At 40.0% G+C, this 72,089-nt stretch overlaps 4 protein-coding genes across 21 annotated transcripts in view; 2 read left to right on the top strand and 2 right to left on the bottom strand.

Annotated features, from left to right (window-relative positions):
- The window catches only part of myo6a (myosin VIa), a 121,925-nt gene extending 106,400 nt beyond the window's left edge, over positions 1 to 15,525 (bottom strand). For 3 of the 6 annotated variants that reach the window (XM_017494541.3, XM_047159896.2, XM_047159897.2), the window contains exon 1: positions 15,365 to 15,525. The gene's annotated coding sequence lies outside the window, so the exon portion shown is untranslated. The remainder of the gene's footprint in view (positions 1 to 15,364) is intronic. The other 3 variants (XM_047159894.2, XM_047159901.2, XM_047159903.2) reach the window with 2 other exon arrangements.
- Positions 15,526 to 21,680: 6,155 nt separating this feature from the next.
- senp6a (SUMO specific peptidase 6a) lies at positions 21,681 to 50,032 on the bottom strand. Of its 13 annotated transcripts, none has more exons than XM_017453162.3 (25): positions 49,907 to 50,029; positions 46,000 to 46,093; positions 43,701 to 43,764; positions 42,549 to 42,655; positions 38,819 to 38,968; positions 38,627 to 38,647; positions 38,160 to 38,224; positions 35,936 to 36,006; positions 35,019 to 35,385; positions 34,591 to 34,829; positions 34,236 to 34,376; positions 33,681 to 33,714; positions 33,273 to 33,350; positions 32,990 to 33,178; positions 32,524 to 32,714; positions 30,696 to 30,943; positions 30,402 to 30,518; positions 29,178 to 29,300; positions 28,820 to 28,912; positions 26,105 to 26,430; positions 25,885 to 25,961; positions 24,957 to 25,045; positions 24,142 to 24,210; positions 23,797 to 23,947; positions 21,681 to 22,875 (listed from the first exon to the last, which is right to left on the bottom strand). In XM_017453162.3, exons 1-25 carry the CDS (start codon positions 49,935 to 49,937, stop codon positions 22,645 to 22,647), a joined length of 3,366 nt encoding a protein of 1,121 aa, XP_017308651.2. In that variant the 5' UTR covers positions 49,938 to 50,029; the 3' UTR covers positions 21,681 to 22,644. The 13 variants fall into 13 exon arrangements, with proteins under 13 accessions (XP_017308651.2, XP_017308685.2, XP_017308658.2 ...); XM_017453196.3 differs by having other exon boundaries at positions 33,273 to 33,320; XM_017453169.3 differs by having other exon boundaries at positions 34,236 to 34,373.
- Positions 50,033 to 53,711: 3,679 nt separating this feature from the next.
- Positions 53,712 to 55,870, top strand: LOC108275471 (carbohydrate sulfotransferase 12-like). Its single transcript, XM_017486322.3, has one exon. The coding sequence runs from the start codon at positions 53,795 to 53,797 to the stop codon at positions 54,923 to 54,925; it is 1,131 nt and encodes a 376-aa protein (XP_017341811.1). The 5' UTR covers positions 53,712 to 53,794; the 3' UTR covers positions 54,926 to 55,870.
- Positions 55,871 to 65,510: 9,640 nt separating this feature from the next.
- LOC108274608 (carbohydrate sulfotransferase 12-like) lies at positions 65,511 to 67,322 on the top strand. The gene has a single exon (XM_017484825.3). The coding sequence runs from the start codon at positions 65,532 to 65,534 to the stop codon at positions 66,666 to 66,668; it is 1,137 nt and encodes a 378-aa protein (XP_017340314.1). The 5' UTR covers positions 65,511 to 65,531; the 3' UTR covers positions 66,669 to 67,322.
- The last annotated feature ends 4,767 nt before the right edge of the window (positions 67,323 to 72,089 follow it).

The raw sequence follows: 72,089 nt of genomic DNA, 5'->3' as shown, positions 1-72,089 counted from the left end.
ATATATATATATATATATATATATATATATATATATATATATATATATATATATATATTTATATATTTATTTATTTATTAGAGAGAGAGAGAGAGAGAGAGAGAGAGAGAGAGAGAGAGAGAGAGAGAGAGAGAGAGATTAGGATTATTGAAACACTCACTCTAATATATTACCGTTTCTATAGTAACAGCTAGTTCACAGGGATTGTATGGCAACATTAATCAGTACATTGAAAATCTTATAAAATTCTAATTATACACAATAATTCAAATCTACCACTCAAACAACAGGACAAAATATTTATCTAAATAAATATTTTTTTAAAAAGTCATATTTTAAGAGCTGATTTAAAAAAAATAAATAATTCCTCTCTAAAAAAAAAAAATAAACCAAACAAACAAAAAAAAAACCCCACACATTCATGCTAAAACTATTCACACCCACTGGAAATATTTGAAATAAATTAAAAGTTTTTTTGTTTTGTTTTTTTAGGGGGGGGGGGGGGTAAAAATGCTTTTCATTTGTTGTCAGTCCCCCAAACATTACATTACATTTATGGCATTTGGCAGACGCCCTTATCCAGAGCGACTTACATTTATCTAATTTATACAACTGAGCAGTTGAGGGTTAAGGGCCTCACTCAAGGGCCCAGCAGTGGCAGATTACATCAGTGCTGGGATTTGAACTCATGACCTTTCAATTAGGAGTTCAACATGTTAACCATGGGGCTACCACTACTACTAAAGTTTCACATATCTGAAACAGTTAGAAATTTGCCAGGAATTGTACACATGAAAACAATGTTCCTCTAGAAGGAGGATAGCAGGGGAGGGGGAAAAAGTTTAAAAATCAACTGCCATCACCATCACCACCATCAACAACAACCTGCATGTATCCAACCTTGATAAACATTAGAGAATGGGGCTCAGTGCTGTTATAGTCTTAGGGATCGGCATCTCAAATAATTAACTGTATGGGTACGAATTATTTTTGTAGAAAAAAAATTCACTCCGTTAAACCTTTTTCCGGGGCTGGCAAGTGGAGCAAAAGAAAGGTATTCGGCCATGTCAGGAGATTGAGAGTTCAAATTCCAACAACGTTACAGCCGTCCGTGTCAAGAGAGCAAAAATTGGCCGTGCTGACTGAGTAGGAGGGATGTAATACTGTCTGCCCAGTCAATCACACTTTAGCGGCATTAAACAGTCGTAGGCATTTGTGAGCTCATGTATGTGGAAGAGGATAGATCGTGCTTACGTCCGAGAGCGTTAAGGTGCCCTGTCTGAATGTTTAACAACATGTACAGAAGGTTAAATAGATGTAGGTGGTTGGCTTCACGTGTCTCAGAGGAAGTAAATTTTAGACTTCACCCGCCTCAATTGGTCATCATGTGAAAGGGGATAGTTAGCTAGTGGGTGGGAATTGGCAAGCCCAAACTGGTGGAACAAAAAACATTTTCTGTGTTGAGAAAACCCATACATAAATTCATAAATACCACAATGTCACCGTATGTTCTTAACCATCAATGATTCAGCTCAGTATTTGGATTTGATTCTCCCTCGCTCCCTGCAAATTAGTTTAGTTGATACAGTGGGAGAAATAAGCATTGAACGCGTCAACATTTTTCTCAGTAAATATATTTCCAATGAGGCTATTCACATGAAATTTTCACCAGACATCAGTATTAACTCAAGAAATCCGCACATATATAGGAACGCACGACATTAAAGTCCATAAATGAAGTTATGTGTAATAAAGTGGAATGAGTTAATACGGAGTTAATTTCTTGAGTTAATACTGACGTCTGGTGAAAATTACATGTGAGTAGCCTCATAGGAAATATATTCATTGAAAAAAATGTTGACGTATCCAATACTTATTTCCCCCAGTGTATGTGCCTCCAAATGAATAAATGCACTTAGAAATGCTTCAAAGAGCCTGAGTTACATTGGTACAAACATGGTAAACAAATCAGCAGCTTTGAGCTACTTGTAAGCAGGGCAGGGTTACATTAATCACTCAACAGGGCCACATCATATAGGTACCATAAAGGTCAAACATGCTGTATAGTGAATTGAATACAGCCAAAAGGAGGGATTTTAAGTGCAACAGATATGATGGAAAACCTTCATAGCTTCAAACCTTCAAGGTAATGCATACATTAGTCCAAATGAAGGCTCACACCTGTAGGTCTTTCATTAAAGCCCAAGGTAAACATATATATCACTGCAGAACTGCTACAGGGCTGGAAAGGAGGTTGTGAGAACGTATTTTCAAAACACAAATGTTGATGTCGGTGTCACAAAGCCAAAAATGTATCAAAGAAAGATCAAAAGGCATAGAAAAATTCTAAAAGATTTGAAAAGACTCTGTTGCCCAATATAGTGGCATGAAAGTAACTTTAACGATGAATAGGTGATCCCTTACCATTTTATGCTAATCTTTACATTTGATGTTTGTAGAAACATCTGACCATCAGATGCCAACATTCTTGCTGTTAGTGTCTCAGCTGCCCTTGAATAATGGTAAAGTGTTCATCTTATCATCTTGAGAGACTTTTGAAGATGACGCATCCATCCCTAGCTGATCTTACAAGCCAAGCTCTACCTGTCGATAGATAGTCTGGTACTTATCATAACTAAATGTGAGCAAGAGCCACCTTCCTTTACAGATAGAGGTCATATGAGTTACTTTGCAAACGTCCTCAGCGTCCTCTATTACTCACCACTGACTGGTTTCAATTTAAAATCTTTAAAAGATTAGATACAGTGACTTTTCCATTCCAAGGACTAGATCCTGTGCCTAAAGCACATTTCCCGGCAGAAAGTGAGCATACGCAGAAGTACAGACAGCCAATCAGATTATGACGTTCAAATACATCCCGAAGCTTGCGACCAGAAAAAAGTGTACAAACGATATCAAATGCTCTGTGGCCCATGGATGAAACATCTGAGGTAGAGACTAGCGCTTGCTTCAAAGAACATTCAGCTGTCTGGTGATGGACAGCAGATTTGAAAAGATTTGGTGGCTGGTACATTAGCCTTCAACCACCCAGACTGGTAGTTGTTGTGTGATATAGGATTTAACAACTACAGTAGTGAGTGGAAATAAGCAATGAGTTTTTTTGGTTATTTCGATCTGGTTGATCCTCTATGGATGTTACATCAGAATTCAGACATCTGCTTTAAACATTGGCCACTAAAGAAGATGCATCAATTAAGACATAGTTCGGTTTATTTACTTTATTTCATTTGCATTAGCACACTACTGCAGAATGTAAGGATTTGTGGCCTGGGGACGACTACAGTCCATAATAAGGCTTAAGAAGAAGACGGACACAAGGAGAAAGAACCCTGTAAGTTATGCCATGTTGGGCCCACTCCTCTTCCATGCCACACAATCACGGATTGTTACAGCAGATCACTGGAGACTCACTGTCGTGGTAAGCCGGTCACATGACCACACACTTGGTGTAGGCCGGGTTGGTCACATGACTGCAGACTTTGTGCTGGATGAGATGCTCACGTGACCAGGGATTGTGTTGGCTGAACACAAAAGGTGGCGGTATGTCATCTTGACAATAGGACCAAAGGCAAATCTAACAAAGGCCACAGAAGAGCTTGAAGTTGCATGATCTCACAAAGCATGGTAGGAAAAAATGGAGCATTTGTTGAACGTGTTTAACTTCAATTATTGTTCTATAACATAAAATGAATGTACAGAACAAGCCAATTGAATAGATGGTTCGTCCTGTTACTGAAGATGTGGTTTCACAATGACAAAAATTGTATCCCATGGATAATTAAAAAAAACTAGATCCAACAAAGAGATGACCAAACTGAAGGAAAAAAAAGGGGGGGGGTGGGTTCCTGATTACACTGCTTCTGCCTAAACTATACGTATGATGCTACAGATAACCATCAGTAAACACCAATATAGCACACATCAAGGTATCCTATGGTTATCTTGTGAAGTGGATGGGGAAAAAAAAATAAAAAATCAGTAACCAGCCTGCTAAAAAAAACAATAGAGCTATCATAGAAATTCTAATGTTTTCCACAACACATACCATTACAAACCATCAGCTAAGCATTAAAACCATTACCATTATTGGTCCTAAATGGTATCCACTAGACATAACATGCCACCAATAGAAGGCAACAAATTACCAGTAGAGACCCACAGGGACCAGTACAATTTCCATAGAAGAAAAACAAAAAACAATTCCCATTATAACCATTAAGACCAGTCTATGAGGTTTTCTGCTGGGCCAGGACAAGAATACATGTACAGGATAATACTTTTTTTTTTATTCAAGTAGGCTCTGTAGAATGACGATCTCTAGCATTTTTGATCTCTTAACAACCAGAAAAAGGAAAAAAAAAAAAACTTGCTATCAACTGTCACAAAAAGTATTTATTTGTAATCTATACATGCTACTTGTTCCAAATCATACCCTCTGCTTATTTTCAGAATAAAAAAAAAAAAAAAAAAACACACGGGTATATAGAGACACTGACAAAAACTGAGCCAAATAAAGTGCAGCATAAAGCTACCATGTATGCTAACTCTCCTGCTAGCACAACACACAGCTGTTAAACATGTTGAGAAGGAGGGGGGAAAAAACGTTAGCTAGACTGGAATCATATCTTTTATATTCATTGTGAGGAGAAAACACCACAGCTAGCCATAGCAAACCACTGGCTAACAACTTTCTAACCTTTTGTCAAAGTGTTACATCAGACACTTTCTTAGAAAAGATACAACAAACCAACCAACTAGCCTGACACACTTTATGTTTTATTATGTTATGTTAGCTACCACTTTTTAGCCTTGTCATTCAGGTTTCCAGGCTACCAAAACATGGGACTGGGCATGAGCTAGCTAATGTGAGCTAGATAATGCATTTCTGATTTATAAACCTCTGAGGAGTGTGAATTTTTTTTTTTTTTTTTATTCGCATCACTGCAGTCACATTGCTGTACGGATGTAATTTTCATACGTCACACAATCAAGCAATCCTTGACAAAATGACATCATCTATATTTTACAGCATTACTGCAGAACAAGTTTACTGAACATCTGGCTAATGTATACTTCTTCCCAGTTGTGTAACATTTCATATAAAGTGAAAACAGGGCTGCGTTTTCTCCAACACTTCCTGTCCTCATCAGGTAGGGTATAACCTGTGCCATGTATGAGGAATCTGGTGGAGCCTGATTTTGTTGTCATCCCAGATGCGACCTTGAAAGATTAGCAAAGCTTTTTTTTTTTTAATCTATTCATTAAACCATGAAGTTAGACGTCTTGTGCAAGTGGACACACCTTACCAGGTGACAACTAGTTACTTGTCATTCAGGAACGAATCGTTCAATTTGAATGAATCTTTAATATGACTCAGGAACAACGAGCCGTCTCCGAGAGTGATTCGTTCAGTTTGTGTTGCGCTGCAATATCCCCATAAGTTCTGTACAGGAAACAGAAATGATTAGTTCACCTCTCGAGTCTTTGGGTTCAAGTCATTTGTTCATCACGTCACAATGCATTCAGCCGACGGGGCTGGGACGTGATGAACGAACAACTCGAACCCGAAGACTCAAGAGGTGAACTAATCATTTCTGTTTCTGGGGAACAGACGTGACAAAAGAAAAAACGACTCAGATCTGGAGGTGAGGTGAATTAACAGACTGCATAGCCCGAATACACAGCTAAGCTATTACTTAATCATTTCTGTTTGTCATAATTTGGCGTCGGCTGCATAAACCTATAGTTTATTTTTCATTCCACACGTGATCAGCGTTTGCGTAAGTACTAGATGTGTTGAATTCAGCACATAAAGTTTTAATTATATTCTGCTGAAATTAACGCAACGACTCGAAAAAAAGATTCATTCATTTTGCTGAACGGGATTCAAAGAGCCGAGTCAGTAAAATGATCCGAACTTCCCATCACTAGTGACAAACATTACCAATGAAATATGTTTAAATAGAACTTTCAGCCACACCTTACCACAGGTGAAAAACCTGCCCTGGAGTATTCGATGAAAAGTCACACCCTAGAGAATTTTTTTTTTATTATTTTTTTTTTTATAAACATTCCAGTCTCTTTAAAGCTACACAGAATTATGTATTTACCACACAATAAGAATAAATGATTGTCTTATTCTTATGGGAATGTCATGAACTTTCAGTTCAGCACCTTGATTTTTGCTGACATGAGCAGGCTTCAATTACTTCAATACCTAACCACAGTACTCGGTCCACACATTTTACAGAGTTTAAAAATTGACAAACCATATTCCTATCTATTCCGGTCAAACTCTAATGCCAATAAAAATGCCCTGACTATAGTGTGACACCTAAAAAAAGTTAATGAGTTGTGGAACGGTTTCAAAAAGGCCACAAGGAACGTACAAGAAACTGCATATTTGTTTAAATAAATAAATAAATAAATAGATAGATAGATAGATAAATAAATAAATAAATTTTACACTTGGCCTATTTGGTCATATCCCTTTAAAAGGGATAAGAATATAAGCGATCATTGTGTCTTGTTTTTAAATATACAGATAACTTAATGAGATGTCGCCTCAGTACAAATGAACATGAATCTCTAAGACTCATTCTCCAAGAGTCCTTTCTGTGAAGATTTTTCCTTTATAAATGAAATACTTAAAGAAGATAAAGAGGCTCTCATTTCCTGAAACGGAACATCTGGTTTGGAGTGATACACCCCAGTGTGATGGCGTCGACGCTAAAGTGAACAGAACCAGAGCAGCCACGGCACCACTGTAAGATAAACATATAGAAAGACTTCAGGATGTCCAGCAAGAGGAAAGAGGTTCCCCGGAGACGTTTCCCATGACCGAGCGAACCAGAAAAAAAATTACATCACACGACTTGTACAGCAAAAGCTGATGCACAGAACTCCCCAGAACTCCTCCACTGATTATGAAGTCCAAGTTGGCAGGACTTCAGAGCAAAGATGCAGTGGGAAAACCTGAGAAAGCATGACTCATAACCCAACAAAAGCACTGGGTGAACGTTTCTGCCATGTTCTTTAAACAACTTACACAGTGTGGGCATTTACTTCAAGAAACTGTGCGCAAAAATAAATTAGATTGAAGCTTGGTATATAAAAATACAATTTTCCTTCCAAGGGCTTTGAATTAGACAAAAACAGCAAGGCAGTCATAACATTAAAACCACTGACAGGTGAAGTGAATAACATTGATTATCTCGTTACAATGGCACCTGTCATGATGTGGGATATATTAGGAAGAAAGTGAACAATCCGTTCTCAAAGTTGACGTGTTGGGAGCAGGAAAAATGGGCAAGTGTAAGGATTTGTCAAGGATCAAATTTGAAGTTTGTCAAGGACCAAATTGTGATGGTTAGATGACCGAGCGAGAGCATCTCCCAAACAGCAGGTTCCCGGAATGCAGTGGTTAGTACCTACCAAATGTGGATCAGGAAAGGACAACCAGTAAACAGGCGACAGGGTCATGGGCACCCAAGGCTCATTGGAGCGAAAACTATCCCGTCTGGTCCGGTCCCAAATAAGAGCTACTCCAGCACAAATAAATGTTAATGCTGTCTATGATAGAAAGGTGTCAGAACACCCAGTGCATCATAGCTTGCTGTGTATGGGGCTGCGTAGCTGCAGCTCGTTCAGACATCCAAAAAGCATGTTACTTCCTGTTATCACTTACATTATAACAAGTACAAACATAAACGTTGTTCCCTGAGCTCCCGAGTGGCACAACAGAAAAGCCTTCAACCCATCATTGGGACATTAATACCTCAAATTCCAATAATGCCACAGCCATGAATTGTCCTAGAGCAGTGCTCACCAACCCTGGAGATCTACCTTCCTGAAGACTTTAGCTCCAACCATAACCGTGCCCACCTGACCATCTAATTATTGCCTTAAGCGGCTGCGGCTCAGGTGGTAGAGCAGGTTGTCCACTAATCGCAGGGTTGATGGTTTGATCCCTGGTCCCTCCGCATGCCGAAATGTCCTTGGGCGAGACAATGAACCCCAAATTGCTCCTGATGGCAGTTGTGGCAGTTGCTCCTGGTGTGTGAATGGGTGAATGAGAAACAGTGTAAAGTGTTTTGTAAAACAGCTAAGGTTAAAAGTTCCACTGATTCCAGTGTCAGTGTTTTAATGTCCATAGAAAATGCCGGATACATTTTCCTCCATTCAGGCCCATAATAGCATGAACTAAACTGTGCCTTAATAAAATGGGTCAAGGTCTCCTTTCGCTAAGGCCTCTTAATGAGACTGGGCAAAACTCCATAACTACAACCCTTGAACAAAATACCACCATTCACACACTGACTGCATTTTACACACAGAACTTTTAGTGATTCATTTCATGCATGAGTTATCTGTGCGCACTGAAATGTCAAACACTAAAAGATTTGGGTTACAGAAAGATTACAGGAACGCAACGTACATTTCGCAAAAGGAATGCACAAGTAATGCATTTTCCCTTCATTATTAACCAAGGTCATGTGGCCATTTAGAGATCACTCTAGACAGGAGAAATTATGCTAATGCTAACTGGAAATGTTGCGTTAGCTATAAAATTACCAATCATTTATTTTCCAAATTATAATTGCACACCAATGTTGTGGATTGTGGAACAGAAAAAATTACACCAAAGTCTGTTGAATTCTGGATTCTGATTGGTGATAAGGTTTTCTAGAACATCAGCTCTTAGAAATAGTGCTGGATTCAAGGCAAATCACATATTTATACCCTTGCTCTATTACATTATCATTTCTATAGTTACAATGTACATAGGGAATTGTATTGGTGGACGATCCACATCAACAGCTTAAAACAGCATAAAAACATGTTTTCTTTGATGTTTATTGTGCCGTTTTTGGAAGGGGTCTCCAGTGTCAGCACTTTGAAGCTGTCAGAAGTAAAGCTGTAACTTATATTTTCTGACATGGGTTTCCAAAATAAAAAAAAAAGTAGAGAACACAGGGCTTTCTGATTTCACAGTAGCATGACAAGCAGCAAGTTTGTGTCTTATTAACTTTAAACGTGAAGAAAAAAGAGAGGCTGGTGATATAACATAAGTGATAACAGGAGCTAACCTGTTTTGCAGACGTTCCACACCATTAAACGTAATTTAAACGAATAAAAAAAATTTTTTAAAGTGTGTTATATGTTAAACTGGTCATTGATTATTCTCCTATAATTTCAACTTATCGCATTTTATTCCCTTAATAATGTCAACAAACAAAAGTTGTCTTGCTATGACCAAATGAGTCAGGGGCAGTGATGGTTTAGCGGTTAAGACGCTGGGTTACTGATCGGAAGGTCAGAGATTCAAGCCCCAGCACTGCCAAACTGCCACTGTTTAGCCCTTGAGCAAGGATCTTAACCCTCTCGGCTCCAGGGGTGCTGTAACATGGCTGACCCTGCGCTCTGACCCCAACTTCCTGACACACTGGGGTATGTGAAGAAAAGAATTTCACTGTGCTGGAACGTATATGTGATTAATAAAGACTCATTATCATTATCAAATAAGGTCGTTGGTCTTATACAGTATCTCACAAAAGTGAGTACACCGCTCACATTTTTGTAAATATTTGATTGCCCAAGTGGGTTAAGGCAGTCCTGGAAAATAATGGTGGCCACACAAAATATCGACACGTTGGGCCCAATTTGGACATTTTCACTTAGGGGTGTACTCACTTTTGTTGCCAGCGGTTTAGACATTAATGTCTGTGTGTTGAGTTATTTTGAGGGGACAGCAAATTTACACTGTTACACAAGCTGTACACTCACTACTTTACATTGTAGCAAAGTGTCATTTCTTCAGTGTCGTCACATGAAAAGATATAATCAAATATTTACACAAATGTGAGGGGTGTACTCACTTTTGTGAGATACTGTTTATATAAATATATATATAAGGAGGGGGGACAGAAAGGCAAATAATCTATCAATGAGATGACAATCAGGTGTGAGTGCGTTTTATTTAAAGAACAGGGATCTATCAGAGTCTGATCTTCACAACACCTGTTTGTGGAAGTGTATCATGGCACAAACAAGAGATTTTGAGGATCTGAGGACCTCAGAAAAAGAGCTATTGATGCTCATCAGGCTGGAAAAGGTTACAAAACCTTTTCATTCCAGCATAAAAACCTTTTCACATCTGTGAAACATGGTGGTGGTAGTATCATAGTTTGGGGCTGTTTTGCTGCATGTGGGCCAGGACGACTTCATCACTGATGGAACAATGAATTCTGAATTATACCAGCGAATTCTACAGGAAAATGTCAGGACATCTGTCTGTGAACTGAATCTCAAGAGAAAGTGGGACCTGCAGCAAGACAACGACGAACAATGACACACAAGTCATTCTACCAAAGAACTGTTAAAGAAGAATAAAGTGAATGTTTTGGAATGGCCAAGTCAAAGTCCTGACCTTAATCCAATAGAAATGTTGTGGAAGAACCTGAAGCAAGCAGTTCATGTGAGGAAACCCACCAACATCCCAGAGCTGAAGCTGTTCTGTACTGAGGAACGGGCTAAAATTCCTCCAAGCCGATGTGCAGGACCGATCAACAGTTTCTGGAAACAGTTATTGCTACACAAAGGGGGGATACTGGTTTATTTTCTTCAATATTTAAAAGACCAAGTATAATATTTTTGTCTCATTTATTTAAATTGGTTCTCTTTATCTACTTTTATGACTTGGGTCATATTTATCCTGTAATATAGAACATTCAAAAGGGTTCACAAACTTTCAAGCACCTCTGTACAGTATAATAGAGGCTGAACATGAGTCACGGCCATTCGCTCCAGAGTTCATTCAGTCAGTGACCTAGGGCAGGCTGCTACAGAGAATACACACCAGAGGCTGGGTTCATTTGGATGTGGTCAGAGCTCCGCCTTGCTCAGATGGCTACAGACAGGTACAGACAAATCTGATCTGTACTGACAGTAAAGTAGCTGAGAGAGGCAATACATTTTTTTCCATTTAGCACATACTTATCAACAACATTCTGATAATGTAGGTAGTTCTCAGACTTACTGTCATCATGATAAGCCTAATGAGCCTGTTCCACACTTGTGCACACCAATGAAAGCTCAAGAATTTCATCGATATAGAGAAATAAAGGCAGTTAAATGGTTAATGACGGATAATTAAATGGTAAGTAGGTCAAGCGGAGTCGAAGGCGAGTTCAAAAGATGAGTATACAAAAGACTTCGTGCTCTTCCGGCAGTTAGGAAATCACAAACACACCTCCATGAAATCTGCTAGTCAAAGGAGCATCTACTTGATGACATGGGTCTGGGACTTTATCTTGTTTAGCACTAGGGGTTGTGAAGGTGAGGAAATTTTCCCACCGGTTAATCGATGTGGGACAACACCACTTATAAATCGCTTATAAATGCCCATGTACATTTCACTTTCACTTTCAAAATAGTGGCAATTCGGGGATGGCAATCGCTCGAATGGTGCAGGTTCACTATTAACATTGGGTTTAAATCCAAAATATAACCAAATATAACCAAAAACCTCTCCCCGTCAGTCAGTCGGCTCGCCTCACTCTCCCCGTCAGTCAGTCGGCTCGCCTCACTCTCCCCGTCAGTCAGTCGGCTCGCCTCACTCTCCCCGTCAGTCAGTCAGTCGGCTCGCCTCACTCTCCCCGTCAGTCAGTCAGTCGGCTCGCCTCACTCTCCCCGTCAGTCAGTCAGTCGGCTCGCCTCACTCTCCCCGTCAGTCAGGCAGTCGGCTCGCCTCACTCTCCCCGTCAGTCAGGCAGTCGGCTCGCCTCACTCTCCCCGTCAGTCAGGCAGTCGGCTCGCCTCACTCTCCCCGTCAGTCAGGCAGTCGGCTCGCCTCACTCTCCCCGTCAGTCAGGCAGTCGGCTCGCCTCACTCTCCCCGTCAGTCAGGCAGTCGGCTCGCCTCACTCTCCCCGTCAGTCAGGCAGTCGGCTCGCCTCACTCTTCCAGTCAGTCGGCTCGCCTCACTCTTCCAGTCAGTCGGCTCGCCTCACTCTTCCAGTCAGTCGGCTCGCCTCACTCTTCCCGTCAGTCGGCTCGCCCCTCACTCTTCCCGTCAGTCGGCTCGCCTCACTCTTCCCGTCAGTCGGCTCGCCTCACTCTTCCAGTCAGTCGGCTCGCCTCACTCTTCCAGTCAGTCGGCTCGCCTCACTCTTCCAGTCAGTCGGCTCGCCTCACTCTTCCCGTCAGTCGGCTCGCCCCTCACTCTTCCCGTCAGTCGGCTCGCCCCTCACTCTTCCCGTCAGTCGGCTCGCCCCTCACTCTTCCCGTCAGTCGGCTCGCCCCTCACTCTTCCCGTCAGTCGGCTCGCCCCTCACTCTTCCCGTCAGTCGGCTCGCCCCTCACTCTTCCCGTCAGTCGGCTCGCCCCTCACTCTTCCCGTCAGTCGGCTCGCCCCTCACTCTTCCCGTCAGTCGGCTCGCCCCTCACTCTTCCCGTCAGTCGGCTCGCCCCTCACTCTTCCCGTCAGTCGGCTCGCCTCACTCTACCCGTCAGTCGGCTCGCCCCTCACTCTACCCGTCAGTCGGCTCGCCCCTCACTCTACCCGTCAGTCGGCTCGCCCCTCACGCTACCCGTCAGTCGGCTCGCCTCACTCTACCCGTCAGTCGGGGGCGGTGCCGCGGTGGGCAAGAGATGTAATTGGTGTATGGCCGAACACCGTGTAACACCGGTAACACCAACTATCGCAGTAAGCCTATTTGGCACCAAACGTATTTTGGTCTGCAACCAAGACCTAGTGATATAACAAACTTCAAGATGCCACTGCTGGGCCCTTGACCCTCAACCACTATTTTATATATAAATGAGATAAATATAAGTCGCTCTGGATAAGTGCGTCTGCCAAATGGCGTAAAAGTAATGTAATGTATTGTAATAAGATGTTGGGAAACTGATGTTCAAAAATTACTTTGCCAATCCTAATGCTAATAAAACTTCCTTTGAGCACCTACGCAATCAGAATAAATACCTTAAAGGTGTAAGAGCATGTGACCGTTTTAATCATTTGTATACAATGACTACGAGGTTCGCCGGATCCAGGAGAACGACTTGTAAAATGTTTCACGGTTGTTATTTTTCGTCTTGGATTAGTAAACTGGCACATCTGATCGCATCAAATCCCATAAGAACACAGCCCAGTTTCCTGCATGACATGCTGCACCTCATATTCAGTAATGAAAGGGTTTCTTTAGTCTGTGTAGTCAATGTCAAAAAATATGGGGTGACGGTGAAGAGAGCATCTGTCTTCAAACCTCATGGCATACAATGATGGTAAAACCACAGGATTTGAGGTCATCGAACAGCATGTCCGCTTGCCCACAATGACAACACTGCCTCCATGTTTCTTTGTCCAGAATAAAAAAATAAAAAAATAAACTCAAATAAAATAAAAAAAGAATAATTCAACATTGAATGTTAGGAATTTGAGACGTCCTCAAGAACCCTAACCAGCCTTTAAAGCAACATTACCAGGTGAGTCACAAAACCTAAAGACCAACACCTGTAGGTGTGTCACGGCACTCGGGCTTGGTAAGGCGACACGCCCAGTACTCTGGAAGGCAAAGCACAGGCTCAAACAACATCCCTTTATCCAACACGACGGCAACCAGGAGCACGATATAAAAATTGGGCCATAGTTCTATACTTTAAAGCTGGATTTATGACACAGGAACCAAACCTTAAATTGACCCTGCCACGGGTACCTTGTAAATTTTGCTTACTAATACATGATAAGACATCTACACCTCTTTGTTGCGTTCATGAATTACCATAAGCAAGCGTAACAGCAATCCAGCGTTCATCTGAATGATGACGCCGATATGAATGCTGAAGAGCATGGCCCTTCTGTGCCCTTTGCTCCACTGTTAATTTAACAACATGCTGGAGACACTGGAAGTGCAATTCTGTCATTATGACTTAGAGTGAAAGTCAGTGCACCCATAAAAAAAAAAAACAGTCATGTAGACAGCCAGGGCAAAGGCTAAGTCTCTGAATGAACCACTTCAATAGAAGCTGAATGGTTAATGATCACTTCATCCCTCCAATTCATAGTAAACCAATTACTAAACCTGAGAAAGACACTCAGCTACTTGGGTTGGAAGTTATGGTTGGAAACAGGCCAAGGCTGAACCGAATATATTTACAATAAGACTGCGTTCATATTGATGACTCGTGATCTTCGTCATGATGATATTAGAGTCACGTCGGTGCTTCCAAGACCACTGGTTCTGAAGTCGGACAGAATTTTGGATTCCTTTAGATCACTGCTTCTCAATCGTTAAGATTTTCACTACGTTCATGACCCCAGGCTCATCCTTATAACATCCCTGTAACCGGGTATTCTTTAAATCAGGGGTTCTCGCATGTATTACAGCAAGGAATACCCTTTAAAACCTTGCCGTTCATTGAGTCATTCACTGATCCTTATCTAGATCCTGGTCAGGATCATGCCGAATCCATAGCCACGATCAGGAATCCGATCAAACTCGGGCGGAATACACCAAGGATGGATGTGCTTCACAGACGTCTGGAGATCTCTGAACCATACTGTCGCATCGAAATGTTGGGAGGAGCGATCTACCACGGGAGATGGAATGAGACGGAAGGGTAAAACGAGGAACGCGGAAATAGAAACCGTGTACGGTGCAGGGGAATGAACTTTCGAGGACCTGGATTACCCAATATCATCCTTACTGTAAATCTCACCAAATCACGAATCCCATAGGAATACACTGGAGCTTGAACAATATTTGTGGAGCCCAACAACATTTCATTCCGATATAATATACGAGGCAAACAGATGTATGACAACCTAAAGTCAGCCAGGTTCAAGTGAGCAGAAGACCTCTGACCTCTGACCTGGTTACTCCTAGTGACACCCTATCCTGCTGGGTATCTGCATGATATTTTTCCTCTACTATCAAGTGTACTGGACAGGATGTCCCCATGAGTGTCTCTAAGAGTGTCTAAAAAGCAAGTGCATGCCACTTATATGGATTATTTACAAATACTCATATGTATGCAGGATTTATTTTGAAAACATCAGCTGTTCAGATCAGGAGTGTAGGAATGAGGCTTTCTGTTGATTTAAAAAGAAAAACGAAAAAAAGAAAAAGAAAAGAAAAGGAACAGATCAGCTTGTCTGATTAAATATTCCACAGCTAGACAAATATAAAATGTACAAAAGACAAAACTGACTCCTTATGGCTGCAAAACGGAGGACGGAAACAGTGCCAGTCGTTTCCTCCGTGAGCGTCTACCGCACTTTCCCAAAAACAATTTTAAAAAAATGATATATAATACTGAATATTCAATCAGTGTGTACTCACCTTGTACCTCTATGGGCCGGTATACTCCCTAATGGCTGTGTGTCAATTTACATTAAAGTTAAAGTGCGCACGCAGAGATGTCCCGACCTGCAGATCCCTCTATTATGATCTCTCTCTGCCTCCGTCCGACTCCCACAATGAACACGATACACAGGTTGCCAGATCCTGTAATAATATGCTCACGCCGTTCACAACGCAACTAGTTTTCCAGAAATGCAGACACGTTTGAGAACATTTCACGTTCACACAACCACTTGTGCACAAAAAATTAGTTTTATCCAACCGAGTGTGATCAGGAATCCTCAACTGGAACGGGTATTCCTCCAATCTGGCAACACGTTATCCACGGATGAGGCGTGATGTCACATATTTCTATTAGCCAATCAGAGTGCTTCAGCGCGGCAGTGACGTCGTTGCATGCACACGACTGGACCTTTCTCAGCAGGTGTATCGTATTGGTTGGAGTTTGGATTCTTTTTCCCCTCCCCACCCCCCCACCCCCTTGTTAATCCAAACCTCTGCAGGTGAAGAGGGTTTTCATTTTTAAATTAAAGCAATAGTCAGTCTTTACTATACTTAAAGTAGTTTTGTATATTTGTAACATTTTTAAATGTACAGTTATTATGCAAATGAGGATCCGTCTAATTAAATATGGATATATTTACATAATAAAAAATGGTGTTTTTTTTTGGGGTTTTTTTGGTAAATATGAGTAAAGAAGGCTGTGAAAAAGTGTAAATATATTTCCACTGAGGCTATACACATGAAAATTTCACCAGACTTAAAAAGTATTGAACACGCTAACTGAAAGGTATTTAATACTTAGTGGAGACGCCTTTGTTTGTAATGAAGCTTCAAGACACTTCCTGTATGAAGAAATTAATGGTCGCAGTATTCAGGTGTGATTTTTGGCCCATTCTTCTAAAAATATTGTCTTTAAATCTTGTTCAATTGGATTCAAGTCAGGTGATTGACTGGGCCGTTCTAACATCTTGACTTTGGTACCTCTTTGGTGCGTCCAAGTGTTTCTGGAGCTCTTTCCAAGTGGTCCTTGGCTCTTGGGTTATTCTTCTGACTCCCTGGTCAGAAATCATGCGAGGCGCTCCTGTGCGTGGCCGGGCGATGATGGAGTGATGTTGCTTCCACTTGCGGATAATGTCCCCAATGGTGCTTACTGGAGGATTCGGAAGTTTTGAAATACATCTGTATCCGATTCCATCAATATGTTTCGCAACAATAAGGCTACGAAGGTCTTGGGAGAGCTCTTTGCTTTTACCCATCATGAGATGTTTCTTGTGTGACACCTTGGTAACGAAAAGCCGTTTTATAGACCATCAATTTACTAACCCAGCAGTATGTTTAGAAGAATGGACCAAAATCACACCTGAATGCTGCGGCCGATTAATTTCTTCATACAGGAAGTGTCTTGAAGCTGTCATTACAAACAAAGGCTTCTCCACTAAGTATTAAATAAATTTCACTTAGTGTGCTCAATACTTTTTTTCCCTTTGTCTTTCCTCTTTAATACACATAACTTAATTTATGGACTTTAATATTTGGATTTCTTTATACGTGTGGATTTCTTGAGTTAATACCGAAGTCTAGTGAAAATGTGAACAACCTCATTGGAAATATATTTACTGAAAAAAATGTTCAATACTTATTTCCCATCACTGCATCTTTCCAATGACCACTTGTGGTGCTGTTTCGTTCTACAAAAATCATCTGCTGTCAAACATTCATCAGCAGTGAATAATCTGACGAGGATGCCAAAAATGAAACCTCCTATTGCTGTCTTTTCATTTTTGAAAGACATGGGAGGCTTTCCCCTGCTCGTTCCCTTCCTACAAGACAACTTCCCTTTAGCCATTTGTGAACAAAAGGGAGAAGAGAAGAGAGGGTTCCATTGTTTGGCTGACATTAGAAAGATAGTGTGTGTGTGTGTGTCAATTCATCTTAACCAGCCGGTGCAGTAGCACAAGCTGTGCAAACAGCGTTTGTAATCTCTGATGGAAACACTGATGTACGAGACCGTGTAGCGGACATAAAAATGAGTGCACTTGACATTTAGCCACAGGTTTATGGATCACATTGATCCAGTTTAAGCTTTTAAAATGTTTACACTGTAGACACTATCCATTATTAGGCTTGAAAGCTGGACACATCAGCGGCTTCCCTTTTTTTTTTTTTTTTTTTTTTTTGCAAGTATAGTAGAGCAGCCTGATTTTATCTACCTCACAATGACACTCTAACGATTTCCCTGAAACCGTTTATGTCCAATTCTCTACCCTTTCTTATAATAATCTCACCTACATATTGTAGATTCATACCTGAGAACTGCTGCTGCTATCATAAAGACTGTCCTGTACTCATACCAGGACTTTACAATCTGCTCATACTGAACATCATTTCAAAACATTAGCACTGTTTGACTGTATAGTAAAGAGCTGTAGAAGAGTAATGATTTATAATCCCGCTATCCGGCATCATCCAGAAGTTCACTTTTAAGTCTGGTTCTTCTCAAGGGTTCTTCATGGATCTATATGGATCAAAATCTGTATCCGTAATGCTTAATTAAGAAATCTTAGATTTGTTCAGTTTAGATCAGCTATTTTTTTTTTCTATATAATTGTTGGTCGTGGAAGACAAATAAAGGGCCTGATCCACCAGACGTGTTGTAACAAGTACTGGAAATAAATCGCCACCTATAAGAATTGTCTTTGATCAAGTAAAAGTCTTTTTCAGTCATAGTCAGTAACCAATTTATGAAGGTCAGGGTCAATGGGGATCCGGCGCTTATCCTAGAAACACTGAGCAGACAGGACCAGCATGTTTTTGGGAAACATTTGATCATCTTTGAGCTTTTTCAGTCATTTATTCAACTGAAATATCAATAGATGTGAAAGTCTTCTGTGGGAAAAGGGAGTACACCTTTTAGCATAAATAACTTCTTATAGGTGTTTTGCATGATTGTTCACCAGTCTCTGACGTCGGCTTGCTGGAATTTTTGACCACTCTTCCATGCAATATTATTTCAGTTGCAACATGTTTGAGGGTTTTCTTGCACGTGCAGGTGCGCCAAAAATAAAATTGAATATTGTGGAAAAATTTCTTTTCAATTTTTTTCCTTAATTTAATTCAGAAAGTGGAACTTTCATATATTCTGGATTCATTACACACAAAGTGAAATATTCCAAGCTTTTTTATTATTATTTATTTTTAAGCTGGATGATTACGGCTTACAGCTCATGGAAATTAAAAATCCAGTATCTCAAAGTATTAGAATAAAGGATTTATAATACAGAAATGTTGACCTTGTGAGAAGTATGTTCATTTATGTACTCAGTACTCGGTCGGGGTTTTAATCGTTTTGCAGGAATTACTGCATCGATGCGGCGTGGCATGGAGGCGATCAGCCTGTGGCACTGCTGAGGTGTTCTGGAAGCCCAGGTTGCTTTGATAGCGGCGTTCACCTCGTCTGTATTGTCGGGTCTGGGGTCTCTCGTAGATTCTCTATGGGGTTCGGGTCAGGCTGACCAACCAAGCACAGTAATACCATGGTCAGCAAACCATGGACCAACACCAGCAGATGACATGGCAACCCAAATCACCACTCAATATGGAAACTTCACACTGGACTTCAAGCAGCTTGGATTCTGTTCCTCTCCACTCTTCCTCCAGACTCTAGGACCTTGATTTCCAAATCAAATGCAAAATTTACTTTCATCTTCCTGGCACAATCTTCATGATTGTGCTTGTGTGTACTGAACCAGTCTGAGAGATTAAAGGCTCAGGAAAACTTTGCAGGTGTTTTGAGTTAATTAGCTGATTAGAGCTCTTCTCAGGTCGACATTTCTTTATTATAAATTCTTTATTCGAATATTTTGAGATACAGGATTTCTGATTTCCATGAGCTGTAATCATCAAGACTAAAACAAAACAAAACAAAAAAGGTTTGAAATATTTCTCTTCATGTGTAATGAATCTAGAATATATGAAAGTCCTTTTTAAATTAATTTATGGGGAAAAAATTTTACTTTTCCAAAATATTCAAATTTTTTGTGATGCACCTGTACTGCCTGTTTCAAATGCCCCCCACAACACTTCACTAGGATTCAAATACAGGCTTTGACTAGGCCATTCCATAACCCTCCATTTCTTCTTTTTGAGCCATTCCTTGGTGGATTTGCTAGTGTGCTAACTTCCACTTTCGGACAGACGGCCTCACATTATCTTTAAGCACAATTTGATATGATGTAGAATTCATAGTTGAATCAACGAATGCAAGCTGTCCAGTCCCTGAGGCAGTAAAGCAACCCCAAACATAACATTTCCACCACCGTGCTTCACAGTTGGTATGAGGTGCTTCTCCTGACAAGCTGTCTTTGGTAGCTGTTACTGTGGCCAAACAACTCTATCTTTGATTCGTCTGTCCAGAGCACATTATTCCAAAAGGCCTGGTCTTTGCCTGTATGCTCATTGGCAAACTGTAGTCTTGCAAAGGCTTTTTCCTGAGACGCCTCCCATGCAGGTCAAATTTGTGCCATTTGTGCTTTGACAGCAACAGTTGCAAAACTTACTAGCAGATCGTGTGATGGAATTTTGGGCTTCTTGGAGACTTCCTTTTGGGCTCAATTTGCTGGGACGGCCAGTCCCGGACAAAATTGACAGTCGTTTGAAATCTTTGCCATTTTTTTAATTATTATTTTCCTTACAATGGAATGCTGTGTTTCAAATGATTTAGAGATCTTTTTAAATGCCTTGTAGGCATCCACAACTTTTTTCTGAAGGCCTTACAGAACTCTTTAGAAATTTGGCAGGATGACACCACACACCTCAATAACAAAGGGAACACCAGACACTAGATATAAGAGGGGTATAAATAAATAAGTCAGGTTCCACCTGCACTGGATCACTGGCACCCAATCTTGAACACCTGATTCAAATTTTATGGCGAGATAAATGTAGGGGTGCACTTACTTTTTCCATGTGTCTGATCTGTTTTTTTGTTAAATTGTGAAAATTACTACAAAATGTCAATTTTATTCCCTTTTATTAATAGCCACTGTTTCAAAGAGGATCACGTTTGCTTGTCCAAATATGTCCAATGTGTATGTATGTATATATGTACAGTTGTGCCCAAAAGTTTGCACACCCCTTACAGAACCTGCTAAATCTTAATACTGATTAAAAAAATAAGACGGATCATAAAAATCCCATGTTTGTTTTTTTTTTTTTTTTAGTACTTGTTAGTATTTTGTCTTCTGGGAAACATGTAACTATCTTATTGAGCATTTGAAGGGAGGTACTAAATGAACAAAATAAAAAGATCTTTATACAAAATAATAATTTACACTGATCATCCTGTTCAAAAGTTTACACCCCCTTGGCTCTTAATGTATCGTGTTACCTTCTTGAGCATCAGTGAACGTTTGCACCTTTTGTAATAGTCGTGTACGAGTCCCTCAGTCGTCCTCAGCGTGAAAAGATGGATCATAACATCATATAGTCGCTGTTTGAAAGGGCTCAAACATGCAGAAGATGCTGGAAAAGTAAAGAATGTGCAGGACCTGGAGAGTTTTTCTGAAGAACAGTGGGCAGTTTAACTGCTCAGGACAAACAAGGGACTCATGAACAACTCTCACAAAACAAACACAGTTGCTGATCATCCAGGTAACAACACACAGTGTTAATAATCAAGGGTATGTAAACTTTTGAACGAGGTAATTTTTATAAATTCAGCTATTATCTTGTCTTGTGGACTATATGTAAACATCGGTTATGTGAAAGAGTTTATTCAGGACAATACTTAATAAAAAACAACGTGGGAGTTTTATGATCCCTCTTATTTTGTTAACAGTATTGTTAACAAACTGAGCCCCCAGAACAGCTTCAATTCACCTTGGCACATACGCCGCAAGTCTCTCAAATTGTCCTGGACGCTTTTCTCCCAAATGATATTGCCTCAGTTGGTGTTTTGATGACATTGGTAGAGAATGCTCGCTTTCCTCGCTTTCAACTCCAACATTGTGGAGTTCAATGCGGTTGAAATCTGCCGACAGTGAAGGTCATCGCCTATGACTTTACATCCTTACGAATGCATTCAGTGAGCCCTCGTGCCCTGTGGATGGGGGCTGGGTCATCCTGGAAGATACCACTCCCATCAGGATAGAAACGATTCATCTTTAATTTGTCACGTCTGTATAATAATATAAAAGTGTATTTATTTCACCAGAACGATCTGGTGACTGGATCCAAATGTATACCATGTATACTTGTCTATACAGTCATAATTGTGACACCAAGTTACAGAAGATTGTTAATTGAATACCAAGTAATTTAATAATAAACCACATATGGACACACGTATGACGCAATACAGTAATTAATGTACGAGTATTTAGGATCCAGTGTGAAGCATTTACAGAAAAATAAACAGAGGTGCCCGTCGTCACTTACTATCCATTTTACTCACTTTATTATGTAATTATATTATATTTATTGCAGACCAGTAAGGAATAGAAAAGAGCACTCATGACCCTCCTTTTCGAATGCTTATATCTGTATGAACTAAGGCAGATGTGCACTCTTGCATCTCAAATAGTTTTAATATTGAAAATGAGGTCCTTTTACATGTGGTAATATTGTATAAAGCTCTGACAGGCACTGACTAGCAACGGTGTTATGCCATGATAGAAGCAAAAAATGTTTTGTAGGTTGGTTTAAAAAAAAAATAAATAATAATAATAAATCCAGATGTTTTTGGATACTTAGCCTACAAACAACAAACTGTTTTGTGTGGTGAAACGCTCGAGTGGAAGCACAGACAGAACGGAACATTAAACAGTTACTGTTCAGGCTCGTGGGGAGGTCAGGGCTGTTTGTGTCCTTCATGAAGACGACAGATGAATGAACACTTTAAACTTGGTGCAAGAGTGAGAGACGAGATCATGAGAGGTCAAATTCACAAGTCAGCAAAAACAAACAAACAAACAAACAAACAAACAAAACAAAACAAAAAAACTGTTCAGCATATATACATGTTTTCTTTAATACAAATGAAGTCTCTTTGCTCTTTTGTTAACGAAGGAGAAAAAAAAACCCCCAAAAAACGGAAACAGTTGTTGTCACGGCAGAATCGTCCAGCAGCGTACGATCATGTTGAAGGCCCCGACTAGCCGTCGGCGCCATGAGTGGGGGGGGGGGGGGGGGGGGGGGGAGGTGGGCGACGCCAACAAGACCCTTTCATAAGAAGGGCTATAGCAGCAAGGGGCTGGAGTTCATGAACTGATTGGTGGGATGAGGTCGGCCGACTCTAAGGCGTCTCCAATGTCCAGGTCGTCGCAGACATCTCCGACGCCCAGGTCCTGCCCAGAGTTCTCCCGGTCCAACTTTTGTAGGGACTGGAGCTTTAGAATGAGCTCCTTGATCTCCTCCCGTTTAGTCTTCATCCGCTGCTGGGGGAACCAGTCCAATAAATTCATAGGGAGATGGAAGCTTGGCACAGGGTTCTTTGGTAATGTACAAAAAAAGGGATAATTGGGGAGGGGGAAAAAAAAAAAAAAAAAAGAGAGAGAGATCTGTATTTACACAAAACATGCAATATCAGAGCTCCAAAACCCTAGCTTGCAGATTTTTCCTGTTTAAAAGGTTTATTTCCTGGTGTTTATATACAGTAAACGGAGCTTTGTAATGCCTGAGAGCAATATTTACAAATAACAATCAGACAACTCGAGAAACACTCGGAAACAATCAGCTTGGAAACAGATGAACAACAATCTTGTTCTTTTTTTTTTCTTTTTACCTGGTTTCACCAATGTATGAGGGTCCTAAAACACTTTTTTTTTTTTACCACAGTGCTATTGTCTGCTCCAATCTGATTGTCCAGAGGTTGATTCATTTTGCTGCAAGTTATAGAAATGTGCTCTTTTTATTACGATGTTGTTTCCGTTATAAAATAATCCATAGGGTAATAGACATACAGAATTTAAACGCTATATCTTCCTTATACAAATCGGTCAGCTTCTTTCAATTCATTTGAAAATCACTGCCATGTGCTGTCCGGTCCAATCACAATCCCCCCAGCATGCAATATGTCCAATCAGAAGAACTCAAACAAACTTAAGTCCCTCCCCCTCGTCTGCGTGTTACCATGGGTCTGTCCATACCAGTCAAGATTCAACTTAGTGTATTGATTTGTATCAACACTAACCAATAATAACACGCCAAATATTAAAAATACGCACACATTTACAGAACTAGCTACAGAATATAATGCTTGTCCGTCACACAATTGTCGTCCCACATGGCATGCTTTAGTGAATTTCCTCAGCATATATATATATATATATATATATATATATATATATATATATATATATATATATATATATATATATATATATATATTTGTTTTTTTTCCCGAGCTGTACCTCAAAGAAGCTCTCGACATATTGCAGCACGTAGACGCCACAGTCGCTGAAGTTGTCCTGTTGTGGCACCCGCGGGCTCGAGCCCTTCATCAAGTCCTTCCCAAAACTCCTCTGGTTGCCCTTCCTCACTTCCCACTCTACCTCCAGATACCTGGGCAAGCAAACACGCACACACACAAACAAAAGTACACACGAGTGAGGACTGAACAAGGGATGCATTAAAATATCCTACTAATCAGAAACGGTTCTATTTCTGTGTAATAAATGCAGAGGAAAAAAAAAACACAACACCACCAGTTGAACACAAACTCGAGGCAGAAACACAGTGTAAGTGCGGTAACATACTCTCGCAATGTCTTCACCACTGTAGATCTGGCAGGGCCTCGCAACGAGTCCATGATGAGGATACAAGGTCTGCGAGAGGAGCAAATCACAGCGATTAACAGTTTTGGGATGTTCGTCAGGATTCGCTCAGGAGACACACAAAGGTGAAATCTGCTTTCATTCCTAGTTTAATCCAATGTTTTTCCATTACAAATAAAAGTATCAGCAACAAGTCGAATGCAAAGTAGTAATCCTTGAACTGTTTGCATGAATGTCTTCGTGTACATCCCCTTTCGTTTTATTTAGCAACATGCCCCCGATGGACTTTCCATGTCTAAACCCAGACAATCCGCACATCTGAGTATCATCTAGACACACGCTTTGAGAAAGGAATACGACTCAAGGAAAGCCTGACCTCCTGTCACCTTGAAATAGTGCAGAATCTAGAATATTCGAGATATTAAACATTTCATTTCTTTGTTTTAAAGATCTTGAAATTCTAAAAACTTTGTTTATTTCCAGTTTAACTGAAATGACATTTTCACTGTGGTCTCTGACTTTTGGAGAACAATAGCTGCAGTAATGCCGCTCCCTAGTGGCAATAAAAATGCTTTGTGCGGCTTTGATATAGCTCGACCTTACACAGAAGCGTTTCAAGTATCACGTTGCATTTAACCAGATGTTTCATTTCTAAATTAAAGCCTGGCTAGTGAGGCTTTAAAAGCAGAGAACCTAAGTTGGCCTTTACTTATTTTTACATCACTGTACATCAGTACGTTGACTTTCCTCAGGACATTTACATGATGCAGTTCCTGCGTTTGGTTATGCGTACTCACTGTTTGCAGATGGTAGGTTTGGATGCCCACTCCATGCTCTCCGACGTTGCAGTGTCGTCCGCCAGAGCTCCGTCCTCACTGCACTCGTCCTAAAAGGAGAATTGCAATACGAACAGTGAGACGTGGAGCCAGAAGCACCCGGCTGATCTGTAAACTAATACCATATAATATCCATATCGTGATAAATCGTGTTGCAAAGCACTTTTCTGAGACACAACAAGTAGCACGAGATATGTTTACAACAATTACAGATTTTTTTTAGCTAAATTTTCCCCCCTTCCCAATTCATTTCAGTGTTAAATAATTGATATTTACACCACAGCATGGTTGTGGGTATTGTTTCTGTATAACAGCCAGGCTCGGACAGTAGTTCCAGCTGGAACATGAACGATAGACTAATATTAAATGTGCACAATACGTTACTGTTGCTATAGTAACTGTTCACACATAGAGGCACTTATACAGGGGACGCTCCACATAATCTAAGATTTAAAAAAATTTTTTAATGTGGTGATGTTTTTGTTAGGAGACATTTCATTTAACATTTATGGAAGGAGTCTCGCTTGTAAGCGCTGTGTCACAGTTTCGAACAGCACAGAAAAGAATTTAGGACTTTATTCTTTTCAGTAAACTGACAAGTGGCGGTTCTTCAGAGAGAGAGAGAAGGAATAATGAACTTCAGTGCATTAATCCACATTATTTCACTGTATGCCGTGCCACAGACCCGACCTTAATGAGAAAACTGAGAAGTAATGTAATAATATTTTACGCAAATGAAAACTTCTGCCCTCTGTCCCTTACTGTATTCTATTCTTTACGCTTTGCTGCTTCAGTGCTGAGATTAGAATCCTCTTAAAGTCACATGACTCATGAGCTAATTAACTTAACTGGCCCTGAATGAGAAAATGAAAACAAACAAAACGCTTACATGAGAGGAGCTTTGGTCATCAGAGAAGGTGCCAGGATCTTCACTGCTGTAACACACACTGATTCTTCGCAAAGCATCTTGAAAACCAAGAAGAAACCATTATTAATATTAAGTTTAGGGGGGTTTTTTTTGCGAGCAATATTCCCAATTATTCTCGTCCATTCCCCGTACAAACCCCTCACCCCCACTCATGTGCATCAGATTCTTCTGGAACACTCACCTGTGTAATGTGATTGAACCTGTCCGTTGACCCTTTGGTTGTGAGTGCAGCTGTGCTCTGGGGGTCGGTGTGGACAGGACGGCATACTCGAGTGGCTTACGTCCTGTCCCTCAGCTTCCGTATTAACCTCCTCTGGGTTAAAGGAAAGGGGCTCTGTGTGAGGCGAGGGCTCCTCGATGCCTCCTTCGCTTAGGACGGAGCTCCCGATCTCAGATGGGGAAGAAGCCTGGGCCTGGGACTGTGTCTGGGGCTGATAATGAGGATTGGGCTCCATGCAGGGTCCCTCTAAACCTGGGAAGCAGATCACTGCAAGATACCAGTGTGCTCTGGAGAAATGAACAGAGAAATGGAGAAGGAAAATAGTGAGCATTTTCACTGTTGCACGTTTTGTCCCAATCCTTGGTGTAGTCTATTTACCCTGAAATAACTAATAACGTGTGTGAAAGCAGAAATTGTAAATATGAAAGACACAATTAATACTTGTATAGGAATGGGATCATTTATACCACAGTGCTATTGTACTCTCGATTCTGACTATGGTGTTGATTAATTTTCTATAACACCAGCTCTGACAGGAGTGCAGACTGTAAGGTTTATTTTAATGCTCTTGTTTCTATAGTAACAGCTACTTCACAAGGACTTGTGTGGTGGATGCCCCACATAATCTAAATATAAAAATAAATGGATTTTTGTAGTGAATATGAAGACACTTTTGAGAAGTAATTTAATATTAATGGATCGAGTCTCCATTATCAGCGCCTCATAACAGTCAGTAAGACTTACCCCACAGGAAAGTCGTCAAGACAGGAGACGGTGGAATTTACTCAGTAACATAACGCGTGTTTTCTGTCTCAAACATCAAAAGGACTTATCCTATAACATACAGTGGTGCTTGAAAGCTTGTGAAGGCTTTAGGATTTTCTATATTTCTGCATAAATATGACCTAAAACAACATCAGATTTAAAATTAGTTCCTGAAAGTAGATAAAGAGAACCCAATTGAACAAATGAGACAAAAATATTATACTTGGTCGTTTATTTACTGAGGAAAATGATCCAATATTACATATCTGTGAGTGGCAAAAGTATGTGAAGCTTCGATTTCAGTATCTGGTGTGACCCCCCCTGTGCAGCAATAACTGCAGATAAACGTTTTTGGTAAGTGTTGATCAGTCCTGCACATCGGCTTGGAGGAATTTTAGCCCGTTCCTCAGTACAGAACAGCTTCAGCTCTGGGATGTTGGTGGGTTTCCTCACATGAACTGCTCGCTTCAGGTTCTTCCACAACATTTCTATTGGATTAAGGTCAGGACTTTGACTTGGCCGTTCAAAAACATTAACTGTTCTTTGGTAGAATGACTCGTGTGTTTAGGGTCATTGTCTTGCTGCATGTCCTACTTTCTTTTGAGATTCAGTTCATGGAGATGTCTTGACATTTTCCTGTAGAATTCGCTGGTATAATTCAGAATTCATTGTTCAATCAATGATGGCGAGTTGTCCTGCTCCAGATGCAGCAAAACAGCCCCAAACCATGATACTACCACCACCATGTTTCACAGATGGGATAAGGTTCTTATGCTGGAATGCAGTGTTTTCCTTTCTCCAAACATAACGCTTCTCATTTAAACCAAAAATTCTATTTTGGTCTCACCCGTCCATTAAACATTTTTCCAACAGCCTTCTGGCTTGTCCACTTGATCTTGAGCAAACCGCAGACGGGCAGCAATTTTCTTTTTGGAGAGCAGTGGCTTTCTCCTTGTAACCCTGATTTGCACAACATTGTTGTTCAGTGTTCTGATGGTGGACTCAGGAACATAAACATTAGCCAATGTGACAGAGGCCTTTGGTCTCCACTCCTGGAGTGGGTAACAATGGTCTCGAGTTTCCCCCGTTTGTACACAAGCTGTCTGACTGTGGATTGGTGGAGTCCAAACTCTCTAGAGATGGTTTTGTAAACTTTTCCAGCCTGATGAGCATCAACAACTCTTTTTCCGAGGTCCTCAGAAATCTCCTGTGTTTGTGCCATGATACACTTCCACAAACATGTGTTGTGAAGATCAGACTCTGATAGATCCCTGTTCTTTAAATAAAACGGAGCGCTCACACAGCTGATTGTCATCCCATTGATTGAAATCACCTGACTAATTTCACCATCAAACTAACTGCTAATCCTAGAGGTTCACATACTTTTGCCACTCACAGATATGTAATATTGGATCATTTTCCTCAATAAATACATGACCAAGTATAATATTTTTGTCTCAATTGTTTAATCGGGTTCTCTTCATCTACTTTTAAATCTAATGATGTGAAAATCTGTTGTCAATTTTCTGCAAATCTATAGAAAACTTTAAAGGGTTCACAAACTTTCAGGCCCCATTGTAAATGAGAACAGGATCTAATGAGTTTTGTGGATGTTCCCCAACGTTAAATGCACTATAAACGAATACAAAGTATGATGCGTCGTTTGTAAATACTACGAAAACGTAATCGTTGGTAAGTTGCTGTGGTATAGGAGGAATAAAATGCATCGGTATGTGCAGTCATGGGAAAATCAACTTTGGGGTGATAACGATAACTCTGCATCCTGTCGGGCCACGGCACACCACCCTGCCGTGGATTATTTTCCTGTAACAGCATGTTACTCCATAACAGAGAGATCACACTCAAAAGATCCAACTCCTGTTTGACTTGATTTAGCAAATGATGGCTTACGACTCATTGATGGGAACAAAGATGAAGTCCTTCTGAAAAAGGTCCACATGTCGCGTCCATGTTTTTACCCGATTGTGCTTCCTCTTCTGTATTCTAGGAGTTACAAAAGACAATCTAGATCAGATCAGTGATACTTGACTTAGGCCTTGGTCCATTTAGAAATACGCTGAACACATAAAAACGGAATCATGCCTGATGAAGGCACCGCAAACACACGACAGGTTGGTCCTGTGTGAATGAACTACATTTGAAGTGAATTGATCATGGTTGAATAAGGCCAGTGTGGGTCAGAGCTACTAGGGGTACAGGACTAGTAGCTCTGATTCACACAGGCCACGTATAACTGAGAAGAACCTACGGAAGGTTAGTTGTGTCCGGTGCACTTCTCCTTTCTCTCTGGTTGAGTCTCTTGTAGAAGAAGGAACTGAAAACGTGACTTCTGCCTGCATCCTCCTTTTTCAACTTCTCCATGAAGAGATACCTGCAAAAAGCCACACAATTATAGAGCTGGGCGTTACGACAAAAATCTCATATACCGGTACTTGAGAACATCTCTACAATAAACGATGCATATCGTGATATGATTCAGCTAACAAACTGTCCGCGGAAGAGTTGTAAAATATAAAGAGTTTGACGATTTTTTTTCTTTAAAGCATACAAACACCAAGAAGATTAAGTAAAACAATTACGTCAAATCAACAGAATCCATTCAGTACCATTTCATTTGTAATGATTAAAAACGTAAAAAAAAAAACATCACCATACCAACGATATCTCTTAAAAGTGTATCACTTAATCGTTTATCACGATATCTATATTATATCGATATATCGCGCAGCCCTACCAAATTAAGTGTGGCTTAATTCCACTGAAACATAGAGTGCGTATAATCCATATATCTATAGGATTATATTCATTAATGAATTTAAGACCGAGCAGGATTTAGTCTTAATGGAGTTCTTGTTAATTAAAGATTTTCATGAGCGTGAACCCAGAACCATCAGATTTAATCAAATGCAGCAAGAACGATTATTTCACATCATATATCATCGGACAGAATTAAGTTTGTGGATGTTTTTTTTTTTTTTTTTTTTTTTAAACAACATTGAGTCCAATTAATATAAACTGAACTTAATTCTTTAACACACACATAAATCTCATTATATTGGCTTTAGTTCGTTTAAACTGGACGTCCCTATAAAGCCCTTTTTACAGACTACAGCATCGCCAAGTCCCCATGTTACTCTCACATGTGAATCAAAGCTACACTGGTCAGGTCGCGAGAATTTTGGGCCCTTAAAATAGGCTCGCTGTCCAAAAAATTTGAGAAGTCCTGAATTAAAGCCCAGTGCATAAACCCTTCTGGGAAAGATCAATCATAAAATCATAAAATCAACCTGTTCTTGTCATGGTCTTGTCCATCAAATAAAACTTCCTGGATTTTGCCTTCTTACAACCTTGCACTGAAAATAAAGGTGGTTTACTAGCATTCCATGATATCTGCTTTTAGATAAGACTACTGCTGATGAAATCTAAAGGTAGGCGTTTATTAGACTAAAAAAACAAAAAAACAACAACTCACTTTAAATAAAAGTCTATGATGACGTCGTTCAGAAACTCCCCGTCGTTTAGACAGTGAAGGTCTTCGTTGGTCACAGAGATTCCACCTTTAGCTGGAGGAGGGGGATACACTATCAACCTAGTAAAGAAGGGGGGAAATAGGTATACATCATCCCGTTTAAGAGTTCTACAGAATACATTACACAACAGTTTTGGTTTTTTGAACCAGCTGAACCAACTGATTACTCAAATACCAAGCTCAAATTCTTCTCCTATGAATTTACTGAAATTTGCAGCGTGTAACATTTGATCTTACTTGACGATGGGGCCTGTGAAAGTAGGCTGCAGCTCTGCCATATCCTCATCATCATCTTCATCGTAGATCCCGTGGAGGTGAGTGGAGAATCGGGTCTGGACTATCATCTCTGTCGACGCAGCTGGGGTTGCGGTTACTGCGCTTGCCGTTGCCGTCGCTGTTGCCGTGGTGACGGAGACATTTACTGTTGTCGCAGTCGTGGCAGACGTTGTAGAGGGAGAAACCAATTTGGCTTTCTGAGCTTTTGCCTGGGGACAATATACAGATGTTTAAAAAAGAAACCCAAGTTAAAGAAGAAATCTTACTAAATAACACCCCCCCCCGCCCCGCCCCCAGTCAACTATGTAAAACAACTGGATGAGTGCATTCATAAATTTAATTGGTAGAATTTGAAGAATTCTAATATTATGTACAAGCTACAAAGTGACATGAAATTGTAGATTCATTATAATGTGCCCTAAATCCCATTCAGCAATTCTGCATGATTAATTCACCCTACTCCATCATGTCTAAACATAACACACACACACACACACAGGCTACTGTGGTCACAGTGAAATCAATCATTGTCTCTGAATCAAATAGAAGGAGCTCTGTGATTGGCTGATTGGACAATTGAATGAATGTGCAGGTGTATAGGTGTGTTGGTGTATTTTATAGATGCTACACACAGTCATAGGCACTCGATTTCTTTTAGTACGACCTTTGTTATAGATTTTTATTTTATGACTTCTACATTATCGGGTCAGTACAAAAACATTTAAGATTCCCAAACATTAGTTTTCCAGCACAAAATTAAGTGTTACTGAAAAATGTTTGCATGTCAGTAAAGAAAGTAGCACATTACGTGGTAAGAGACTTTTCAGACGACAAAAAAAAAAAAAAAAAAATTAAATAAATAAATAAATGAATGAAATGAAATTTGCTGCAAAAATAAGAAGCGAGTGCGAAAGTCAAAGTCTCCAGAAGAACCGTGGCTGGGTCTACAAGATGCTCAATAAAACTTACAGCTCATTTCCTTATAAAACTGAACTAGGGACTACTATTAAAATTGAGTCTCATTTATAAAAAAAAAAAAAAAAAAATACTATGGTTTACTTCTCTTTACCGGATAGGTTGCTTTGATTATTTCAGAAACTGCTGATGTTCTTACAGATTTTCAATTGTAGGTAGAGTTTACACAGAATATCCGAGTCTACAATGGGCACAGGCTCACGGATTCTCAAAGCGACCAGATGAGACTTTCTCCAATCTTCAGCTGTTCGGTTTCGGTCAGTTTGTGTGCACTGTAGCCTCAGATTCCTGTTTCTGGCTGACAGGAGAGGAATCTGATGTGGGCCACCTTAAGGTGCGACGTGTTGTGCTTTTTTATATATATATATATATATATATATATATATATATATATATATATATATATATATATATATATATATATATATATATATATATATATATTCTGGTATGCTTTCCTGCTCACCATGGGTGTAAAAGAGTGGCATGTGTGTTATCTTAGCTTTTCTCCTGTTCTGCATGAAAATCCCTTTCTGAAACCCTCAAACCAGCCTACTGGCTCGAACAATCATGTAAGGTCATTAAGATCACATTTTTCCCCCCATCCTAATGTTTGATGTGAACATTACCTGAAGCTCTTGACCTGTATCTGCATGAGTTTATGTATTACACAGCTGCCACATGATTGACTGATTAGATCACTGCAAGATATGAGCAGGTGTACAGGTGTTTCTAATAAAGCGTTACTAATAAAACACCTATACTAAACAAAACAAAAAAAATTATATTCAGAATATTTGTAAAGGTCACACACCTTTTCCTTCTCTTTTGTTGCTTTGTTATATTGAACCAGTCGAACGTTGGCTTCGTCAAAGGTCAGTCTAGCAGGAAAGCGCGTGAGCTTGTTGTTTCGGCCAATCTCAACCAGGATGTCTTCTAAAATCATCTGCTCTTGCATCGAGAGGCCGTTCTCGAAAATCAACACTATGTATTTCTCATCCAAGTCTGGAGAAGAAAAAAAAATAATAAAATAAAATAAATAAATAAATAAATAAATAAAAAATTTTTATTTTAAGTAACATTAATGTAAAATGTCAAAACTTAAGATCTAGGTTACTCCTTTGATAGTGACTTTCTTTTGAATTTAACAACTATTAAAATAAAGATGAACAATTTTGAAAAAAAAAAAATAAAGAAAGATGTTCGCAAACTGCTTCCAGCTTCTAAAACTATCCAGTGAATCCAGGAAGCTCTACATGTAGCCGAATTTAGACGCTCACTTTCGCCGCTGCAGTCGTACCACAGGCCGCCGCTCTCCTGGGACATCTGGAGCTGGGTGCGCAGGCGCTGGCACTCACTGTCACTGGTCTGGAAAAATAGGACGGGCAGCTTCCGAACGCTGCACCATTCGCAGCTCGTCAGCTCCGACGACCTCAGACGCACCTTCTCCAGCACGTCGACCTCCTGACCTGCACACAGTCATTTCTCAAAATGGTTAACGTGCTGACTCCTCAGAGCGGGGGGGGGTCTGCAACATCATACACAGAGGGTGTAGGAGCACACCTGATTTCACAGTTCGGTCTCCTATTTGGCTGGAATCAAAACCCACACCTGCTCCGTGTATAAAATTGGACTTAGATACTGTTTGAATACACACACATGATTACAGTTTTCTTGAGGTTAAAAAGAACTAAAAGGTAAGATAGTGGGAATGCAAAGACTGCGACTTAAAATCCTGGCCAGCGACCCATTAACCCATGAAGAACAATCCTGCACAGAAGTGGTGTGAAATGGGATTGTGCATCACCCTCATTTAAAATATTTATAATCTAGCATACTGTCATTTTTTAAAAAATTTATAAACAGTGTCACATCTAATATTTAATATGCTGCAATTAAATCATAAATTTTCTCAACCCCAAGGCAACCCATCATAAATCTTTCCAAAGATCTACATATGCCATCACTTACCTTCCGTCTCAAGCTGTATATACTCTACTGTGAACTAGAAGAAATAAAAAAAAGAAAAGAAAAAAAAAAAGAGTGAGACAAAAGAAAAAAATAAATGTGCTGCTTTTTTTTTTTTTTTTTTTCCTTCACATTTCAGATATTCATACATACTGGACTCTCACACCTCTGTCCTTTCACACACAAGTAAAGGAACTGGTACTGAAAAACAGAAGTTTTCCTCGAGCATGAAAAATACTCCCGGTCTCTTTACGCTACGGTGATTATCAGCTTCTGTATACTTTACATACGATATAAGCAAACTTCTAGTGTAAAGTTAAATAAAGTGTAATTGCTCATACGGTGCACGTAGCTCACCACACAACAAACGAACATGGCCTGAGTAGAGGAACATAGAGTATACGGTACACAGGCCAGAAATAAAGGACAGGGTAATTATAAATGATAAGGGTTAATTTGTGTAATCTTTGACGAGGCTCGTGGATTCGCAAGGATCGCGTCATACATTTTAAACTCGTACATATAGTATTTGACAAAGGAATAAAGAACTGATCTTACAATGACAGGTTTGGTGACCATCCGGCGCAGAGTTCCTATCCGTACGCTCCTGCACTCCAGAATAATGCTCTCCAACTTCGGCACCTGTCCCAATTTCCGCTTCTTAGATGGCGACGGGTCCTCGCACACGCTTCGAAACTGCTGGGACATTCAACGCAAGCGTGAATACTTTCTACTCGTGAAGAACGCGGAAAACGGAAAGAAGAAAACGACCTCCCTGATTACACGATTAGTCCTCCCTTTTTCTGTAAGGTCACGACGTTGTGTATTTGCTCTGACATGCCACACGATTAATTCGATATCGAGCTCAATCTCATGATCGGGAAAGAACAAAACTCAGTGAACGGGCTCTTACTGGATCTTTTAAGCGGTTCCTTCGAGGTGCCACGCTCCTGTGGTCCACGTCGTTGAAGAATTCGCAAGCGTGCTCTTCCTGTTCTGCGACCTCTTTAACGGCCGCTTCCACTCTGCCGCCGGAAGGCGCTGGGGAGGAGTGGGCGGAGTCGGCAGGCCTCGGAGAGACACTGTCCAACCGGTTTACGCTGCCCGTGCTAGAACTGTCAGCCTCGTCGTCTTCGTCGCTAGACAGTACGACTGTAAATAAAATAAACACAGCACGTGAGCAGACCGGTGCATCGTGGCATGTTCTGGTGTTGGTCTCAATATTGTCGAATATAGCAATGTATTGATTAACCAATTAACAGCACTGATTAAACGCATCCATTTAACTCTGGTATGAATGGACACCATCAATAAAACCGCTGTCTATTAAACTGCACTCACTGGGGTCATTGAGTTCGTGCTGCTTGGCCAAAGGCTGCCTCTTCCCCACGGTTAGCTTAGCGCCATTGTGTGGCAGCAGCAGACCCCCGCGGGTAATGCGTGCTGGTGGGTTCATAGCCGTTTCGGCTTGGGTAGCGCGCCCGCCAGACGCCACACCGTAGAAGCTCTTGCTGAGCTGAGTGACGCTGGGAGAGCCGGGAGAGGGAAGGGAGCGTACAGGCACTCGAGGGGCAGGTGAGGAGGGGACAGCAGGCAGAAGGGGCACTTCAGCAGGCAGTGGGTTCCCGCAGCTTTCACACTTTGTGTGGTCTTCACTTCGCCGGCCACACTTTCCGCACACAGTGAAGTACTCGTCCGGCTGCAACGACTGTCAGAGAGACGCAGAGGGAAGGAATATTGATGGAGTTCGGCAGTTAAGACAGTACGTCAATGCTGAGGACGGCAGCTAAAATTTCTAAATGACTTTTTTTCTTTCAATCGGATTTCATTTACAACGGCAAATAAAAAAAATAATAAATCAAATGTTTAAATTGTGTACTTTTAATAAGTGAACTTTAACAGATCTAAGTGAAGTCTATTGAAAAACACATCTAGGCTTTTCATATGATCGGCACATGGGGTTCTTTCGGGCATATAGTGCACACCGTCATTATATTATCCTGTGTGTAGTAAGTATATTATTCTGAACAGGAAGTCACTTGGGATTTGTCTGAACTGTGCCACTACAAAGTTATATCCTGAATAAAATCCGATTTGAATCAAAACACTACATCCTTTGACTAACGCATTTCGATGCCCGGATTACTGACGCGTTTTAGCTCTTCGGCACTAATCCTCGGCGAAATCCGTGTAGGTGACGGCTCGCTTTCGTGCTACTCTGCGTGCACGTTACGAGCTTTTTAAAAAACGATCCTCACCTCTGCCGTGCTTTCGAACATCGGCCGCCTCCTCGGCTGGGTGCATCTCTTTACATTCAGAGACTCCGAGTCTGGAGGGCGGAGAACACAAGATCAAGACAGAATGCTAGGAGTATAAGAGTGTAAAGTTACCAGAAATAGAAATGACATGCATAGTTTATTATTAGGTACACCTACCTACTATCTAATAAGATGGTGAATCAGAATATATGCCTTTTTTCCCCCTCCCATATATACAACTGCCTAATAAACTGGCAGCTCAAACGTTAATAGATCTAGAACACATGATTTATCCTCATTGTGCGCTTTACTCGGTTCAACAAAAGGAAATATACTATGCTATGATTCAGGGGGTTTTTTTTCCCCTCTGTAAGGGGCATATTGCTGGCTTGTTCGTACTGACAGAGCTGTCATGGTATCAGAATATTAAGCAGGCTCCACTGTCTTCAAGAGCACTGTAGGAAAGAAAGACATTTCCCTAGCTCAAGATTAACCCTTCATGCAACACTCTAATTACTCTCTATACCAGTCTATAAAGAATAAATACTATTCGAATAGCGGTGGAATGGGGCTAAACATTCAACTTAAGTCAACATTTCGTGCAGGACATGTAATTTAACGAAGCATTAAATGAGACATGGTAGGAGGCGAACGGTCTGGAACTATCCGTCGTGACTCACTGCTTCAAAAGGTTATCCAACTGCCCGTGTCTAGATCATTTGTGTATTCTATTCAGACACTGCCAAGGGAAGAGGCCGTATCTTTTTAAACCTGCCGAGGACCCAGATACCGTCAATCTCTTTTTTTCTTTTTCTAGCTTCACTCCTCTCATTCCTTCCCCTCGCAGGAGACGCAAATTAATCAGAGGCCAGCAATCCACTCTGGCGTACGTCGACACACACCGCGACAGAGCTCTGCCTCATTTGGCAGACACACACACGCACACACACACACACACACACACACAAACAGGCTGAGCTGTCTTAAACAGCACACAACCATGAAACACTCTGTTCCTTTCTCCATTCCCTCAGTCATGCACCAGCACATCTTTTTGCCTGCCATGCACATGCCATTCTCATCAAACAGAGAGGACATGAACAAAAGTCAGTGAGCACCTGAAGGCAAAGCAAGGCCCGAAAATAAATTGGGGGAAGTGCTGTATTGTGAAAACCCAAAGCCTATTTTCCTAGAACAATAATAGCGCTTCAGGTTACCGTTAATCCTTCATAAAAACAAAAGTATGTATTTTGATAAGAATTACTGAGACTGTCCACTCTGGAGGAAATAAAAGCAGCAGCGTCTGCTTCAAACATCCAGTCGTCCTTGAGCACAGATTGAGCACCGAGCTCCCAGTGCCAGGAAACATTACTCCCTGGAAAACAGAGCTAAAACGAAGACACTCCTCCATCTGAAAGGGCAAATCAAACAGCTACAGAGACGAGGCAGGATTCACCGCAGGATTTATCTCCGACAGACTGAACCGTCGGTGCAAGAGAATAAAGCACTTTATATAAACCGGTTAACGTGTTTCAACGGAATAATTCTAATTCGGCGTCCTGGTTCATATGCAAATCTGATCTGACTTGGCAAACGATGAATGGCTTTGCGTGTGTAATGTCTAAGTCGCACACCCAAAGGCGAACACTAGTCCACCGAGTCACTTTACCGTCCCAGTATCTCATGTTTTTGACAAGAAATTAATGGGATTTTTTTTTTTAAATACTTAGCTGTAAATTCTCACCTTGTTTTATTAGACACTGTAAAAAAAAAAAATCTGTCAATTATATATATATATATATATATATATATATATATATATATATATATATAATTTTATTTTTTTTTTAAAAGGTTGTTTACAACTCAACGTCAAAACGAGCCTAACGAAGTGCAATGAAATAAAAAAAATGACTAAACTGGTTGAAACCGGTTTATTACAAATACCATCAAAAATACATTTATCAATATTACTGATAGTGACTTTATTATTGAAAGTAAGCAGAAGTGAAAAATTCAGTTGGCCCGGGTTTATCCATTTTTCTTTTTTTATTTATTTACTTCTTCATTTATGTGCACTTTTGTAAGAATGCAGAGCAAACAAGAAATGCTGTGAATGCAATGCAATACCTCCTCCCCATTTCCTATCTCTAATTTATCATTTTTTTTAAGCAGAGACAGAGAGACAGACAGACAGACAGAAAGACAGACAGACATAGATAACCTGAAATCTCTGGGCAGGTGAGAATGATTTTGTCTAGCTCTGCTCTTTGGGTGGTGAAGTCAGATCTGCAATGACAGGGATAAGCATTTAATCACATATACACACACACACACACACATATTATATATGTATATATACATATAACATGAAAATAAAAACAGCATGCCAAAAAACAAACAGCTTTAATGTGATGCAATATGACGATACGAGAGCATGCGATTGGAATTCGGGACATACGCGAATTAACATGCATGACGTGGGCTCGCAAAAATGTCGCATGAAATGCTGAGTACAGCATGCAAACTATTACTGTGCATTTCCACACACAAATCGTTAGATGCACGTGATGCGAGACACGGATGAAAGGGATCCATTAAAGACTGTGTGCTAGTGAAGACATCCTAAAGCCATTTCTGCTGCTGAAGACCACACAGAGGCAGGCTAAACAAGCTTCACATGAGCCTTACCTTTCTTTCAAGTCAAGGTTGCTTTAAAATGGAGAAAGTACATGTGTACATAAACATTAAACAAATTAAAAGTAGTACGTAACTGAATGTGTCACTGATATGTGAAATGAAATCACCAACGATCGCTTGGTTCACACAAGAGTACCATATAAGAGTGAAGAGAAAGATAGGATGCAATCTGCTGTGCTGTACCTTTGGACTGGCTTTCTAACAGGAGAGGGGAGATGAGTGTGTTGAAACAGCCTTCCTTGAACTACCACTCCTTGAGATGGCGCTGGACTCATAATTAAATAATTGGTTCTGTTGGGTAGTGGGGAAATGGCCATCGCGTGCGGGGCTTCACTGGGAACGATATGAGTGAGGCACATACATCAGGGCTGAGTCCAACAACAACTGAAGTATTCATTTTTATTCCAGTACATTTCAGGGTTGCGTGACTGCTAATGCTGCGTTTGGCGAGAGTAATTCTCACAACTTCTAATTCCCAACGTCCGACATCCGAAAACTAAAGCTCCCCTCGAGTCGAAATTCCCTCTAGGGATAGTCTTTTTAACTACCGGTGCATCTTGACCAGCTCCCTAGTTCACTGATCAGGGAGTCGGCCATTTTAAGGGCGGTTTCAATCGCGGAATACTTCGCTCCCAAAACAAATCCCACAATGCACTGCAAAAACCAGGGAGCATCGCTGCTCACTATGTTCCCTTACTAGGAACGATGTCATGTTTGAAAAAGCAACTTAAGAAATAAAATAGGAACATGGAGACTTTTTTTCTCAAAATGTTCCAAATGTCATACCAATAATTAAAAAAAAAATTATTAGTTAATTAAAAACAGTTAATTAGTCATCAGTTAATTAGTCAACTGTTCAGGGAAAAGGCTACTTGCAGGATTATTTATTTATTTTTTGCACCAAACTAGATTTCATTCACCAGATGTACAGTCTACAATATTAATGCTTGTTTACACTACACTTTTAACGACGAAAATAAATAATCCGGTGCAATAAACGTGCACAATAATAAATTGGTTTTATCACGTTGCATTATTTACATGACGTACCATTTCTTAGAAAGAACTCTGGCAGCTCAGCTGAAATCGTTGAAGAAATGAGATCACAGTAAGGTAGGGAAAACTGCTAATAGGTTAATGAGGATCAAACCCTAGCTTACTGTTGGATAGGTGGTGGTTGTTTTTTTTGCATCGTCCTCAGAATATATAATCTTTGCCAATTCCTACCCATCCAGCAGTCTCCTATCAGCTACAAACCAGGGAGAGTGAAGGTTAACATACACTTCCTCCAACACACATGAAGCCAGCCAACTGTATCTTCTCCAACCGCAGTGTCAAAAGGCGGCAGAAGCGCTCGACTGCCAGGCTCCTGAGCAAACTGCGATACAGGATTGCTGCTTATACTGTAACAGGGCCTCTCAGAAACTCACTTGCTGCACAGATATCGTTGTATTTTTATCAATGTGTGAATGCAGGGCATTTCGGGAAACATGTGAACACTTCTTCACACAAGTTTGTTTGAAACAAACAAAAAGAATCATTTGAAAATTCAATTCACCCTGTACTACATTGAAAACATGTCATTAACACATGATTTGATGTTTTACTTTGTGGATTTCATTTATTTTTGAAAATGTACACTCATTTCAAAGCTGATGACTACAACACACTCCAAAAATAAAAAGTTGGGACAGTCGACTGTTTAGCACTGTGTACCATCAGCCTTTCTTTTAATAACACTTAAGCGTTTGGGCGCTGAGTGATGACACCAGTTGGTGAAGTTCAGCAAGCGGAATTTTCCCCCATTCATTCATTATGCATTTCTTCAGCTTCGCTGCCTTATTTTGAGCTTCATAATGCGGCACACGTTCTCAATCGGAGACAGGTCAGGACTGCAGGCAGGACATGCTAGCACCTGCACTCTACTTACGCAACCATGCTCTTGTAATCCGGGCAGAATGTGGTTTAGCGTTGTCCTGCTCTGGATGGCAGCACATGTTGCTCCAAAATGCGTACATATCTTTCTGCATTAATGCTGCCCTCACAGATGTGCAAGTTACCCATGCCATGGGCACTAACACACCCCTGTACCATGACAGACGCTGGCTTTTGGACCTGATGCTGATAACAGCTTGAATCGTCCTTTAGCTCTTTGGCCCGGAGAACACGACGTCTGTTTTGTCCGAAATTTGAAATGTCAACTCGTCAGACCACAAAACATGATTCTACTGTGATACTGTCCAACTCGGATGAGACCGAGCCCGGAGAAGTCTGCGGTGCTTCTGGACAGTGTTGATGTACGGCTTCTGCTTTGCATAGTAAAACCTTAACTTGCATCTGTGGATGCAGCGGCGAATGGTGCTGAGTGACAAAGGTTTACCAAAGTATTCCCGAGCCCATGTCAGGATCTCCATTACAGACTCATGACGTTTTTTAAGACAGTGACGTCTGAAGGATCGGACATCACACACATTCAGAAGTGGTTTTCGGCCTCGCCCTTTACACACCGAGATTTAACCGGATTCCTTGAATCTTTTAATGATATTGTGCACTGTAGAAGGTGAAATGCCCAAAATCCTACCGATCTGTCTTTGGGGAATGTTGTTCTCAATGTGTTGGATTATTCACTGATGCATCTGTTGGCAGATCGGCGAGCCTCGACCCATCCTTGCTCTTGAAGGACTAGGCCTTTTTTCGGAGGCTCCTTATATACTACGATTAGACAATTGCCTCACCTGTTTCACATCACCTTCTTATCTTGTCACATCGCTATTAGACCTAAGTTGCCCTTGTCCCAACTTTTTTGGAACATGTTGCATGCATCAACTTCACAATAAACGTTTATCTAAAAACAAAAAACACTATGCAGTCGATTAGGTAAAACATCAAATATATTGTCTTTATATGTTTTTCGTTTAAATAAAAATCAAAGTACATTTACAAATATTTTTATTCGCATTTCCCATACTGTCCCAGCTTTTTCAGAATTGGGTTTTCGATCAATAAAAGGAATTTAACCTGACGGAATTCATCTGCGATTATTTCAGCGCTGACGTTAGCGAGAACAGATCGGGCGAGTGATTAAAATGCTGTGACTGTCTTTAAAATGCTGATAATCAAACTGAGGACTCATTTTCTATTGCGAACACATCATTTCTTTAATACGTGGCAGTAATGAGGTTTCAGATTAGATCAGGATGCAAACAGAGGAAGGCAGGGCGTCTTGGACGCCAATGGAAGTGGAATGAAAGCTTTAAATTCTCCTTATCTTTTTCCACCAGACTTTAACAAGCTTTAACTTTATCTCTAGTATGAATGCATTCAAAGGAAAAGAAATATTTCAGTTGTCAGAAATAAATATAGCAGGAAATGCCCAACTCAGGCTGTGTTTGCGTTTGTAATTCGGCATAATTTTACACTTAATCCAAGGGATACCACTGATAACTCCACATTATTCCTCATCTTAGTGAATGAAGCTGATCTCTGTAAGCTTCGGGTGCTAAATTATACGAGGCAAAGTTTCAGCCATCGAGACAAATTGTGTCCCATGTTTAAGAGCAGGTTCTTGGTCATTCATGTCAGTAAACATCAGATGGATTTACATCCTAAAAAGACATAAAAAGACTGGATTGAAACATATGGTAAATCTGATCCAAGGCCCAATCCGATACAGCATTACAGGGCAGAACTGACAAGACTGTGCGATCACTTCACCAGGCAAAGCCAATAAATCATTAATAAGTTGGGAATAAGTTAAATAATAAAGCATAATATACAGTCATTAACGATATTGATTTGTAAACCTAGATGGAATACTTCCAGTACTTGGCCAGCTTCTTAAATTACAGCTCTGTGCCGACAAACCACTTAAACAGCATTAACCCTCTGATCACACTGCACACGGAGCCGATACCTGGGCTTGCCCGTTCCCATTCTGGTCAGGGACTTGAAATGATTTGGCCGCCGTTCGTACGTCTTCATAGGCTCCATGAGGTCAAAGTGCCTCAGAGGGGGCGCCTGCTGAGAGAGAAAGAAAAAAAATAATAAAGAAGAACGTCAGCGTGATGAAGGAATGCGCTAGGAATGACAGTAGGGTTGTTACGGTGCCAGTCTCGCAGCTACCTCATCTCCGATTGTTACAAAACACTGCGTGAAATGCATTTCTGTCCTCTTAGCGCACCACATTTCCTCACAGCTACTCTCCACTTCATTTTATAACGACCAAATTCTGCTGATGCAATAGATTTTATGGAAATGCCGTCCTCAAAAAACTTTTTCGGTAAAGATTTTGATGCGTCCTGTGTTGGGGTGGGGACAAACTTTCGAAACCGAAACAAAACCTGGCAGAGTTTAAAAGCAGAACAAAAACAAAAAACAAAAAGTTGAGACAGGTTTTAGGTCACAAGGGGTTATAATAAAAGTCAAATATTATATTAACAAGTAGAACTGGACAGGGGATAACCTCTGCCGACAAAAAAGCCTAATCTTTAACACGTTATTCATTTGTATGCCTCAAATACCTTTAAAATATGCTTCAAACAGGAAAGAGGAGAATCTCGGATGAACGCATGGAAAAGAACTGCAAAATATTACTACAGATCTCCTCCAGGAACAATACTTATAAGTCCAGAAGAATTAGAGGATTTGTTCTTTGTGTTTCATTTCGGTTTCTGTTATATTAACCACTATATTTAAAGGTTATTGTACCAGGAAGGACGGGAGAACAACAATCCCAGGCAGAGCAGGGAAATAAATATTGCATATGAACACATTTATTATAACCAGCTTTCATGCACCTTGGGCATATTTATATGAGATTATATTGAGCAAAACAGCTCAAAGGTGGAGGAAAAATCTGTTACTATCATCAGCAGAATAACCGCCTTCCTCATGGAAACTGTCAGAATATAAGGTGCGCAGTGCAAAGCTATAATAATTCCAGTAGGAGTAAGTATAGAGGTAGGGAGGACCTAACTGATAGAGCTTGGGACAAAGCAAAAAAAGAGAAAAAGGACTGGAGGGTTAAGGAGAAAAACAGCACACAATATTAAGTGCATGTGAATACCTTCACCCCTTCAGGGGAAAGTTCCTGCTGCCCACCCACTTGATCCATGGTCACCAGGGAAGGACTGAGGAGCAAACACAGACAGACATGAGTGAAATAAGCAACAGAGATGGTGCTTAATTTGCTGAAGAATCTGCTGCACACACAACAGCATGAGGAAACATTGGCCCATATCTAACTGGCTCATGATGGTCTGTTGAAGGTCAGTGTGGGGGAGCATGGGCAGATTTATACTTGCTGTTAACGATGTGGAAGCAAGATGGCTGCCGTGCATATCCTGCGGTCGTGACTCATCTGTGTGGTGCAATGCCGATGTTAAGAACTAAGGCTGTATAAAACCATGTCACACCAGCTTCGTTTACATGGACAGCAGTAATCTAATTATTGACCTTATTCTGAATAAGACAATATTGTGATTACGGTGTTTACGTGAGTTCCTTTTAGAATATTCCTTTCATGTTCGGGTTTTACATGTTATAGAACATAGCGCGATTAACAGCACACGTCATTACATCCCCGCACCACGCCGGTCCGACGATCCCTCCAGAATTTCACGTATCGACATACAGTCCGTCTTCGTTATGGTACCGTATACAGTTTTGGGTGTTTCAAGTGCAGTTAATTATTTATAATGTTATACGTGCAAACAGACCTTAAAATGTCTAAAAAGCTTGAAGCCGTGGGTTGCGTCCCAAACCGTGTACTTACCTACTATACAGTAGCTGAAATACATGTATTTTGCCTACTAGCCTATATAGTTATAGTAGGCAAGTTCGGGGTTTCGGACGCAGCCCTGCTCTCTTGTTTGCCGTTAAACGAGCACTGCAGTGTTTGCACATGTCCTGTCGCACCATGCGGTGAAAACTCCCACACGACGTTAATAGTGTGATTAAGGTGTGTACATGTCTGTAATACACGTCAATAACGTGACTAAAACAGGAATACTCCACACGTCTTAATTCCATTTGTGTTTACTTCGAGTATGACTTTAGTCAGATTAAGGTAATCAGTAATCGCTGTTTACATGCTAGTTTCTTAATCGGGTTAATATCGGATTATTGTTGTCCATGTAAACATACTGACTAATCCGACCGAATAAACAAACTAACGTTGTGCTCAAATCCCCAACATACTTGTATGTTGTTCTAGACCGTTACTGACTACTAAACACTTTAAAACGGTTTTCCTATTACAACTCATTTTTGAATTTTATAAACCTCTTAAACGTACTGAAAGCTCAGTTTTGAGCCTTTTCTAGATTAGTAAGCAGTTTTGAAGGTACGGTGATCATGACAACGGTTACAATGACAGCAGAAAAGTTTCAAGAGAGACCGAGCGCGTCATCGTGTTGAACGTTAAACATCACAATTCGAAACCAGATGCACACGGATGTCTTGTCTCTGATGTGCCATCTAGTGAATGCTGCATTTAATCCTCTAGAGCAGGGGTGTCCAATCTTATCTACAAAGGGCCGGTGTGGGTGCAGGTTTTCATTCCAACCAAACAGGAGCCACACCTGATTCCACCCGTTTAATCAATTGATCTTGTTTTTCAACAGACTCGGGTGTGGCTTCTGCTTGGTTGGAATGAAAACCTGCACCCACACCGGCCCTTTCCGGATAAGATTGGACACCCCTGCTCTAGATGAATACAGGATATGCAGGTGAGCATGTGAACAATGTCGCTTGCGCAGAAGCCGCCTGCACGTGCACACACGTGTTCAACGAATACAGTATTTGATGCCATTCAGTAAACTGCGTACTGAAGCGGCGTAAAGTCTTCCGTCTGTTGTTGTGTACTGACAGGTAGTATATTGACTCTAAACGCCTTGTGTGTTTGTGTGCATAAAAAAAAATACTTAGTTTAGACTAAATGTGAAGTTCATCAGTACCCTGCATTCAGAAGAGGGCCCCCCCCCCACATGATTTAAATCTCTGGTTCATGATTTCTTAATCTAATATCAAAGTATAATGACACCTTGTGACCGATTTTTTCTACTGGTGGAACGTTCAGGAATAAAACACTCTATGGCTCTAATAAACATCGGAAGTATTAATGTTCACGTTTAAATAAGGAGCTGAATATTTGGAATAGCTGTACCGTATGTACAAATAAGTCCACGACATTCATCCATATTCGCAAACTGACCTTAACACATACACATCACTCTGACAACCCCACCCGAACCCCAATATGGCGACATTCGTGTGGAAACTGTCCTGACATTGCAGCTTCATTCTAGTGCGCGTGTTTTCTGACTGAAGCTCCAGCAGCCCTGAATACTGAAACAAGTGCTTACTCGTTCCTCCTCTCCTCTTGATGGGCAGCGGAGAGGGAAAAACTCCAGCTCTGCTTGAACCCTCCATCTCTGCTGGCTTCTGATCTATCGAGAGCTTAGACAGATACAGAAAAGATGAATATCATAATGGCAAATTAAGGGCACAGACTCGCAGATCTACGGTGAAAGCCCACACACACTGAGGTGCGCTTTATATGTCAAACCACATGATTTGGTTGTTCAGTAGAAAATGAGCACAGATGGCATCTCAGTCTGATTTGTTAATCAAAAGCAGTCGTCTTCTATATGTATATATATCCATATCGATCTATCCATCCATCTATTCTATGTCTATATAAGACGATTATATCTTTCTCCTTTTAAAGGATGCCCATGTTTTGTTTTCACACCAGCGCTGCTAAATTCTCAAATCTGATTGGTCGCTTCAAATCACAGGTTTTGCTCGATGCTATGTCACTGTTGCTGCAACTTTAGATAGTGGATAACCCACATAAACATTAAAAATGTCTGCAATTGTTGAGCTGGTGAAGTTTTCTTTGAGGAGACATTTACTTAACAATTTTACAAATCTTAAACAGAAAATCATTCAGAATGTTGTTTTTTTTTTTTTTGGTTTCCCCTCTCTTCAAGAGAGAGAAAAACAGACAGAACATGTGATCAACTTTTCATATTCAACATAACTAAACTAATAAAAATAAACCCCACCCAATTGTTGATCGTTTTCCTATAACGACATGCCTCCCAAGTGTCTTATTCCATACGCAACACGTTTATTTTTATTGCACAGCTAGCTAACCCTACATCTCAACCCTACATACCCTGGATTACCTGTGGCCCACCTACATTTTTACAGTTGTGTAAGTAGGTGGGTTAGTCATTTGAAAGATTTCCAGCCATTCCCGTCCATGTTCACAAAGCTCCGCCCCCAGGAACTACAGTGGCCTGTAGGGAGGCCCATTCAAACACAAGCAAGCATTCAGGACCAGAAGTCAGTTTTCCAAATGGGCATTCTCAGCCACATAATACTTTTACCCTGAGGTCATGGCTTAAAATCATGTTTTACATATTGATTACTAGCAAGGAATAAAAATAAATTCACCTATAGCACCTTTAACTGATGCTCTATTACTGTATCCACAGCGTGACCTACCTATACGCAAGTTAAAATGTAGCGATGCCAGAGAACGAACAGTTACGGCAAAAGAACTGAACCACGTCACGTTTCACCACAATTGTGAACGTCAACATCAAACATTTACCAACATGGTATAATATATCGCATTACATCATCGTATATTGACGATAGCTACGCTTCCATCCAAGGATTATTGGATGCAAAAAAAAAAAAACACAAAAAAAAGTGTCACATGACAGAATTTATCCATCTTCTGGGAGTAAAACACTGTTCGTGCCATCCAGCGCACCGTAAACCTATGGCACATGTACCAAGGAATTTTCTTCAGCACAGCATATACACATCGATTGACTGTCATTTTACTAACCCTGAAAGTTCCCCCCACTACTCTGTACTCAGCGCAGGTTGCCAGCTTGAACAGGGGGACTGCAATCCACTTTCGGGTCGGTGACAACCTGCGCAACATCAGGACCAATTAATTGGCACATCTCAAACGTGGGCCGTGACATCCTAAAATACTGCAGCCAGAGACTTTCTGTGAAGTGTCTCTCCACCACTACCTCTCAGACCCATGGGCTTCTTCGCATTACTTTCAGCCCCGTCAGACGGCCGACTGCTCCGTTCTGACGTCTCTTCGTATTTCATAAAATTGCTCATTACTTGTGAAATTAAAAGGACAGTAAGCTCAGCAATTTCAATGTCTCCATTTCACCAAGCTCTGGAGGTACCCAACTTGCAATATACACAACATTATGTATGGAAACAGCTCAAGGGCAGATTTCTTTTACGTAAAACCAAAACTTATGCGACAATTTGTGTGTGTGTTTTGATTTTTTTTTTTTTTAAAAGGATGACGTCCATACACACCAGTTTATCGGGAGACAGCTAATTTTGCGCACCGTTTTTTTTTTTTTTTTTTTTTGTGCGTTTTTACTTTGTCCATAACAGAAAAGTGGAGAAAGTGGATGGAAACTTGGCTATTGGGATATACAGACTGAACTGCACACTTCAACATTGGGGCTATATTATAAATATGCGCATACATATGTATCCATGTACGTATCTATGGTTATATATAGTCACTGAAGGCTATATTAATATTAAGAACATCTACACAACTTTACTAAAAGGTTGATCAATTAGATCCACTATTAGTTAGTCACGTGCAGTAAAAACCGTTACTACAGACAGCCCGGATACTCATCGACCGATGTGTGTGGTTCAGCAGGAGGTGGGATTCAGAAGCTAGTTTCAGCACTGAGGTATCATTACATTTATACAGAATGAAAACGTTTGCATAAGTCAAAAAGGAGTAGGTCCCCCCCTTACTTCAGATAATTTGGGACACTCTGAAACACTAAAAAAAACTAATAGCGCAGACACACGAAATCTGCTTCTCCAGAGCAAGCGGACTTCTGATTAGTCCACATCTCCTCTTTTTTTCTCTGTCCATTATTGGGCACAAGACCATCTCTGACCATATTATTATTATTAATATTATTAGGGTGATCGAGCATTCTCACTACAAGTGTGCCAGGCCCAATGCATGACATCCCATTATACTACAGGACTCAGACATTTTTAAAAACCCATTTCTTCCACTAAATGTCTCATCAGGGCATATGTACAGCGATGTCACATCCCAGTTCTTTGTCTTGACTTGTCTCAATCTAAGGGTCAGTGCAATTCTCAGGAAAATACAACAACTGAACATTTAAAGAGACCAAATATGACCAACGTCTCTGTAGACTTTAGCTAGGTCATGGAGCAGCGTATAGCCTCATTAAAGAAAGCATCAGAAGTGGTGATTACTAGTATAACACTGGCAGATTAAATTAGAGCAGGTATATAACGCATGTTTAAATAAAAAAAAAAAAGTTTTTGAAAATTTTATATGATATTAGATGACCGGCTTATGGAGTGCAGACAAAGCTACAGCTAGTTAGCCATCCATCCTGGACCTTAAATTATACACATAGAAACATATAACTATATTTAAAACATTAAAAAACAACGCGACGTGCATTAAATGACATTTAAGCTACAGCACATTTTAATAAATACATCTTTTCAGTGTTTTGTGTGGCGCTTTAGCTACATTCCTAGCTACTAGGCCTTTATTACAGCTGATTGGGAGCTAGCTTTAGCTTGATATCCAGCATTTAGCTAATCTACTTGCTGGGGTGTTGTTGTTTTTTTGTTTTGTTTTTTAAATGAGCAATGAGATGAGAATTCGCCTTATTATTTCCCTTTTTCTTTTTTTTTAAAAAGAAAAAGATTTGTTCGTGCATGTGTGTTCATCTTAGCGAGGAAGTCCAGCAAGAGCACTAGCACTGTATGGAAGCTAGCTGGATAACTGTCATAGCCTGGACCTCAGGCGTTTTCAAAATAATAAATAAATAAAAAATAAAACCAAAACGAAACAAGCGGTACTCCACCTGGGAAATAGTGGTGCATTCAAAGGGTGCGTGTCACATAACCTGCGTTGCTCACACTTTGTGGGAACGGATGCACCTTTTGGAGCTGTAGTTAGTAAGAAAGCTGAACGCAAACAATCAATGGCCACCCCGCTGACTAGCCGAGCTAGCATATGCATACACATTAGCTTAGCGTGCTAATGCTAGCTCCACGTACAGCTAGCTTTACAGACAAAACAGCCCAACACCGGACCGTATAAAAAATGCATATACGTTTCTCCTGGAACACAACAACAAACTATGTGTAGCTCATTAGATATGTCTGGAGTGATATTTAGCTATAGTAACTACTGACCTTCGATAAAAACGCTCTTCTTGTGAGCCATGTTTATTCCATGTTGTTGCCGATTGAGGCTGTTTGTGTCTCTCTGAGCCACACCGATATTGCTGAGGGAAAACTGACCAAGTGCCGAGCAGCGACACGGCGTCAATAAGTCACATTTCAAGAAAAAAAAAGTCAGCATTTTAGTTACAATAAGAACAAAAATGTCTGAATGACTACATTTAATCACTCTTTGGTCAGTTACCTTCATGAAGAATTAAAAATATCGTATTGACTAGTTCTAGAAATGCTATTTACATACTTAATACTACTGGTGGGAAATATTAATATAACTTAATAATATTTGGTCAGGTAATGTGTACATTTTTTTGTTGTTGTAATTTTTATTTTAATCCAGACACCTGTGGACACCTGACCACCATATGTGCATTGTATAATAATAATAATAATAATAATAATAATGATAATAATAATAATAATAATAATGAGTCTTTATTGGTCACCTGTACATTACAGCATTGTGAAACTCTTTTCTTCACATACCCCAGCATACCAGGAAGTTGGGTTCAGAGCAAAGGGTCAGACATGATATAGTACCCCTGGAGTAGAGGGGGTTAAGGGCCTTGCTCAAGGGCCCAACAGTGGCAGCTTGGCTGCACCGGGGTTTGAACCCCCAACCTTCCAATCAGTAATCCAGAGCCTGGGAGCGCTGGGGCTTGAACGCCTGATCTTCCAATCAGTAACCGTCAAGCCACCACTGCCCAACATCCCATTCCAGATTTATTCCCTCTTTGCTGTTATAATACCCTCCATTCTTCTGGGAAAGGCTTTCCACTAGATTTTGAAGCATGGCTGTGGGGTCATTCAACCACAAGAACATTAGTGAGGTCATGCAATGACGTCGGGCAAGCAGGCAGGAATTCCAGTTCACCAAGCACAAAAGTAGATGTTCAGTGGGGTTGATGTCAGGGATCTGTGCAGAATACTTGAGCTCTTCCAGTCTTGCCAGACCGAGCGCTTGTGCAGCTTGCATGGGGCATTGTCATGCTGGAACAGGTTTGGCCTCAACTCCTTAATTCCAGCGAAGGGAAAATCGTAATTCTACAGCATACAAAGACACAACTGTGTGCTTCCAACATTGAGGCAGCAGTTTTGGGAAGACACACACATATAGGTGTGATGGTCAGGTATCTAAAAACCTAAATATAGTGTATACTCTATTAAAATAATCTTCTTGAAAAATCCATCTTAGTCTGACCAGTTACCAGCTGCTGGTAAATGCTCATTAAAAAAGGAAAGAGTTTCTGAATTACCACTAACTTTTGACCAGTTATCGTAAGAAAATAACACAACAGTTAGACATTTTAAGATCCTTAACTGTTCCGTTTACTCTAGTAATAAGGAAACTGGAAAACAAGTTATCAATTGGCAAAGCCCACCAGTTTTTTTTTTTTTTTTGGCAACCGGTAGCTAGTAGAACAACTTGGGTTTTAGAGACTAAAATAATCCACCAAACCACGGCTTCTGGTAGCAGCTAGAATCTGCAAGTAAAATTTGACTTAATAGGTAGAGACAGAAAAACAAATACCTGTGGTGCAACATCCAAAAAGTTGAGTAAAAATAAAAAGACCACTATGAAAGGCCCACTCTGTCAAGACCATGCAATCCACAAACTCCACTTCCCAGAACCCACTGCCAATAGCCGGTCCCAAGCACCGAACTTTTGATCACACGCACTGGTTCCCAATCACACACACTCATACACACACTTTAAAAGAAACTCTCACCCTCATGAACTCTGTGAAGTAAAATGTTCTGTTTGTTTGTTCGTCTGATTTTTATCAAGGTGTTTAACATTGTGCAAGCAATATTCCTCCAGATACCTGACTTTTTGGTTTTGTGTCCTGTCTGTTGCACAGTGTGTTCTGTTTGTTGGTTGCCTGACCTGTACCCCTTTTTTGACTTTAATCTTGCCTGATGTTTTGGATTGTTGTCCATCTTTCATTGAAAAGACTCTTGACTGCTTTTGTTCAGTCTCAGCCCTCCAGTTCATGATGGATTATTTTGATGATAACATGGGTGCAGCAGAGACCCTGACTGATGGCATGCACTTACAGCACATGGTCAGCTGATGGGAGAACAGCAGCAGTGGCTCATTGACCTGGATGCCAAAGTTAATCTTCTCTCTCAAGCACTTGCCTTCACTGCTGATGCTTTAGCCAGATAAGTTTGCAGGTGATGCATGTTGGTGTAAAGGATTCTTATTGCAATGTTCTCTGTTTTGTGCTAAAATTGTCTTAAACATGCTGGGTCTTCCTCTGCCATCACTTTTCAAGCTCCATTTTGTCACAGATTGCTGTACCATATTGAATATGCAAATTGAACTAAACACTTGTTTTCCAACTTCTCTGTTAGCTACCACATATGGAATAAAATGCAATTTTGTGTGGGGTTTTTTTATTTTATTTTATTTTATTTACTTTCCTGTGACAAAACATCCTGAAGTTTATTATTCCTCATTTTTACAACAGCAATTTTTCCACCAATTCCAGTTATTAAATTTTACTAAAGAGACTTCTTAACTGTTGGTTACATGTTGTGGAATGTCCACAAAAGAAGCTAGTTCATGTCCTCACTTACACGCTAGCCGCTTTCCCTTACCTGACTCTCTTTATTCTCTATCAGATCTTTAAAAAATGTTGTTTTTAAACCACAGCCATGGCAAACCACAAAAAGCACATTAATTACGTCTTAGATTATGTTGAGCATCCATCATACAAGTCCCTGTGAATGTTACTATAGAAATGTTAACATATTAGAACAAGCACATTAATATAAAGCTGTAATTAATCAGAGCTGCTGTTATAGAAAATTAATCAACACCTTTGTGACCAATTAGATTTAAGAATTAAACAGCACTGTGGTACAAATAAAAATATCTACATGAGGTTTTTAATTACATCAAACTTGGAGGAAGGTGGAGAGCATGGACCACATGCATTACTTTCTTGAGAGGACAGGTCAGTGGAGTGCATGTCTATCTCAGCCTTGCGTTTTGTACATAAAAGGACATTTTGAACCAAATTCGACAATTGTTTGGCTAAAATTTAAGGGCAGATATGCTTTTTTCCCTTTCTTTCTTTTTTTTTTTTTTAAGCTAAGAGAAACAAAGATTAGAACTTAATATCTGGAGCTGCTGTGTGATCCTTGCACAGGGAATGTTTTCCCCACAAGGGGATGCCAGAAGCTTGCTTTCTGCAAAAGCATGCTCCACCTTGACACTGGGTGATATGTGGCCAAAAAAATTTAAGCAGCAGACTATTTCACTGCAAAAACGATTTCATAGCAAGTAGAGATATATTGAATAAAGGAAAAGTTATCTAATATTTCTTCATTATGAAATTATAACAAATCTAAACCCATAATGCATGTTTCTAGATATAGAAATAAATGCTTGAAATACATTTCTGACAATAGTATAACTTCAAATGAGTAGAGTCAATGAATAGGTTTAATAGACTCATATATATATATATATATATATATATATATATATATATATATATATATATATATATATATATATATATATATATTCTTAATTGCTGAATGTGTTGTTTTCTGACCCCAAATACTGATATAATATACAATCTGTATATTATACTGCTTGTGTACATTTCTGCTCACAATGACAGTGGCAGTCTTTATCATCAGTCATATGGTTGTAGACATATTTCAGACCCTGGTAATGCTGCCAGGTCGTAATTGCTTTACGGTCACGAATAGAAAGTGCGTGAGAAAAGACAAATAGCTCTAAATTAAAAAAAAAAAAAAAGAAGGAGTCATCTGACAATTTAACTCCACCCTTACTTGAGTAACTTCAGTTCAGAATTGTTCATTATGTTCAGATTCCCACACCTACCAGACGAAATGGGCAAGTTTAAGTATACTTACTATTTTGTTTTAACCCTGAGCTTCATTTCAGTTCTGTTTTATATGAACAGACAAACAGAGGATGAAAGATATATCTATGCCAAGCCTCAAGATTCTTCTAAGCCAGAAATGAAATCACGGCTGGACACTGAAGAAAACGGGAGATGTGAGGGGAAGAGTCACACAAACCCGATGCCACCGAAGCTGACGCTCAGACAGTATGCCAGAAAGAAGCTTGTTTATGACCTGTGCAGCACAAAAACCATATTGGACACCAGAAGCAAATGGCAGACATTTGACCAAATTCCCAAGAGGGAGTTGCACAATTTGCTTGTAGACGACCGGCATGGAATAATCTACTGCTATGTTCCAAAAGTTGCCTGCACTGCATGGAAACGGATCATGATTGTTCTGAGTGAGAGTCTGAAGGTGCATGGTGTACCTTACAGGGTCCCTGCAGACGTCCCCATCGAAGACGTTCATGGATCCTCTCTACAGCACCTTAACGAATACCCGAAGGTAGTGATAAAACAAAAACTTGAGACATACAAAAAGTTCATATTTGTCAGAGATCCATTTGTTAGACTGATTTCAGCCTACAGAGATAAGTTAGAAAGCCCAAATCAGATATATTATGAAAGAATAGGGATGGACATATTACGCACTTTTGGAAATGTCTCTAATCCGCCAGCATCAGTAGAGAAAGCCCATGCTGATGGCATTGTTCCTTCTTTCTACAACTTTATCCAATATATACTGAGCCTCCCAGCAGGCAACGACACAGTATTTGATGAACATTGGCGACAAACAATTAACTTGTGCCATCCCTGCCTGATTAATTATGACTTTATCGGGAAGATGGAAACCATCGAGGAAGATGCTGCTCAACTGCTACGAATTCTCCATGTTGATAACATTGTCGACTTTAAACCATGGGTCAAAAGTCAAACGGACCTACGTGAGATCATGACCTGGTTTGCCAACATCCCCTTGGAGTGGAGGAGGAAACTCTACAAAGTTTATGAGGAAGACTTCAGACTGTTTGGATATGAAAATCATGAACACCTAGACAATCTCCATCTTGAAAACATCACCTGAATTGTTTGTTGTGTTCTGTAGTGTGACTGTTTGTTCATTTGTAGGGGAATCCTGTGCTAGGACTTGACGTTGGTAACTTAGTCTCCTTTACTGATTTGAATGGCATGGGTGTTATGGTGATGGAAAATATTATTCCTCGTTTTCACATTACAGTTGATCTGTTTTAAGCTTCATCTTAATATGCCAACAGTCTAAGTAGAAAATGTTTCTTGTTGCGTTACATGAAATGAGGTCCAAAGATGCTAGCAGACACCATTTCATGTTGTACTTAACCTTTTCACCTAATACTATTTTGTCAAGCCAGGTTTTGTGACAGAATTTTTCTGTGGATTTATGCCTCACTAGAATTTTCATTAGTAGACCAAGCTCAATATTCACTCACCCCTTTCTTTATCAGAGTCCTTTCTGAAAGTATATTGCTATTTCTAGAGGAGCTTTTGTTCCAAACTTATAAAATGTATCACTTGTCTATCCTTTAATGGTGTTTCAAGTAGCTCATGGCTCAGTAGTACATGGCTAAGTAAGTTCTAAGGAAGTAAATAATATTTATTATTATTATTATCTGTGGAACTATATTAGTGAATAGTACAACCCCAATTCTAAAAAAGTTGTGATGCTGTGTAAAATGTAAATAAAAACAGAATGCAATGATTTGTCTCATAAACCACTTTGGTATTCACAATAGAACATGTTCGCAATGTCTGTAATGTAAGACACCTAAGAGAGTGCTACAGGTAGACAGGAAGGACAGTTGATTAAAAATAGCAGTAGTTGAAACTGCCAGTTTTATCACTATTTATCTGTAAAATAAATAAATTTAAAAAATCATGTCCATACAGCATTTAATGTCATAAACACCTTCAAACAGATTTGTCAGAGAACAGCTGTTTGAATTTACAGGAAAATAAAGCTGTTTGTTGTCAGTATAACCGTGATATGCTAAGCTGTGTTTCTGAGTGATGTGACCAAGAGGAACAAAAGAGGTCCCAATATGGAACCATGAGGAACACCGTAAGAGATCTGTGCATAAGATGAGAAACGATTTCATACAGAAAAAGTTCTCTCCTTAAGTTAAGAGGCAAAACACTTCAACACTAGTCCCTGAAACCCAGCCACATGATTAAGTTCCTTTAAAAGGATGTCATGATCTATTATATCAAAGGCTGCACTTAAAATCCAGCAGGATTATAATACAGCAGGAACCACAGTCAAGAGAGAGTAAAATGTCATTGGTAACCTTTAAAAAAGCAGACTCAGTACTATTTAGTTCCCTAAAAGCAGACTGAAATGTATCAAAAATGTTCAAAGTACTCATGTAAGAAGAGTTCTGAGAATAAAAAACTTTTTCCAAGACTTTTTAATGGAAGATAGTTTGGAGATGGGTCTGTAATTATTCAGAGTGTGTTGGTCAAGATGAAGCCTTTGTAGCAATTGCTGGAAAACAGCATGTTTAAACGCAACTAGTAAAACTCCATTTTATAGGGCGCTATTAATAATAGCATTAACAACCAGACTTAAAACTGGAAAAGCCTCCTTAAAAGGCTTGTGAAGTTGAAACAAGTTGAAACTTATGTAGAGAGCTCTGATACGACAGTGTTTCTAAGAGAACAGAGCTATAGGGTGGTATGATAGACCTTGTGTCCTCAACTTTATGAATAAAATTATTTGCAAACTGGTCACATAGGACAGTAGAAGTCTCTAAAGGGCCACTTGAAGTAGGATTTAAAAAGGCATTAATTGTACTAAAGAATACCCTTTGGCCTTAGTGCATTTTGTCCAATTAAATCTGACATATATTTGAGCTGTGCTTCTTTAACAGAGCATAAGAACTCCCTAAGAATTTCATAAGACACCTGTAGCTTATCTTTTTTTCCATTCGCGCTCGGCTTGCCTACACTCCTGTCTAAGGGAACAGGTCGACCCATTTAGCCAGGGCTGGATTTTATGCATCATTTTGTGTCTTTGAGACCTAAGGGGGGTGACTGAGTCCAAGGTAGCAATGCAAGTACTGTTAAAAAGACCAACCAATTCATCAGGATCGACACAAGAGGATATAACTTTCACAGCATTTGTCAGTTGAGTAGATATATAGACATCCTTGAAAAGCCTGGCAGTAGTGGGATTGAAACGTCTGGAACAAAACGGTGGGTGATAAGATTTGGACATATGACATGACAGCACAGATTAAAAAACAACTGGACAATGATCAAAATAGCGGCATCACTTATTTCAAGGCAGGGTACACCCTGGACAGGGTGCCAATCCATCGCATACACATTCACACACCCATTCATACATTACGGACACTTTGGACATGCCGATCAGCCTACCATGCATGTCTTTGGACTGGGGGAGGAACCCGGAGTACCTAGATGAAACCCACACAACACGGGGAGAACAGGCAAACTCCACACACAGGGCAGCGGCGGGAATCGAACCACCAACCCTGGAGGTGTGAAACGAACGTGCTAAATCTCGTATTAACACGTTATAATAATATTTATTGTAATCCTAGGCTTTATTTCTAAACAGATATGATTTCTGTACATATCTCTGTTATGCCATGTCTACTGTATGCTATGTTATTTAATAGGAAAAGCAATCTGTGTATATATTACAGAGATAGAAGTGTCTTGCATGATTGCCCCCCATAAACACACACACACACACACATATATATATATATATATATATATATATATATGTGTGTGTGTGTGTGTGTGTGTGTGTGTGTGTGTATATATATATATATATATATATATGTGTGTGTGTGTGTGTGTGTGTGTGTGTGTGTGTGTGTGTGTGTATATATATATATATATATATATATATATATATATATATATATATATATATATATATGTGTGTGTGTGTGTGTGTGTGTGTGTGTGTGTGTGTGTGTGTGTGTGTGTGTGTATATATATATATATATACACGTGTAGATCACATGTCCATAACACATAGGCTGTACCTGTAACATAATTCTGAGACATCCTTTTACCATTGATAGGAATGAAGAACAAGGCTATGTGATGGAATATAAAGAAAACTTAACCAACATGTCAATTTGGACGGGTTATATATTACCTGGAGTTGTTGTTTTTTCAGCCATTTTATATATGGTTAAATACAGTGTAATCTTTCCAGCTGCATGTGCACACAGTCCATAAAGAATTAACGACATTACAGATTCAGATGGGACTAAAATGCCATATTTATAAATGCCAGATATGCTTTGAAATCTGTTGATGGGAATGCTAACAAGTCTGAATTCATATATTTCAGTATTTGGCTGTACTTTTAACCCAATTATATTACGTAATACACAACATGATCTCCTCTCCTCCAATTCTGGTCTTTTAACTGTCCCTCAGACTCACTTATATAGTATGGGTGATAGGGCATCTTATTCTCCAAAACTGTGGAACTCACTACCAGCTGAGAAGCCCAGTCTTTTAGTGTATTTAAATCTTTGCTCAAAACTTCTTTATTTAACATAGCTTTTACTTGATGACTTTGTTTTTTTGTTATTTATGCTATTACTACAGTTAATAATAAAATACAATTCAATATTAATAACAATATTATTAATATTGAATTGTATTTTATTATTAACTGTTTTTGATAAATGCATATATACTTTGTTTTATGCCATTTCTTTTCTTTTCTTATGTAAAGCACCATGAGAGGCCTTTTTGAAGGTGCTATACAGTGAGGGAAAAAAGAATTTGATCCCCTGCTGATTTTGTACGTTTGCCCACTGACAAAGAAATGATCAGTCTATAATTTTAATGGTAGATTTATTTGAACAGTGAGAGACAGAATAACAACAAGAAGATCCAGAAAAACGCATGTCAAAAATGTTATGAATTGATTTGCATTTTAATGAGGGAAATATGTATTTGACCCTTCTGCAAAACATGACTTAGTACTTGGTGGCAAAACCCTTGTTGGCAATCACAGAGGTCAGACGTTTCTTGTACTTGGCCACCAGGTTTGCACACATCTCAGGAGGGATTTTGTCCCACTCCTCTTTGTAGATCTTCTCCAAGTCATTAAGGTTTCGAGGCTGACGTTTGGCAACTCGAACCTTCAGCTCCCTCCACAGATTTTCTATGGGATTAAGGTCTGGAGACTGGCTAGGCCACTCCAGGACCTTAACGTGCTTCTTCTTGAGCCACTCCTTTGTTGCCTTGGCCGTGTGTTTTGGGTCATTGTCATGCTGGAATACCCATCCACGACCCATTTTCAATGCCCTGGCTGAGGGAAGGAGGTTCTCACCCAAGATTTGACGGTACATGGCCCCGTCCATTGTCCCTTTGATGCGGTGAAGTTGTCCTGTCCCTTAGCAGAAAAATACCCCCAAAGCATAATGTTTCCACCTCCATGTTTGACGGTGCGGATGGTGTTCCAGGGGTCATAGGCAGCATTCCTCCTCCTCCAAACACGGCGAGTTGAGTTGATGCCAAAGAGCTCCATTTTGGTCTCATCTGACCACAACACTTTCACCCAGTTGTCCTCTGAATCATTCAGATGTTCATTGGCAAACTTCAGACGGGCATGTATATGTGCTTTCTTGAGCAGGGGGGCCTTGCGGGCGCTGCAGGATTTCAGTCCTTCACGGCGTAGTGTGTTACCAATTGTTTTCTTGGTGACTATGATCCCAGCTGCCTTGAGATCATTGACAAGATCCTCCCGTGTAGTTCTGGGCTGATTCCTCACTGTTCTCATGATCATTGCAACTCCTCGAGGTGAGATCTTGCATGGAGCCCCAGGCCGAGGGAGATTGACAGTTCTTTTGTGTTTCTTCTATTTGCGAATAATCGCACCAACTGTTGTCACCTTCTCACCAAGCTGCTTGGCAATGGTCTTGTAGCCCATTCCAGACTTGTGTAGGTCTACAATCTTGTCCCTGACATCCTTGGAGAGCTCTTTGGTCTTGGCCATGGTGGAGAGTTTGGAATCTGATTAATTGATTGCTTCAGTGGACAGGTGTCTTTTATACAGGTAACAAGCTGAGATTAGGAGCTCCCTTTAAGAGTGTGCTCCTAATCTCAGCTCGTTACCTGTATAAAAGACACCTGGGAGCCAGAAATCTTTCTGATTGAGAGGGGGTCAAATACTTATTTCCCTCATTAAAATGCAAATCAATTTATAACATTTTTGACATGTGTTTTTCTGGATTTTCTTTTTGTTATTCTGTCTCTCACTGTTCAAATAAACCTACCATTAAAATTATAGACTGATCATTTCTTTGTCAGTGGGCAAACGTACAAAATCAGCAGGGGATCAAATACTTCTTTCCCTCACTGTATAAAATTAAGTGTTATTTTACAAATCCTGAAAAGTCGACAAATGGACATGGAAATTAAACTGTGCTTACATTAGATAAGGTCACTGCTTTAACCTTAGCACGTAAGTCCACTGCGTCCATGTTTATATTCATATAGATAAAGCAATATTTATTTCTAATATATTTCTAATATTTTTTTTTTTTAATGTACAACTTTTTCATTCAGGTTTTTTATATTCACTGTATGGAAAAATCTTTTATTAAAATATTTTTTTAATAAAAACCACAGCAGATTACACAGATGACCCTCCCCAATTCTCCAGGCTTGGGACCAGTACTGAGAGTGTACTGGCTCCAGTGGCTGGGGTTGGTTACCTGACCAAGAATCAGTGTAGTGGTGAGAGCATCGCATGCTAGTCCTAGTCCAACAGGAAACCACTGAATGGAAAAACCTGTTTGATCTATAATGTTTCCAGAGAAACCTTCTTGCTTCGAGAGCAATTATGAAATTACCTTTAAAGATAATGTGCCTACTCAGAAATGTTCCAAGAGTATGCCATTGAATTCATTATGTGGGATAGATGTCTGTTTAACAGGAGGTAATCTGACAGGATATCTAGAAGGATTTTTAAAAACCAAATCACTAGATGTTCACATCTTAACTGCTAACATTGTCATTATCTATCTGGCCAACAAAACTTGACAGGATTCTGAGGTGATTTAAATTTAAAAAATGATATATATGTAAAAAAAAATATGGAAAAGAGAAAAATTTGAGGTAAAAGTTTTCTGATGTTTTATTTAAACCCTTAAAGTAGTGTTTCCAAAATCCTTACCAATTCAGTGGGTTTTCCACATTTCACTTGACATGTAATGCACTTTTTTCACTCTTTACAGTTGGTATGTTGTAGTGCTGTATGTTACGCTCTCCTTTAACATCACCAGTAAAGTAAGTGGTAAGTAAGGTAAAGTAGAATTCTAATGATGTCCTCAGACTTCTCATAGTTACTAGGTGCTATAAATAACGTAACCATTAACGTAACCATTCTTATCCTTCTTACCAAAGAACAGGCCATTTATGAGTTCAGTTGTGCACATTTGTATTCAAACGTCAGGCATAACTACACACTTGCGCATATGGGGTGTGTCTCTGTTACGCATAATTCTGAAATGGAACAATTTTTTCTTGTGTAATATCGGCTTTAGGGTGGAGCAATATTATATCCAGTGCCAGTGTCTGACGGTTCACTGTAACCACAATATTTCGGTCTTTTGGACAATGTAAATAGACTCCAAATTGTGGAATGGCACTCGAAGGCAAAAATAAACAGATATAACGTGTACCTATTTAATTTTGCTTTCGGATGCCATTCCACAATTTGGAGTCTGTTTACATTGTGCTAAAGATTGAAAAAACTGGCTGGTGCTGGTTAAGGAGCTTGATCATGACAGAGCAATGTGCAGGGAATCTGGGTCTGCTGACTCCATTTTGGCCAGATTGTTCTGTTATAACCAACAAGTGATTTGGGACTCAGAAGCAGAACACAGACTAAAGGTTAAGTGTGTTTCTGAAGGGTACTGAGAGTAGGGGTGTGTGGGGAAGAAGTATGGCTCAGTGCACCTGTTGTGGCCAGGACTCAAACTCAGGTCCATAAAATGGTAGTGTTGGATTATCTGTCTGTGCACCACAGGGGAGGATGACCTCACCTCAAGGGCTCCAACCTGAGACCCATGAGTCTCATCTCCAGAGCTCCAGCATAAGGTCAAGTTTCTGCTAGAGGTTAACGAGGTGACCCCCCAAGCCAAGCTCCTGTCAGAGGTCAAAGAGACATCCTTTCAAGCCAAGTTCCTAGCTGAGGTCAAAGAGACAACCTCTCAAGCCAAATTCATGTCAGAGGTCAAAGAGGCGACCTCTCAAGCCAAGTTCCTGTCAGAGGTCAAAGAGATGACCATTCAAGCCAAGTTCCTGTCAGAGGTCGAAGAGGTGACCTTTCAAGTGAAGTTCCTATCCGAGGTCAAAGAAACAAGAGACAACCTCTCAAGCCAAATTCATGTCAGAGGTCAAAGAGGTGACCTCTCAAGCCAAGTTCCTGTCAGAGGTCGAAGAGATAACCTTTCAAGCCAAGTTCATGTCCGAGGTCGAAGAGGCGACCTCTCAAGCCAAGTTCCTGTCCAAGGTCGAAGAGACAGCCTCCCAAGACACGTTCCTGTCTGAGGTCTAAGAGACGGTCTCCCAAGCCAAGTTTCTGTCAGAGGTTGACGAAGCGCCCTCCCACGCCAAGTTCCAGTCTGAGCTCGACAAGGCTGTAGACATGACCAACCAAATTCTCCTCATGCTTGAAACCGATATCACGACCAACCAAGAGTTGGGCACGCCTGAAGCTGATGTCACGACCAACCAAGTTATGCTCACACCAGAGTCTGTTGACACGACCAACCGAGTTCTCATCATACCAGAAAACTACGTCACGACCAACCAGATTCTGCTCATCCCTGAAACCGACGTCACGACCAACCAAGATTTGTGCATGCCTGAAGCCGACGTCACAACCAACCAAGTTATGCTCACACCAGAGTCTGTTGACACGACCAACTAAGTTCTCCCCATGCCTGAAACCAACGTCACGACTAACCAGGTTCTGCTCACGCCTGAAGCCGACGTCATTATGCTCTCGCCAGAATCGGTCGTCATGACCAACCAAGATCTGATCATGCCCGAGTCTGCTGACACAGACAACCAAGTTCTGCTCACACACGAGTCTGCTGACACGGACAACTAAGCTCCGCTCATGGGCGTGTCTGCTGACACAAATAACCAAACTCTGCTCAGGCCCGAGTCTTCTGACACAACCAACCAAGTTCTACTCATGCCTGAGTCTGTTGACACAGCCAACCAAGTACAGCCTGCAGAGTCGATGGAGGATGACGCTCCGCCCTCCTGCGCTACTGGGGACGTCACTCTGCCTTCCTGCTCCATTGAGAATGTTGCTTCACACTCAAGAGATCCTGACGAGATGGCCCACCAAGTCAAGCAACTGTCTAAATCTGACGACACAACTTCCCAAGCCTCGGTCTTGCCTAAGGACCCCGGCGAACCAGCTCCAGCCGCATGTCTGCTCCTCAGTTCCTCGAGGAACCTGCTACTTGTCGGACAATGCCTGCATTTTAACCTGAGGGGCTGTGAAGACATTTTGCCCAGAGGACCGGGTCTGCCAGGGGAGGGAGTGTATTTTGGCGCTTCGGGAGGAGCGCCCTTGAGGGCGGGTTCTGTCATGTCACAGCAAACCAGTGACTACCTTTCCCATCCTGCACTGCGGCCTACAAACATGGACGCCATGGACTGCAATTCCCAGAACACTCACATTCATGCTAATCACGCACACCTGTATCAAATTCACAGTACTCACAACAACAATATAAAAAGACTGTTTAAACAGAATGACTTCGCGTAGCATTGAGTGTGCTCACCTTACCAAGTGATTGTTTCCATAGTTCTCGTTCTTGATTCCTGGTTATTGACTTTGTTTCTCGTTTCTCGTTTTGTGTTTTGGCTCGCCCCGTTTATGCCCATTTGCTGATCGGCTGACCTTTTGCATATTTTTGGACCGCAATTTGGATTACCGATTTGGAATTGTCTGCCCATATCTCCTTAATACGACTCTTATCTGCATTTGCATCCGTCCTCAACTCCATAACGTGACAATAAACAAACAGATTCTCATCCACACACCCACATTGCAAAGTCTGTCTGTAACTGTAATTAGTTATACTATTACAACATAAGAAATGTAGTGATTTGATATGTTTTCAAATTATACTTGTAAGTTGTTTCTTGATATGCATTGTAATCATTCATGTATAATAACTTTTATACATCAATGATTTTTTTAGTTGTCATGGTAACGACACTATACTATATTCAATATACACTCAAACAAATTATGCTATTATGCCAATATTCCACTGCTTAAATGTGCAGAGTCAGAGTACTGCAGGGATGACATATTTTTGTAGGCCAATCTGGAAGTTAGCATCACCGTGGTTCCCTTGAAAAAATCCAATACCATTGGCTTTAGATTATTGCAGAAAATAAGCTCTGTGACCAAAAAACGTTTATGATTATTACACGTTTTGGTCATCAAGATAATCTTCACAAATAAACTACAAAATGGTCACATGACTTCAACATCACCACCATTACGCTTCTGAGAACTCTTTCAATCTTTATTTAAAAAACACTACAATTGGAAAATACTATAAATTGATAAATCTACAAGTTGTAAAGTTTGAGTTGGAAAAGTTTGCAACAGCACAAGTATAAACGCTTAAGTTAATTTTTTTTTTTTCTGTTGTCGAAGATGTTTAATGTCCCTGACAACCTCTGTAGTCACATTTAGCCACTTGTTAGCAACCACCTTTTTTAAGACAGGTAAAAGCTTTAAAAAATTAATGAGTGGGGTATTACTGATATATTTTATGTCGTAGAATAAAAACATGAAAATATATTGAGCTTCTGTTAACCACAGACCTTATTTCAGGCGTTTCACAAAAAGCCCATTCAAAACGACCATTGACTTTGGAACGATGGAACGGGAAATATATCATTTCCCTGTTTACAGCACTCTATTATGTGAATGTGTTGTGCATGTGATGATGGAGTGCTATCAGCTGGCAAAACAGGTCCATTAATTAGACTTCTAGTTGCACGCCTAAATATTTTTCTTTCTTTTTCTCATCCTGTTTTTTCTTTTTATGATACTGCGCCCCTGATGACTTTGACCTTTTCATGATTAAACACTCAAGCCAGGCAAACACAGACGTTCCAGGCCCTCAGCATCTCTATCTCTTCGTAACAGCGCCGAACTATCACCAGGAATACCAGATAATGGTATTCAATCATAAAACGTTACCTGATTGAAGATTGAAAAGAAAAGTAAATAACTGGCTAATTAACAACAACAATAATACTAATCAAAGATGTTGCAATCTCTTTTTAACTGCCTATTTTGCCTATGCATTGAAACAGCCCTGGGTGTGGATATTCCTTAAACCCTTGTAATGCTGTCAATGTATAGGTAGTGACACATTAATTTATAGCTACGAATAGAAACTGGGTGGGAACAAGAAAGAATTTTGGCATAACGCCAATCATAATGTTCTGTGTTAGAAAAACAGAGCCTGGTATGTTATGAAAAAGAATGTTTATCTTAAAAAAAAAAAAAAGCAGCCACCTGACTTAAGTTAAATTAACTCCACCCCTACTCACTTCATATTAGAATTGTTCAGAATGACTTCAGTTCAGAATTGTTCATAATGCTCAGACTCTCTCACCTACCAGATGAAATGGGCAAGTTTAAGTATACTTGCTATTTACTTTTTATCCTGAGCTTCATTTCAGTCCTGTTTTATATAAACAGACAAGCAGAAGATGGACATGAAAGATATATCTATGCCAAGCCTCAAGATTCTTCTAAGCCAGAAATGAAACCACGGCTGGACACTGAAGAAAACGGGAGATGTGAGGGGAAGATTCACACAAACCCGATGCCACCGAAGCTGACGCTCAGACAGTATGCCAGAAAGAAGCTTGTTTATGACCTGTGCAGCACAAAAACCATATTGGACACCAGAAGCAAATGGCAGACATTTGACCAAATTCCCAAGTTGGAGTTGTACAATTTGCTTGTAGACGATCGCCATGGAATAATCTACTGCTATGTTCCAAAAGTTGCCTGCACTGCATGGAAACGGATCATGATTGTTCTGAGTGAGAGTCTGAAGGTGCATGGTGTACCTTACAGGGTCCCTGCAGACGTCCCCATCGAAGACGTTCATGGATCCTCTCTACAGCACCTTAACGAATACCCGAAGGTAGTGATGAAACAAAAACTTGAGACATACAAAAAGTTCATATTTGTCAGAGATCCATTTGTTAGACTGATTTCAGCCTACAGAGATAAGTTAGAAAGCCCAAATCAGATATATTATGAAAGAATAGGGATGGACATATTACGCACATTTGGAAATGTCTCTAATCCACCAGCATCAGTAGAGAAAGCCCATGTTGATGGCATTGTTCCTTCTTTCTACAATTTTATCCAATATATACTGAGCCTTTCAGCATTCAACGACACAGTATTTGATGAACATTGGCGACAAACAATTAACTTGTGCCATCCCTGCCTGATTAATTATGACTTTATCGGGAAGATGGAAACCATCGAGGAAGATGCTGCTCAACTGCTACGAATTCTCCATGTTGATAACATTGTCGACTTTAAACCATGGGTCAAAAGTAAAACAGGCCCACGTGAGATCATGACCTGGTTTGCCAACATCCCCTTGGAGTGGAGGAGGAAACTCTACAAAGTTTATGAGGAAGACTTCAGACTGTTTGGATATGAAAATCATGAACACCTAGACGATCTCAATCTTGGAAACATCACCTGAATTGTTTGTTGTGTTCTGTAGTGTGATTGGTGTCTTTGTTCATTTGTAGGGGAATCTTGTGCTAGGACTTGACGTTGGTAACTTAGTCCCCTTTACTGATTTGAATTGCATTGGTGTTATGGTGATGGAAAATATTATTCCTTGTTTTCACATTACAGTTGATCTGTTTAAGTTGCAGGACTAATCTAAGCTTCAGCTTAATATGCCAACAGTCCTCATAGAAAATTGTTTTTGTTGGATCAGGTTAAATTTTACCTGATGTTTTTTTGTCATGTGTGTTTGATTCCTGTCTGTGGATTTATGCACCACCAGAATTTTCATTAGTAGAACAAGCTCAATATTCACTCACCCCGTTAAGGTAATTGTTTCCATGCACATCGGGTGGTATTAGAGGATAATAGCGTAATGGTGGATTAAAGGAAAGACGGAATGTATACATGGTGCCATGCTCTGTCTAGTTTCCTGTTCCTAGTTTCATGCTCTAGTTAAAAGAGAGTCCATGCCATAGTTAGAAGAGTGTCCATGCCTTAGCTAAACGCGTGTTCATGTCTTAGCTAAACAAGTTTTCATGTCTTAGTTAAACGAGTATTTATGCCTTAGTTCAACGAGTGTTTCCTGCCTTAAGTGTAAATAAAGACTTTACTCCTGTGCTTACTTCCTGTTGAGTCCTGTTTCATAACATATAGGAAGGATTACATATTAGAATGGGTGCATTAATAAAAACCTATCATATATGTTACATCCAGAAGTAGTGTCAGAGCAGTGCTAATTTAAAAAATGAATCAATTCAGTTTTATTTGTAAAGCGGTTTTAACAATGGACATTGTCTCAAAGCAGCTTTACAGAAACATATAAACACAGGATACAGATTTTAAGTGTGTGGATTTATCCCTATTGAGCGAGACGGTGGTAATGGTGGCTAGGGAAAAACCCTCAGATGATATGAGGAAGAAACCTTGAGAGGAAACAGACTCAGAAGGGAACCCATACTCATCTGGGTAACAACGGATAGTGTGAAAGTAAAGGGAAGTTCATTATGTTCATTAAGACTGTTTGTTAATCTAGTCCACTGTTCACTAAAGGAGACTTGAGTGCAAAATTGTATGTGGTAATTTCAGTCCTAAAGCCATAGCAGGAACCGTAGTCCCAGCAACCACAGCGAGAATGTCCATGTGGAATTGAGGTCCAAAACCTTTTCCATGGTACTTCAAGCGGTACCATCCTCAACAATCTCAAGACTGCACTGCTTGGTGTCAACCTCAGTGGCAGAATGTAGCCTCCAGTTGAAGAGAGCTCCAGCCAGAGGTAGGGCATCAGGATGGATCAGGCAGTTCCGGAGAGCAGAAAGGGTCAGGATCACTGGCATCTCCATAATATCATGTGTGGTTCGACAGAAGGAGAGAGGGAGAGATTATTAGGTATGGTTACTATCCCGTAATGGATAATACTGTGTACTTTGCATAAAAGAAAGTCTATTCATGGTAATCTTGAGTAATGTTTTATGTATTGAATACGTTTTCAGACTAGAGTTAAACACTGAGTTGGAACACTAATTGGAAGGCTGTTCCATAACTGTGGGGCTTTGTAAGAGAAAGCTCTCCCCCTGAACACCTTATCTTATTAGAGAATTTAATCTTGCTTATGAACCTGCGGGTTCAAAATATGTCCTTGTGAGAAATAAGAGATGGAGTATGGTACATCTAATCAGTAAAGTTACATGTTCATCTGCTTTTCACACATTTTGTTTCTGTATTCATTAATCACCATGCTGAATTCATTGGTTATTATTATTATTATTATTATTATTATTATTATTATTATTATTATTATCTTTTTATTTCCCTTAAATCTCTTATGAACATGTTATATAATAATATTTACTTTATTTTAATCCTAGGCTTTCTTTCTAATCAGATACAATTTCTAGACACACTGTAACTCTGTTATGTAATGTTGGCAGAGGAGGTATATATTAATTATGACGATGATAATGATATATAATAATTATGACAATTTGCACGGTGTAAGCAATTATTAATCACAAAGATAGGAGTGTCTTCCCAATTAACACGATTGTCAAACACACACACACACACACACACACACACACACACACACACAAATCTATGCATACTAGTCTGAGGTTCTTACAAACTGTTTGTTTTATCGTTTATTACAAGTGCTTGATCACATGTCCATAACATATTACTGTATATTACTATACCGGTAACATGAATCTGACACACCCTTTTAACATTCATAGAAAAGAAGAACAGGGATATATAACGGAATATAGTGAAAGCTTAACTAGCATGTCCATTTGGATGGGTTATATTTTACCTGGTTTTATTTGTTTCAGCCAATTTATAGAAGGTTAAATACTGTGTAATCTTTCCAGCTGTATGCACATATAGTCCATAAAAATTACTGATATAAGGGATTTGGAAGGAACTAATATGCCAGAGATACTCCTGTAATAATAGAGTTTTTGAGTTCTAGGTATGCCTTGAACTCTATTGATGGGAATGCTGACATGCTATACACACAAACTGCTGAAAAAGTTAATACTGGTTATGAAAGAAAGGTGTCAGAACACACAGTGCACAGTGTGTGTGAGTCACTTACCTGGGGAAGAGGTGGTACCAGGTTGCACCATGGGAAGAAGCCAAGCTGGTGGAGGAAGTGCTCTGGGCAATGTTCTGCTGGGAAACCTTGGGTTCTGGAATTCATGTGGATGTTACTTTGACACGTACCACCTACCTAAACACTGTTGCTGACCAAGTATACACCTTCTGTGGCATGGGAGTGGCCTCTTTCAGCAGGATAATGAACCTGCCACAGTGCAAGAATTGTTCAGGAATGGTTTGAGGAACATGATTAAGAGTTCAAGGTGTTGGCTCGGCCTCTAAATTCCCCAGATCTTAATCTGATCTAGCATCTGTGGGATGTGCTGGACAAACAAGTCCGATCCATGGAGGCCACAACTCGCAATTTACAGGACATGAAGTATCTGCTGTTAACGTCTTGGTGCCAGATACCACAGCACACCTTCAGAGGTCTTGTGGAATCCATGCCTCAGTGGGTCAGAGCTGTTTGGGCAGCACAGCTGGAACCTGTATAATGTAAGGCAGGTGGTTTTAATGTTATGGCTGATCAGCATATCTGGCCAAAAAAACAAAACAAAACTTGACAGCAATTTTTAAATATAAAAAAAAATGGTATATATGTAAAAAAAAAAAAAAAAAAAAAAAAAAAAAGGAAAGAAAAAAGCATGAATCAATGAATATATAAGACACATAATTACAATCCATATATTTTCTGTACCACTTAACTAACACAGGGTCACCTGGAGCCTGACTCGGACCACAGGGCGGGGGACACCCTGGATGGGGTGTCAATCCATCGCAAAGTACAATCACACACACACACACACACACACACACACACACACAAGACAATTTAGAGACACCAATCAACCTACAACATATGTACCCAGAGGAAGCTCCTAAAGAGCGGGGAGAACATGCAAACACTGCACACACAGGGTGGAGGCGGAAATCAAACCTCCACTCCTGCAGGTGCTAATCAAACGAGCTTACCACTAAGCCACTGTGCTCCCTTATTACAATACATGAAAGAAGCAAACGGGTGAGATCAGTGAAATTATTTGGCATCATAACAATAAGTTATATTTGAACTTCACAACATAAATCTCACCAGACAAGATGAACCGATCTGGGGACTTTTCCAACCTGCTCCCTATGTGGTTCATTATTATTCACATCGCTCTTCAGCCTTTAAAATGATAAAATGTTGAGGTTAAATTTATCTGATGTATTATATATATATAAACTCTTAAAATAGTGTTTCCAAAAACCTGACCAATTCAGTGGGTTTTCCACGCAATTTTTTTTTTTCACCCTTTACAGTTGGTATATTGTAGTGCTGGATGTTACGCTCTCTTTTAACATCACCAGTAAAGTAAATGGTAAGTAGGGTAAATATCAACAGTAAAGTAATTTGTGACTCTAATCTCTTCCAAATTCTCTTATTTTTTCTTTTGAACCTCCAACTTCTCATAGTTACCAGATGCTATAAACTTTATAAAAGAAACCATTCTTATCCTTCTTACCAGACAATAAGCCATTTATGAGTTCAGATGAGCACATTGGTATTCAGACCTCAGGCATAGCTACATACTTGCACACTACTCCGATAATTACATAGATGATGTGCATATGGGGTGTGTCTCTGCTATGTACAAGTTTAAATCTGAACAAGTTTTCCTGGGTAATATCGGCTTCAGGGTGGAGCAGTATATTATTATATTAGGAGTAATATTATTATATTAGTATTATATCCAGCGCAAGTGTCAGTGTCAGTTCACCGTAACCACAGTATTTCAGTCTTTTGGACAAAATTGTAGAGTGGCATTAGAAGGCAAATGTACTGTATATCTATTTACTTTTGCCTTCAAATTCCATTCCACAATTTTGAGTCTATTTACATTGTTCAAAAGATTAAAATATTTTGAACAGAAAATGGCCTGTTACTGTATATGGTAAGAGGCATAAGTAATGGTCAGTTGAACATGTTCATAGTATCTGGTAACTGGTCTGAAGTTCATAAGAAGGCAAAAAAAAAAAGAATTTGGGAAGGAGATTAAAGTCACAAATTACTTTACTGGTAACATTTAACATACTTACGATTTACTTGACTATTGATGTTAAAACAAAGCGTAACATCCAGCACCACAACGTACAAATTGTAAAAGGTGAAAAGAGCACTTTACAAAGTGAAGTGTGGAAAACCTACTGAAATGGCAAGGTTTTTTAAATGCTCAAACCAACACATCTGGTTCCAACATCCAACTTTTCCCCATTCTGATATTCAATGTGAACATTAACTGAAGTTCTTGACCTATAGCTATATGCTTTTTTTTGCATTGTGCTGCTGCCACATGAATGAATGATTAGATTACTGCATGAACGTGCAGGTGTAAAGGGGTTCCTAATAAAGTGGATGGTGAGAGTAGATATCTATGTAGGTATAAAGATTATTTGGTGAGCATGACAGAGATTGATGGTGATGGCATCTTATTCCGAGACAATATTATATCGAGGCCAAAATTTTATATAGCACGTTGATTCTTACAGTGAAATTCGGAACACCACATACACATGCTTGCTCACTTTATCCATTAAACAGTGTGGATGCTTTCATTAGAGAAGACTGCAAATTAAACAAAACATGGGTATGATGTATTCATTTTAAACCCTAAATACCATAAAGAAAACATGTAAACATTTGAATGATGTTACGAGCTCAGAGAGGGAGAGGATTTTTAAGCCATATCAATATATGTTCCTAAATCTTAACCGCTTAAGTTGTCATTATCTATTTGGCCAACAAAACTTTGTG

The sequence above is a fragment of the Ictalurus punctatus genome, chromosome 2 (assembly GCF_001660625.3).
Source record: "Ictalurus punctatus breed USDA103 chromosome 2, Coco_2.0, whole genome shotgun sequence".
Taxonomy (NCBI): domain Eukaryota; kingdom Metazoa; phylum Chordata; class Actinopteri; order Siluriformes; family Ictaluridae; genus Ictalurus; species Ictalurus punctatus.
This window is presented reverse-complemented; position numbering and strand designations above follow the sequence as displayed.

Bases quoted from the DNA above. Each gene is read 5' to 3' on its own strand.
- senp6a (XM_017453162.3), bottom strand. From the start codon at position 49,937: ATGGCTCACAAGAAGAGCGTTTTTATCGAAG. The intron at 38,225-38,626 runs GTAAGGCTCATG...CTGTCATTGCAG, and splicing joins AACCTTGACTTGAAAGAAAG to ATCTGACTTCACCACCCAAA. The intron at 25,046-25,884 runs GTAAGCGTTTTG...TTCTCCTTTTAG, and splicing joins ATGACCAAAGCTCCTCTCAT to GACGAGTGCAGTGAGGACGG.
- LOC108275471 (XM_017486322.3), top strand. From the start codon at position 53,795: ATGTTCAGATTCCCACACCTACCAGACGAAATGGGCAAGTTTAAGTAT.
- LOC108274608 (XM_017484825.3), top strand. From the start codon at position 65,532: ATGCTCAGACTCTCTCACCTACCAGATGAAATGGGCAAGTTTAAGTAT.